At 33.5% G+C, this 71,203-nt stretch overlaps 6 protein-coding genes and 2 pseudogenes across 10 annotated transcripts; 4 read left to right on the plus strand and 4 right to left on the minus strand.

Moving 5' to 3' along the window:
- Positions 1–4,648: 4,648 nt before the first annotated feature.
- On the plus strand, positions 4,649–7,332 carry LOC124821616 (S-adenosyl-L-methionine-dependent methyltransferases superfamily protein). Its single transcript, XM_047293529.2, has 5 exons — positions 4,649–4,921; positions 5,527–5,669; positions 6,170–6,354; positions 6,916–7,029; positions 7,110–7,332. Exons 1-5 carry the CDS (start codon positions 4,682–4,684, stop codon positions 7,235–7,237), a joined length of 810 nt encoding a protein of 269 aa, XP_047149485.1. The 5' UTR covers positions 4,649–4,681; the 3' UTR covers positions 7,238–7,332.
- A 1,129-nt stretch (positions 7,333–8,461) lies between these two features.
- Positions 8,462–14,390, plus strand: LOC124821614 (GroES-like zinc-binding dehydrogenase family protein). Of its 2 annotated transcripts, XM_047293528.2 has the most exons (10): positions 8,462–8,882; positions 8,989–9,125; positions 10,154–10,191; positions 10,541–10,863; positions 11,956–12,038; positions 12,130–12,205; positions 12,297–12,358; positions 12,610–12,705; positions 12,799–12,960; positions 14,084–14,390. In XM_047293528.2, exons 1-10 carry the CDS (start codon positions 8,846–8,848, stop codon positions 14,198–14,200), a joined length of 1,131 nt encoding a protein of 376 aa, XP_047149484.1. In that variant the 5' UTR covers positions 8,462–8,845; the 3' UTR covers positions 14,201–14,390. The 2 variants fall into 2 exon arrangements, with proteins under 2 accessions (XP_047149484.1, XP_087968441.1); XM_088112315.1 differs by lacking the exon at positions 8,462–8,882 and having other exon boundaries at positions 9,037–9,125; positions 10,533–10,863.
- Positions 14,391–14,548: 158 nt separating this feature from the next.
- On the plus strand, positions 14,549–19,695 carry LOC124821625 (TMV resistance protein N-like; annotated as a pseudogene). The gene is made up of 4 exons (XR_015785823.1): positions 14,549–16,291; positions 16,447–17,557; positions 17,695–18,883; positions 18,972–19,695. The product of XR_015785823.1 is annotated as a TMV resistance protein N-like (transcript).
- A 287-nt stretch (positions 19,696–19,982) lies between these two features.
- On the minus strand, positions 19,983–22,760 carry LOC124821622 (uncharacterized). The gene is made up of 3 exons (XM_047293537.2): positions 21,116–22,760; positions 20,633–21,035; positions 19,983–20,554 (listed from the first exon to the last, which is right to left on the minus strand). The coding sequence occupies exons 1-3, from the start codon at positions 22,561–22,563 to the stop codon at positions 20,180–20,182; spliced, it is 2,226 nt and encodes a 741-aa protein (XP_047149493.1). The 5' UTR covers positions 22,564–22,760; the 3' UTR covers positions 19,983–20,179.
- A 6,080-nt stretch (positions 22,761–28,840) lies between these two features.
- LOC124821623 (uncharacterized) lies at positions 28,841–35,654 on the minus strand. Of its 2 annotated transcripts, XM_047293538.2 has the most exons (6): positions 34,731–35,654; positions 33,172–34,129; positions 32,891–33,057; positions 32,345–32,609; positions 29,285–29,547; positions 28,841–29,204 (listed from the first exon to the last, which is right to left on the minus strand). In XM_047293538.2, the coding sequence occupies exons 1-4, from the start codon at positions 34,922–34,924 to the stop codon at positions 32,402–32,404; spliced, it is 1,527 nt and encodes a 508-aa protein (XP_047149494.1). In that variant the 5' UTR covers positions 34,925–35,654; the 3' UTR covers positions 28,841–29,204; positions 29,285–29,547; positions 32,345–32,401. The 2 variants fall into 2 exon arrangements, with proteins under 2 accessions (XP_047149494.1, XP_047149497.1); XM_047293541.2 differs by lacking the exons at positions 28,841–29,204; positions 29,285–29,547 and having other exon boundaries at positions 32,531–32,664.
- LOC124821621 (disease resistance protein RML1A-like) lies at positions 35,648–46,656 on the plus strand (annotated as a pseudogene). The gene is made up of 7 exons (XR_015785907.1): positions 35,648–36,129; positions 36,382–37,501; positions 43,014–43,286; positions 43,387–44,046; positions 44,134–44,815; positions 44,919–44,960; positions 45,072–46,656. The product of XR_015785907.1 is annotated as a disease resistance protein RML1A-like (transcript).
- Positions 46,657–47,959: 1,303 nt separating this feature from the next.
- LOC124822602 (Endosomal targeting BRO1-like domain-containing protein) lies at positions 47,960–55,780 on the minus strand. Its single transcript, XM_088112313.1, has 13 exons — positions 55,506–55,780; positions 54,675–54,725; positions 53,911–54,186; positions 53,738–53,812; positions 53,589–53,647; positions 53,341–53,479; positions 52,670–52,766; positions 52,489–52,555; positions 51,479–51,577; positions 51,102–51,191; positions 49,948–50,102; positions 48,511–48,612; positions 47,960–48,399 (listed from the first exon to the last, which is right to left on the minus strand). The coding sequence occupies exons 3-13, from the start codon at positions 54,155–54,157 to the stop codon at positions 48,252–48,254; spliced, it is 1,278 nt and encodes a 425-aa protein (XP_087968439.1). The 5' UTR covers positions 54,158–54,186; positions 54,675–54,725; positions 55,506–55,780; the 3' UTR covers positions 47,960–48,251.
- Positions 55,781–61,404: 5,624 nt separating this feature from the next.
- On the minus strand, positions 61,405–62,985 carry LOC148199774 (uncharacterized). Its single transcript, XM_088112314.1, has 2 exons — positions 61,836–62,985; positions 61,405–61,554 (listed from the first exon to the last, which is right to left on the minus strand). Exons 1-2 carry the CDS (start codon positions 62,971–62,973, stop codon positions 61,520–61,522), a joined length of 1,173 nt encoding a protein of 390 aa, XP_087968440.1. The 5' UTR covers positions 62,974–62,985; the 3' UTR covers positions 61,405–61,519.
- Between the last annotated feature and the right edge of the window lie 8,218 nt (positions 62,986–71,203).

Raw genomic sequence — 71,203 nt, forward strand, 5'->3', positions numbered from 1 at the left:
TGGATTCTGGCTGGTTTATACTCTTTACGGCCAAACTGCTTTGACTCTGAATGCTGGTTTAGTTGCAAACTTGGAAACAACTCATAAAATCATATATATATATATATATATATATATATATATATATATATATATATATATATATATATTTATTGGGGTGGATCTTCATTTCAAACTAAAGTATACGTTGTATGAAAGTGTGTTTACTTTATTTTATTTGAAAGACATTGGAATGTTGTGAATGTAAATATTTTACACTACCACTTAATATAAAATTGTTATATATAAAAGACTTAATACCTCTTTTGCTCCCTCAAAAGAGGGAAAATATTCAGAATCGTCCTACCTTTTTTAAAATGGTCTCAAATTTTGAAAAAATTGGTCAACTTAATCTTTTTTTGTTACGGTGTCAAATTTTTAACGGTGCAGCTGCCACATGGATAAAAGTTAATGACATGTACAATTTATCTCACTGCGTGACAACCCTAATTCCCAAACCCTAACTTCCTTGTGTTGCCAGCACCATGGGAAACCGTAGGTTGCCGTCAGCCACCCGTCGTATTGCCGCAACCTCGCCTCACGTTTCAAGCTCCCTAAAGTCGTGCTTTAGACACCATGGTTGCGCGATCAGGATTACAATTTGGATATGGAATCTCTGTCTGAATTTCTTTTCTTGTAGGTGCTCGCGATTTGAGAAGGTGGAGAAACCATGGTGTGCAGGTTGCGATATGGAGGTGCGGCGTGATGGTTCTGCCGTGCGAAGAAGATGATGAACATTGGTCATGGTGGGTTTCTATTGCAGTGGGAGATGGCGCGATTTAGGTATGGTGGAGGCGCTGATGGCTAGCTCAAGGTTGGGCGAAACTCGCGAGGAGATGAGTGGAAGAACTATGGCGGCGATTTAGGTTTCAAAAGATTTTTGGAATTAGGGATTTCTTTGTTTGGATTTCTGCAGGTGTGTGCGAGAGAGTGCTCTTGCAATGGTCATGGTTGATGGCAGTCCTTGCAGCTCTACGATGACTTGAAAAGTGTCTCATGGTGGAGATGGAAGTCGAGGAAGATAATGATGGAGGACTCGCGACTTTGGCGTTCGCGTTCTGTATTGGTGAAGGTGGGGGCTTTAATTTGGTTAAAAGTTAACTTAATATAATAATATGTGTATATTGAGTAAGTATTAATTTTTGTAAGATTTAAGCTGAAATAATATGTTATTGATTATTTTTTTTATGTAACTGAATTCTTAAATATTATTTTTATATGCATAGTAGTCTATATGTTAGAGGACTCTAATTGCAGTTAAATTAAAGAAATGAACAAGATGATAAAAAAGTTTTTTCTTATTTACCCAGCAATACATGATGTTTAATTTAGTTAATGAAAAACGAGAGTTTTTTTTTTTAATATTTAATTTGATTTCTTAAAAAACTGAGGTGGTGACTCATAAGTTTTTGTACAAATTTATAATTAAATTAATCTTTGATTCATAGTTATTTAATCATTACAATCACTTAATGTTTAATGCACTTCTTTATTAAAATAAGTTTTCACATTTGTACAAGCAAATGGTTTTTATGATTCAACGCGATAACTAAAATAATTTCTCATAGTTTTAGTGGTGTCAAATCATTTTTACTTCAATTTAATTGGTATTCTCGATGAGATTGAAATGGTAACTTAGGTTAACATTTATGCATTTTTTGCATAGTAGTTATAATAAAGTGATGGTTTTTTATTTTTATAGTCATATCTTCTTTTTTATTTATTTTTCTTCAACTGTTAGTATCTTTTTAATGTGGTCTATTTTTTTAAGATTATTCAAATCGTTTCAAACATGTGTGGATAGGTGTTGTGATTTCCATAACAAATTTTTCTAACTTTCAAATTTTATGATGGTTTTGGAGTTCTTTAAATTAGATATTTTTCTGTGTGAACCTATATTCACTTCAGAATATATTATTACTGTGTTTTTGAGAATAAGGATTCAGAAACCAGAAAGTAAACACAACAACAATAACTGAAGATTAATCTTTCTGTTTTTGCATTTCATATCATTTGAATATATTCATACGTGTTTGTTTAACATATTTAAATTAATTAAACTGGTAGTTTATATGTTTCAAATCATGCTCTGTGAACAAATGAAGACAAATGTGTTGATTATCAAGTGAGATATTTATTAAAATTTTAATGAAAAAAAGATAGGAAAGTACTATAAAAGTAAATAATGAATGAGTGTTTGAGTGTTTTAGGAAATTTGGAAAGTTGTATGTTGTGGAATAATTTGCAATTTTTTTAGAAAAAATTTAGAAAAGGATTGGTAGTTTTGACAAGAAAAAAGGTATGAAAATTTATAATTTTGTCTTAAAATGTCATATATGAAAATTTATACTTTATGCTAAGAAAATTCTACATTGAATAATACTAGTTGAGTTGAACATTGTTGTGGTGGGATGAGAGTGTTATCAACATGTTGGATATTTGCTTTAAAATGGAATTGGTTTGTTGAGGTTTGAAAAAAAAATTTATAGAAAAATTGTGTAATAAAGTTTGTAATTTTATATAAAAAAATTTGTGTGAGAAGATTTTATTAGAAAAGGGTTAAATATGTTTTTAGTCCCTAAACTATTGGCCGTTTCTGATTTTCGTCCCTCTTTCAAAGTAAGGTACAATTTGGTCCTCATTCTCTTCGAAACGTTCGTTTTAGTCCTAGAAAACTAAACATTGTTTAAAAATTTGGTCCTCATTTAGCAACAAATGAGGACTAAAACCAAAATTCTGAGGACTAAAACGAACGTTTCGAAAAGAATGAGGACCAAATTGTACCTTACTTTGAAAGAGAGACGAAAACCAGAAACGGCCAATAGTTTAGGGACTAAAAACATATTTAACCCATTAGAAAATTTACATTTTTAGTAATATAATTGTCTTAGTATTGTTGGATGTAGTTCTAATAATGTTAAATTTATTATGTGTTTTTATTTAAATTATACATTTTTATTTTCTAATTAAAAATTATTTTCTTATTATGCGATTTACATCAAAAAGAATTTATGAAGGTGATTGATTATTTTATAATATACTAGTCCCAAAATTTTGCTGAGGGATGAATTTTGAAAAGAAAACTCTGGAAAATCAGGTTTCAACAATGCAATAAGGACTTTGAGTCTATTTATGATTCTACTGGTCATTACTTTCTTTAAAAAAAATATACTTTTGACAAACATAATTTTTTACATTCAATTGATATTATTTCTTTTTATATTTAATTTTTGTAAAAAAATTATAAACATTCATTCGTTTAAAACTATTTTATCTTGGTTAAGTGAATCAAATGAATGTCAATAATACTATTTTTATTTTTTTTATAATGATATTAAGTTTATACTTAATGGAGAGAAATGAACAAAGCCTCACCATCACAATTAATTGTTCTCGTAGACTTTTGGTAAAATTCTCACTTAAGAACTTAGACAATACATATATAATTCAAATAGTCATTTTCATAAAATAATCCATTAGAGTCAAGATTATAATGTGGGAGGAAAAAAGAAATAATGTTTCTTTATTTAATCATATGTTGACTCCAGGAAATGTAAAATCAAAGAGTGAGTTGTCCTACTACTTTTCAATCATTATTTTTCCAATCAGACAAAATGATCAATAAACTAGTAATCATTTTTGTGTCAACCTTTCATAAAATCTATAAGTTTGGTCATTTTTATTCTTGATTATATGTGGCTTACAAAACAGCTCTTTGTCCTCTTATAAATAATATAGAAAATAAATAAATTATTCATTTGTTTATTATAATTTGACTAGATTTTATAACTAAATACATTTTTTATAATAATTTGAAAATGAAAATTTAATTCTTATTTATATATATTTATATATATGTATATATATATATATATTAATATTATATTTTATATTATTGAGGTATTTTTAATATATTTTTCCTTTTGAAATTTTTCTCATTTTTTTTTTCTTTTGATCAAATTTAAAACTTTGTAAGTTTCAATTCCTAAATGAGTAAAGTAAATTAGGTAAGCAAACAAATGAATGGACTCAAAGTAGTCAACATTAGGTTTTTATTCTATACCCACGCGTGTTGACCGTTGAAACCATAAAAGCAATAAGTGAAAGTTAGAAATGAAAAGTAGTTACAAAAGCTCTAAGTGTTGCAAAGTATAAATTGAAATTTCTTTGTTTATTTATTTTCTTTAATATGCATATTTATTATTATTTTCATCTCAAAAATAAACTTTCTCAGTCAAATCGAGAATAGTTTTAATAAGTTTTTTATGAAACAAATTTTTTAAAGCAACCTCACCATTTAATTCTGGATTAAACATTTCCAACAACTCTCACCATCTTTGTTTTTTAGGATGAGTAATACTTAAAATGATAAATATATTTCAGATAATTTTAAAATGGTATTTTTCTATAAAATATATTTGTGCGGGTGGAGGAAGAAAAAATTAGAGTGCGGGAGGAAAATCTCGCTGTGTTGGGCAATGGGGGTAGTTTTGTCTTTTACACACCCTATAGAGGTGTAGGAAGAAACCACGGGGCGCAAAAAGTGATAGCCCAATTGCGTTGTTTGTTTCAGTGTCCAAAACAAAAAAGGCCATAATAAAACAAACCCAACTGAAACCGAAGCAGAGAGAGCGAGGACACCATGGAAAAGGAAGAGGAAGAGGAAGCAGTGGCACCAATGGTGAAGTTGGGATCGTACGGTGGTGAAGTTCGGTTGATGGTTGGTGGAGAGGAATCCGCTGCGGAGGAGACCATGCTTCTTTGGGGTATTCAGCAACCCACGCTTTCCAAACCCAACGCTTTTGTCTCTCAATCTTCTCTGCAACTCTCCCTCGACACTTGTGGCCACTCTCTCTCTATTCTTCAATCCCCTTCTTCCTTGGTATCCTTCTCTCTTACCCTCCTCTAAGTTTTAGTTAAAAAGATTATTGGTAAAAAAAGCTTTGATTTTGATCCTGGTTTGTGTTCTAACTTGATGACCCAGTTGCTTTGTTGAGCCCGAATGTGATTTCCCTTTTCATAAAATACTATGGTACTGATTGTTATTTCTTAAAGGTGGAAGCTTATGACAACCATGGTTGATGATTTGTACTATTGAAGCTCAGATTTTTAGAAAAAGAAAACCACTTAACTTCACATTTGGTAATCATCCATATTTTGATCATGGTTTGGGTTATAACTTGATGACCTGGTTGTTTTTTAGCCCGGACATGATTGCCCTTTTCATAAATGCTGCTGATTGTTGTTGGTTAAAGTTAGAGTCTTGCAGTGCCATCCATTGATTACGTGTGTTATTGAAGCTTTTAATTTGGAGAAAATGAGCAAGTTAACTTCACATTATTGCTCAAACAGCTTCTGCTTTAGCTTGTGCCGTTTCTAATTGTTGGTTTATTGTTTTAAGATTTAATGTTGAAATTTCCATCATGTGGTGAATTAACTATTGTTAATTCAGCTCACATTTATGGTATTTTCGAATTTTGATTTTAGGGAAAACCTGGAGTGACGGGAGCGGTGATGTGGGACAGTGGAGTTGTATTGGGGAAGTTTCTGGAGCATTCTGTTGACTCAGGGATGCTTGTCCTTCAGGGAAAGAAGATTGTTGAGTTGGGATCTGGTTGTGGATTGGTTGGGTAAGCTCAATTGAAATCTCTTTCTTCTTCTTTATCTGTTCATGACATATGGCTTTGGTTTGTCAGCAATTTCTTGATTAGTTTTTGGTTTCTTCCACATGGATTAAATGAACTAGGAAAATAGAGGTTTGAGCTTTGGCATTGTTTTTCTTTACAATGAAGCGACAATTTGGATAAACTTTTCAATTGGCCATTACAGTAGAAGAAATAAGATGAAAGATAAAATTGAATCAAATTTCTCCTACTAGTTTAAATATACTTTTCTACCTTAACTTTGTCATAAGCCTTACCTTATTTGTTGTGGTGTATAAGTTGATTTCATCTTATGGGAGGAGTTTGATTCATTTCACTCCTTACTTTGTCTTCTTTTCCTTTTCTGTAACTGTTTATTTAGAAGTTTAACCCTACTAGCCCTTGGTTGTCTAGCAAACGGAGAACAATTATTTTTTAGGTTGTTCTTCCTCAATCCATGATACACCTTTCTTATTTTTCTTCCTTAGTTGTGTTGCAGCCCTCTTGGGTGGTGAAGTCGTTGTTACTGATCTGCCAGATAGGCTGAGGCTACTGAGAAAGAACATTGAGACCAATATGAAACATGTTTCTCTACGCGGTTCTATAACAGCAACTGAACTCACATGGGGAGAAGATCCTGACTCAGAACTCATTGATCCCACACCTGATTTCGGTAAAAGTTCTTTCCCTCAACCCCTTCCCACTGCTTAGAGCTAACAAGGAGAAACAAACAAGATTCAACCACGGGCTCCACAAAACTTATGAAATGTGACAGTGATTTGCGTTCCTATAAATTGTGATTACAGTCATTGTTTTAATAATAGATTTATAGTTAGTTGCATTTTTTTTCTTCTGTTGATCCGAATGCCTATTGGAGTTACCTTTGTCTACTTTGCTAGCATTTTCTTTTATTACTTTCTTTTATGTTTTTAATCTAATATTCTTTGTGAGATCATTGCAAATACAACCTGTTTTGCAAAATTAGAATTTAGATGAAGTGTTACAACTTATGCCACCATGGTCTCGTGAAAATTTTCGCATCAATTCATATCAGAAGTGTACTTTTTTTACATTCTAGCATGCTGAGGCTCTTGTTAATACTATATTTACTAAAATTATCATTTTGGTGCTCTTGGCTAATGAGAATTGAATGAGAATTCCATAAAAAGCTGTTAAATTTTCAACTATTTATATGAATAGATTGTTGATTCAATACTTGATTTCCTGTTATCAGTGCTAGGATCTGATGTAGTGTACAGTGAGGGGGCAGTTGTGGATCTGCTAGAGACTCTTATGCAGCTCTCTGGACCAAATACAACAATATTTTTGGCTGGAGAACTCAGAAATGGTAAAGAATTCTATTCCTTTAATAGTGTTTTCCGGGACCACAATCCATGCCCTGTACTGAATAGTGTTTTCTGATTTCAGATGTCATTCTTGAGTACTTCTTAGAAGCTGCAATGAACAATTTCACTATTGGCCGTGTGGATCAAACACTCTGGCACCCTGATTATTGCAGCAATCGTGTTGTTCTTTATGTTCTAGTGAAGAAATAATTGTTGAGATTAATTTTTGATTGTCTTGTGGAATGCTGATAGCATAATGTCCATAAAGTGCATTAAGAATGAGAATTATGAGTTTTTTATCACTATATTTTCTTTGTTAACCAATGAGTATTTTGTTGTTTTTTTTATCTGGAAAATGGAATTCGTATTCTGTTTGGTTATTTAAATCAATGTAATATTAAATTTGTTAATATATTTTTAAATATTAAAATCAGTGTCCATATTTTTTTGAAGGTAATTAAAAAGGAACATAAAAAATTGAAAGAATGTTTATTTTCTGTTAAAGCATGCACAAATTTATGTTTCGTTTTTGATAATAGGAAATGCTAATCAGTTGTGAACACCATCTAAAGAAAATAAATGTTTTATGCAAAACTATTTATTTAATTGACGTTATAAAAAAATTGAGTAGGAAGCTGTAACGATACAATATAAGGTTACCAAGATAAGTTTAGTCCTAACTTTTCTTCCCAATGGTTGTAACAAATTTAAAAAGTTTATTTTGTTTTTAAAAAGAATTAAAATGTTTTATTATAAAAGATATTGTTTAAATATAAAATTTTAAAGAAATTGAGAGAGTAATTTAATTATGGGAGAAATTTCGATTACTTAAAATTGGAATTCTAATTTGAATAATCGGGTTTAAAGATTAGGAATATGTTTTAGATAAACGACGTTTATAGTATTGTAAATTTAAGATACTTATTTTAAATTTTTTATTAAAACAATTGTTTGACTCTTTTAATACCATATTTAAGCAATTATGTTAATAAGAAATTAAGTAACTCATTTTTATAATCTTGCTTTAAATTAAAATTTAATTTAATTTAATTTTCTTAATTAATTCAACTTAACTCCAAGTCATTTTCGTTCAATTTCTTCTTGGAGTCTCATTCTAGTTTCATAAAGCTTTTTTTCGATGATTTATTGGTTACCATTTTTTTTTCCCATGTTTTTGGTTCCCTGGTAGACTTCTGAACTTTGTTTTTGGTTTTTAATAAAAGTTTTTTTATTAAATTTTCATTTGTGCAAATTAAGTGATTTAGACGGTGTCTCAAAAAAACAATTTATTAAAAGTAAAGAAAGTCACAAATTTATTAAGAACAAAAGTAACATGATAATTCGTAGAACAGAGAATATATTTAAGATTATTTTCTGATTCTGTGAGTTGATTTGTTAGCTACAGTTTTCCTCATTTATTTTCTCAGTTCAATGGTTGTTTTGTTCGTCTGTTTTGCTTTTCTTCTTGTTCATTATTGCCATTCTAATTTTTTCTTCCTCTCGCTTTTTCACTCAAGATTTTCAATCTTTGTTGGTTTTGCTAGATACTATTATTGATTTGTTTTTTAAATATGATCTATAAAAACAGCTTATTTCTAAGAAATTTTTTATGTTATATAGATTAAGATCCTGTACCTTAAAACTAATGTCTCTAGTGGCAAACTGTAACTACATTCTTAATCCTACCAAACACCATCTAATTCTTTCTCAACAGTCTGTACCTACCACCATCACCACCACCACCAATAACAACAGCTATTTCAAGTTTTCTTATACCCTTTTCTTTTTCGCTTTTCTAATTCTTCTTCAGTCACCAACATGGCACCCTCAACCTCTCAAGTCCTCACCTGCAAAGGTAAACTTAGCCACCCTTTTTCTTTCATATGTGTGTCTGTCCATTGTTTATGATGAACATGGGATGTTGGGCTTTTGTTAATGATGGCATGTGGAACATGGAACAGCTGCTGTGGCATGGGGAGCTGGGGAGCCACTGGTGATGGAGGAAGTGGAGGTGAGCCCTCCCCAACCAATGGAGATTAGGATTAAGGTTGTCTCCACCTCTCTCTGCCGTAGTGATCTCTCTGCTTGGGAATCTCATGTAAGCCTTGTTATCATTGTCTGTCAGAAGAATTTCGTTTCATAGAACCTTTTAGGGATCTTTTGGAATGTCAAATCTAGAATTTAACAGAAATGCACTGACACTGCGAAGTGTTTTTACATCATCATCAAATCTTGGATTGGCATATCATTTAAAATTATTGACTTCTGTAATATTATAAATAGTAATTAAGGTGATTTCTAACTGGTTGAGAGGGTAAAAGTCCATTTTTCTGATAAATAATTATATATTAAAATTAAACTGATGAAAATTAATGGAATCATATCTTGAGCAACAAGGGTCCAGAAACCTCTCTTTGTAAGATGTAATTGAATAACATAAGAGGTAATGTGTACCCTTCAACGTTTGATGTTTAGCACCATTCGTTAAAGTTTTGCTGATAAATCTTGAATTGAATATTGTGTTCCTCAAGATTATGCCTCTTCTTTTATAAAATATATGACTTAAATAAGTTTTAAGTCTTTTGATATATGACCTATTTTCGTTCTGAATACTTAATATATTCTTCTTCAAATTGGGTATCTGCTAAATTATATAATTTTTGTTAAGTCTTTGACATTACCTTCATTTTTTTACTTACCACGTTTTTGTTAAGTTAAAACAAGTGTCACACGATTTGAATTGTTGAATAATGATATGCATTATGTTGTTATTATGATAAAAAATAAGTAGAGAGCTCAAAAGAGAAATCTAAAATATTTCAGGAATTGGTTGAAAGAGTAAACTTAGTAGTAAGAATGAAATGCAAATAAATATTTTTTCAGGATCTTAAACCAAAATTTTTAATCGATTAGGTACTTAATTTGTAGAAAAGAAATTTTGGATACTCAGAACAAAAAATTGTTATATATTGAGAACCTGAAACTTATTTAAGCCTAATGATGGTTGGTGGAGTGATTGATTAGTTTGCTGATGAATATTTCTTTGTAGTCAAGATTATTGAACTTTCTGTTGAAGATTTTTGACTCTGCAGTTAAACATTTAACGCAAGGTGTTTTTTTGTGCAGGCCATATTTCCTCGCATATTTGGCCATGAAGCATCAGGGTAATCCACTCTTAATTTCTATCTTTGAACTATAGACAACATCAGTCACTGATACTACTGATTCTTAGGATTTTTTCTTTGAATTTCTTAAGAAGAATTTCTTTTCGAGTTACCAATTAGCTAGTATAAGAATTGCACCGCATCAAATACTGATGTACCAAGTTCCTTGTGTGACAATGATCAACTACCAGCGTGCAGCAGCATTGGCACAGACACAGAGAATATAACTGATGTCAGAAAGTGTTACACTGTGCATGGCAATGTGATATAGTTGCATTGTGTACATGACTTAAATCATGGCATGAGTAAATTTCTGAATAGATGTTGAATATTTAGTGTAGTTTTGCAGGATTGTTGAGAGTGTGGGACTAGGAGTGACTGAATTCAAAGAGGGTGACCATGTGCTAACAGTATTCATTGGAGAATGCATGACATGCAGACAGTGTACATCTGGAAAAAGTAACGTTTGTCAAGTTTTAGGATTGGAAAGAAGGGGTTTAATGCACAGTGATCAGAAGACACGCTTCTCAATAAAAGGGAAGCCTGTTTATCATTATTGTGCTGTTTCAAGTTTCAGTGAATATACAGTAATCCATTCCGGATGTGCAGTGAAAGTCAGCCCTCATGCACCTCTTGAGAAAATTTGTCTTCTGAGCTGTGGGGTTGCTGCAGGTAAATTTTTCAAGTGTTTATTATTAGTTCTACAAAATTGGGAATAGATCAAAGGAGGTTTAGATCAACATTGAAATATTAAACTCATGTACTTAAATTACTTGAGGTAGTAACAGAGTGATAGCCATTAGGCTGTCTGATTTGTTTTTTCTTGTTATTTCCAATGGATGGCTAGAGGAGACACTCTGTCTCTGTATTCAGCAGCTTGAATGTTAAAGGAACTGTAGGACCTCGGCAAATAAATAAAGGCAATATATAATTGTAACCTTATGATTAGTGATCCTCTCAGCTGCAGATCACCAAGTGAATTGGCCTATTTTCTCTTAAATTAGTTAGAACTTAAAAGATAATGTTTTCCTTTTATGTTGTTATTAGAAAGTGGTGACTTCCAACAGTTATTTTGTATTTTTGACAATTCCAATTTCATATTTGTCTGACACTGATTGATTGTCAAAAGTCTACTCTTCTTTACAGCTTAAATTGATTTTAGGATATATAAGTGTTCCATCACCTGTTTCATAGATGCTTGTCGCATAGGTTTGCCCTGCAAAAATGTCCTCATCTATTTTTGTTTTGCATTGTTTGCTTTTAGTATCTTGTGGACGACAATATTGTATGAAGACAGATATCATGAACTAGTTTGTTCGATCCCAATAATTTGTTGAAAAAAAGACTTTTAATCCCATCATTTGCATGTTTAGAGATATTAACTGATGATTTGTTGCTGCTTTTGGACTTCTGGAAAACATGAAACTAATTTCATAATAAATGTGACCCAAAACTCCACTGGACTCCCGGATTATTAACCAAAGCAGATCCAGAAATGATTGGTAAGGAAACATCAGATGGTGTTAAAATGTTTTAATATTAGATTTGATGAGGCTAGAGCCATTGTGAGTGGCCTGGGTAAAGATTGGATCACTGGATACAATTGTTAGTTCTAAGTGACATGGGATGACTTTGAAGGGCATAATACAATGGTGGACTCATTCTTCTCCTCTTTCTTATACCTCACATAATTTAGTGTTGTTAATTCATTGATAAATTATTCATTTATGGTTGATTATGGGAGTTATTACATTGCAACATTAGGTCTGGGTGCAGCATGGAATGTTGCGGATGTGTCAAAAGGATCAACTGTGGTGATTTTTGGTCTTGGAACTGTAGGCCTATCCGTAAGTAAAGGCACTAAGAAATAGTATCTTAGCTTCTCAACTGACGAGTGATAATATTTTCTAAATTGTAGCTAACATTCCTTTCAATTAGGTTGCTCAAGCTGCAAAACTAAGAGGTGCATCTAGAATAATTGGTGTTGACAACAACCCACAGAAGTGTGAAAATGGTACCATATTTAGTCCCCCAAACTACTCCTTAATTTATTTTTAATTATTCCCTCGATTTATTTATTGTTGTCATCTGGGTTTTTACCACAGCTAAGGCTTTTGGGGTTACAGAAGTTGTTGACCCGAATTCCTGTGAAGAACCTATTGCTCAGGTGAGTTGATTTTCTCATCACAAAATCATCTGATTTAACTTTTCATACTTCATCTTATGGAGAATATTGTATATAACTTTTACTGATGAATAACCAAAGTATGGTACAAGATCAAATATTACACGTGATCTGATTCATACAAATTTATCGTTAATCTTATTTTGGTTAAATATGATTTCTCCTCAGCACAAAAAACTATAAGTATGTCGACAAAAAGGTTATGATGTCTAATATATGCTGAAAATTTCCAGGTTATTAAGCGGATTACTGACGGCGGAGCAGATTTCTCTTTTGAATGTGTTGGTGATACTGATATGATAACCACTGCATTGCAGTCATGCTGTGACGTAATGCTCTATATACCCAAAATTAGTGTTTTGGCATTTAAAAGCTTCTATTCATTATAACTGAATTCATTCTGTCTTTCCTCGGTTGTGTAGGGGTGGGGTTTGACTGTAACACTTGGGGTGCCAAAGGCGAAGCCTGAGATGTCAGCTCATTATGGACTACTACTAATGGGAAGAACATTGAAAGGATCTCTATTTGGAGGATGGAAACCAAAATCTGATCTTCCTTCGTTAGTAGAGAAGTATGTCAACAAGGTAACGATAACAGTACCCTGAATATTTCCTTTTCTTTTCCTCCAAGCATGATTATTTTATATATTTTTACTCTAAGTTGAAACATGACTATCTGTACTTTCATGATGGATATGTATTCTTATCAAACTGAATCCTAGTAAGCCGACCAATTTAGGCTGTTACCTTCTGCATAAATGGTTCTCAATGACTATTTAAAAATGCCATTTTATAGCACAAGTAGTTATGTTTTTTGGCTAGTGATTAGAGTAACTCTGCTGAGAAGATCGAAACCGGGTGATGTTACACGAACATCACTTTAGGAGATAAGACAATAAATGTGAAGAACCATTAAGTTTCATGATGACTTGTGCAGAAAATACGTTTTTAGCTGACATAACACAGATACGAAGATAAGTCTAATGGTTCAAAAAAATGTATTTTTTCATAGGTAAACAGTTGTTGCAGCATGACCCTGAGAAAATTCTCTCTCTCACTCTTGCTCTGCTTGTATGTGTTTTTGTCTGTAAATGATTCAACGGTCTATTTGGATAAATTTTTTCATAAGAACTTATAGGAGAAAAATTTAGAAAGTAAAATGAAGTAAACTTTTCTATAAGTTATAATTAGCTTGCCTACTATTTAAAAACAAGCTCTTTGAGGAGCTAATGTGAGAAAACTTTTACAATTCAAATTATCTGCCTAAGCTAATTTCATTGTTCTTTCTTATTTTATTCTTTTAAAAGTGTTAATCTAGCTTCTGTATGCCACTTTCTTACTTCCATCTGCTTCACTGGTATTGTTTATTCACGATAAAGTTGAGGACGATTTCCTCTTATCATTGTTATAAAAAGAAGTCTTAGTTTACAACGTTTAGCATGGGATGTGATGTATATCTGGTATTTGCAACCTAATCTTACTTTTTATTATAAAGTCTGTAACTGAGATTTTCTGGAGTGTCCATAGAGAAAGGAATTGAGAATGCAACCTCAAGTTCTATTAGATCTAGATTCTTGCTTTATATACTTTTATCCCCATGGATTATTTTGTTGTTCTTTAGTTTGATATTGGAGATGCATTCCTATAGACAGTGTTTTTTAGCAAAAAGTATATGTACTAAACTACTAATATTATGATTAATGTGCAGGAAATCAAGATTGATGACTACATAACACACAATTTGCCATTTGATGACATCAACAAAGCTTTCAATCTCATGAAGGAAGGAAAGTGTCTGCGTTGTGTTATCCACATGCAAAGATAATACCTACAGTTTCTTTCTTTATTTTTTTCTAAAAAAGAGAAAGTTATTGCGGAAATCAGTGCCCCATAGAATGTAGAAACTTCTTAACATAGTTATCATTGAACATTGATAAGAGTTGAATCTTGTAATGACAATATTGATTATGCTAATCATATGCTATGCTAAATTTTGTCTTCGCTCAAATATAAAATTTACATATGCTAAAGAATGTGACGTTGTAGCTGTACACAGTCGATTTATACCTTGTAATACACTCTAGCCCATCCTGAAAAGTTGTTACTTTACATCCTAAAGAAACAAGGTGATCTGTCAATTATGGCAGGCCATATTAATGTATTATATGGACAAATTGCTACCGGTTTAACGAAATAATTAATATTTTAAAGTCTTGTATAACACATAATAAACGTTTTGTTTTTATATCATTGATATTGTAAAGTATTTTTAAATATATGAAATATATTTTAAATGTAAAATGAAACAGTTTAAAATGTAATATCAATATACGTATAAGTAAAAAGAGAGTAATTTGTGTTGGTTCTAACGGGGAGGAGGTTCCCTATGGATTACACAAACACCAATAAGATCTGAGCCAACTATATAAGGGATCGACATCACTCTTTACCCAAAACCTTAAGGCAATGGGTTAATGGGTCTTTCACCTTTATATACTGCTCTACTTTCTCATTTCTATCCAATGTGAGACTTAGACTCACACTTGGATTCCCAACAATCTCCCCCTCAAGGGTGAGTCCCTTCCACATAGGTACACTCCCCCTCCAGGGGAAGCATTCCCAACCAACCACAACCACGAGTAAACCTTTCCAACCGCCGTATCTTAACCGAACTTGCTTACCTAGATACCCTTTGCCAGGAAGACTTTCGGTATAGGGATCATTATACTCGTCTGAACTGGTCACCAAGACAAATCATCGGCTCTGATACCACGGTTGGGTCTATCGAGTAAGATGTTGGGTACAAACAAAGTCCCACATCGGGTAAAATAAGAGATGGACATGGGTTTATATACACATAAGATACCTCCATTGGTAAGAGGCCTTTTGAAGTGGTACCAAAAGCAAATCCGTGAGGACTTGGCCCAAGGTGGACAATATCTTATCAGTGTGTGTGAAACCTCCCTACAATTTGAGATGTTGGAGATAGATATTTTTTAGTGTTGAGAATGTCTGCTTGAGAGAGTGAAGAGAGTGTTATCTAAGTTGAAGATTCTACTTTATAGTACAAACATAGATACATAATGTTATAATGCATGTTAGAAGGGCAAGGTTGATTATTTTATAAATCTTCGTGGAAGGTTTCAGTGGATACTAGTGAATAGGATCAACAAATCACTTGGTTTGATTTCAGAAAGTGAGAGTGCTTCGCTCTCTGTTGGTATTTTTTAGACAAAAATGGCCTGCGGGACGGCATTTGACAGGTTGACCAAAATATTTAGTTGTTTTTTATTGCACCATCAAACTTAATGCATTACTTTATTTCATGCATGGCCATAAGAACGAACACAAAGCTTCGTTGGAAAGTCTACAAGTTCTGGAGACCTAACACTCCATCCACCATAATCATACTATCATAGTGTACTTTCTTCACAGTTCTCATGGCCATGGGATCACGTTCCTCTTCCTTCACCTATGATGTTTTCCTCAGCTTCAGAGGGGAAGACACACGCCATGGTTTTACTGGCCACCTCTACAAAGCCCTTCATGACAGGGGAATCTACACCTTCATTGACGATGAAGAGCTTCAGAGAGGGGAGGAAATAACACCAGCACTTGTGAAGGCAATTGAAGAGTCCAGGATTGCCATCACTGTGCTCTCTATAAACTATGCTTCTTCCTCATTTTGCTTAAATGAACTTGACTACATCCTTGAGTGCTTTAACAAAAAATATATGTTGGTTTTGCCAGTTTTCTTTAAGGTGGATCCTTCTGATGTTAGACACCAGAAAGGTAGTTATGGAGAAGCATTAGCTAAGCATGAGCAAAGGTTCAACCATAGCATGGAGAAGCTGGAGAATTGGAAGAAGGCTTTGCATCAAGTAGCTAACTTGTCTGGCTTTCATTTGAAACATGGGTACCCCACATTACCGATCTTTTACCTCAATTTCTTTTTTATTAATTTTGACTCTATCTAAAGAAAAAATAAATGTTTGTTATCCATTACAACATTTGTGTCAAGGCATGGACACAAACTATTAGTTTTTCATCAAGAATTTTTGTTTCAAACAGAGATGGATATGAACATGAGTTTATTGGAAAGATAGTTGAGTTGGTATCCAGCAAGATTAATCACGCTCCTTTACCTGTTGCGGATTACCCAGTTGGACTAGAGTCACAAGCACTGGCAGTAAGGAAGCTTTTGGATGTTGGATCTGATGATGTCCACATGATAGGAATCTATGGAACCGGTGGGATAGGAAAATCAACACTTGCTTTAGCAGTTTATAATTTGATTGTTCACCATTTTGATTGTTCGTGTTTTCTTCAAAACGTGAGAGAAAAATCAAACAAGCATGGGTTACAACACCTCCAAAGCATCCTTCTTCGGGAAATGCTTGGAGAGAAGGAAGCAAACTTTGCAAGTGTAGAACAAGGAGCTTCAGTGATACACCATAGGTTTCAAAGAAAGAAGGTTATCTTGATTCTGGATGATGTTGACAAATACGAGCAATTGCAGGCTATTGTTGGAAGACCTTGTTTGTTTGGTCCTGGCAGCAGAGTCATCATCACTACTCGGGACAAACAATTATTGTCATCTTATGGGGTTATAAGAACGTATGAGGTGAAGTTATTGGACAAGAACAATGCTCTTGACTTGCTTTCATGGAAAGCTTTTAAAACAAAAAAAATTGATGCAAGTTATAAGGAGGTCTTGAATGATGTAGTGATTTATGCTTCTGGCCTTCCATTGGCTTTGGAAGTGATAGGTTCCAACTTGTTTGGAAAAAGTATAGAAGAATGGAAATCTGCTATCAAACAGTATAAAAGAATTCCTAATAATCAAATCCTAGAGATACTTAAAGTGAGCTTTGATTCTTTGGAGGAAGAAGAGAAGAGTGTTTTTCTTGATATTTGTTGGTTAAATAGATATCCCTTGTCAAAGGTTGAAGATTTACTTCTTGCTCATTATGGCGATTGCATGAAATATCATATTGGGGTGTTGGTTGACAAATCTCTTATAAAGTTGAGTCAGTATACTCTAGAAACTAGAATTGCATTGCATAGCTTGATCCAGGACATGGGTAAAGAAATTGTCAGGCAAGAATCACCAAAAGATCCAGGGAAGCGCAGTAGATTATGGTTACCGGAAGATATAATTCAAGTTTTGGAAGATGACAAGGTGAGTGATTAGCTTCAGATCTATTATACTAATCCTTTTTTACCATAATATGTTCAAATCACAGTTGTTTCTTTCTTCTTTATAATATGTAAATTTCTTTAGATGTGTTGAAGTCTTCTGTATACTTGTACTGGCAGGGAACTAGTGAAATTGAAATCATATGTCTGGATCTTCCAAAATTTGACAAAGAAGTAATAGTAGAATTCAATACAAAAGCATTCAAGACTATGAAAAACCTCAGAACACTTATTCTTAGGAATGGTAATTTTTCCGAAGGTCCCAAACACCTTCCAAATAGTTTGAGAGTGTTGGAATGGTGGGGATATCCTTCACATTGTTTACCATCTGATTTTCATCCGAAAAAACTTGCCCTATGCAAGTTATCCCGTAGCTCCATTTCATCCCTTGAGTTTTCAAAGGCAAGTTTAAATAGTATACTTTTCTTGTCATGTAATTTAATACATTCACTTTATGACTATTCATTTCCTTCTGCCTTTTCTTTCCTTTTATTTTTTGCAGGATTTCATGAATCTTAGAGTATTGAATTTTGATTGGTGCAAATGTTTAACACAGATACCTGACATGTCTGTTCTCCAAAATTTGGAAGAACTTTCATTTAAATGTTGTGTGAATCTAATTACAGTTCACAACTCAGTTGGTTTTCTGGATAAACTTAAAACATTGAGTGCTTTTAGCTGCGAAAAGCTTAGGAGTTTCCCGCCTATCAAGTTGACCTCTCTTGAAAAACTTGATCTTTCAGGTTGTCACAGTCTGAAGGGTTTTCCAGAAGTATTAGTTAAGATGGAAAACATAAGGGAACTTAATTTGGAGGGCTGTCCCATAGCAGAATTGCCACTTTCATTTCAAAATCTTACCGGGCTTCCGTCATTAGAAATGTTTTTTTCAAATAGTGCAATTGTTAAGGTGCCCAGTAGCATTACCATGATGCCAAAACTGGCTGATATCTACGCTAGAGGATTGAAAGGGTTGCAATGGCTAAAACAGGAAGATGGTGAAGAACAAATGGGGCCAGGAGTAGTACCTTCAAAGGTAGAATGGCTTACTGCCTCAGATTGCAACCTCTATGATGATTTCTTTTCGATAGATTTGACAAGGTTTGCTCGTCTGAAGAATTTATGGCTACCTAAGAATAATTTCACCATCCTTCCTGAATGTCTGAAACAATGCCAATTTTTATCGAATCTTGATGTGAGTGATTGCAAGCATCTTCGGGAAATTAGAGGCATTCCACCAAACTTAAAGCGTTTCTTTGCAATAAACTGTAAATCCTTGGCTTCCTCGAGTAAACGCATGCTCCTAAATCAGGTTTTGTGATGTTTGAAATGTATTTGATTTAGTAATACATAGTATACTTAACTTTGGTAAACTAATGAATACTTAATATGACCAACAGGAACTGCACGAGGCTGGAAACACTGTGTTTTGTTTGCCAGGATTTAGTATTCCAAAGTGGTTCAATCACCAGAATCGGGGAACTTCAATTTCTTTCTGGTTTCGTAATAAGTTCCCTGACAAAGTTCAGTGTGTTCTTGTTGCACCTATGCAGCACCGTTATTTTCGTCCCAGGGTTTTCATCAATGGAAAACAATATACCTTCTATGATCACTATTACTTGACAGGGAATCATCATAAATATCTGTTTGATCTGCGAAAGACAAGTTTCAGAAAAAGTCCGTATGAGGTGCCTTTTGATAGTGAATGGAACCATGCGAAGGTTACATTTCCAGAGGGAAAATATACCTCTATTAACCGTGCAAAAATCGGAATCCACATAGTCAAACAGGAAAATAACATGGAGGATGTTAGATTCACTGATCCATGCAGCAAGAGAAAATCAGATGTTGATATCAGCATTTCTGACTCAGAATCTATACCGGTTGCTAAAGAGCATAGGTTTCTGGATTTTGACCTTTGATAGACGGTAACAACGTACAATTTATGGTCACATCTATTAAGTTGGAGTTGTATAATATTGTGAAGTTGTATTCAAATTCAATTGAGTCAAACTAAATAAGGGCACAATTGGTTTAAGTTAAATTATGTTGTGGCTTGCAATATCACACTAACCGATTTTGGTTACCCTTATTGTTGAGATCTGTGTAAATGGAACAAAAGAAAAGAAGTATTGCAATTAGAGTTCATGAGATTTTTGCTTTTTAAGAATACATATAGGAATTCAATTTGGTGTTATAGTAGTGGCAAAACAATAACTTAACTCTCCTGGCTAATGTACATCGAAACATATCTCTACTTGTTTAAACACAACATAATTAATCTCAAATCCCAAATATTCGTGCATATCTTATACGTACTTCAAAATTTTCTTCCAGCCATATATATAATTTTGTATTTCATTCATCACAACCAAGGTTGTCAAACTCGAGAGTTTACGTAAACTCGTGAGAGTCCAGTAAACTCGACTCGTAAACTCGACTCGTAAACTCGTAAGAGTTTACTTTGTATGAAAAAAATATAAATAACATTCTAATTCAAATAAGATAACAAAATTATATAAATTGAAATACATAAGTTCATAGAAATATTGTTCATAACATAAAGATATAATGTAAAATATAAATTGAAATGTCAAAGTCTCTATGCCTAATCCTCTAATCCTCTAATAATGGCATCATCATCTCCATCATCATCATCATCATCTAACTCTTCCTCTGATGAATGTTGTGCATCTTCATTGTTCTCAAATGTTATGTTATCAAGATCAAGAGCATCTAAAATAGGATCTGTTGTTGCTCCATCTAAGTGAACATTTTCACTATCATTTTCACCTTCAACTTGATCAATCTCAACAACATCATCTGTCTCTTCAGCTATCCATTCATCATCTGATTCTATGTCATCAAATGGAAGAGCTATAGTTTTTCGAATCTGTCTACTTTTCAGCTTGGAGTTATACATCACATAAACTAAATCATTCATCTTTTTTTGATGTAAACGATTCCTTCTCTTTGTATGAACCTAAAATGAAAGATAATATTTTTAGTGAAGATATAAACATAATAAAGGAATTTATAAATTAAAAATAATTTAAATTACCATTTCAAATGAACTCCAATTACGCTCACATCCAGAAGAACTACAAGTCAAGCTTAAAATTCGAATAGCAAATCTCTTCAACTCTGGAGTTCCATCACCAAACATGTCCCACCATTCCCCAGGATTTAACTCTTTCCTACACTCTTTTGCATCTTCCATTCCAAACAGGCCTCTAGCATTATGAAATTCAACAATTTGTAAATTAATTTTTCTTCTTTCTGCCATATCTGGTATCATTCTTCTCATGCAAAAATACAATCCTTCTTTCACCTCTCCACCATCATCAGATCTAAAGTTAGGTTCATAGTGGAAATGAGGGTTTAGAAAATAGGCAGCTGCATGCAAAGGCCTATGAAGTTGATTATCCCATCGAGCATCAATTATTCTCCAAACCTCTTCATAACTACATCAATCATGCTATATCAGAAATAATCTAACACATAAGTAATTAAACATTGAATGAGTAAAAGTTTGAAAATTTACCTCTTTTTGATATTGTTAAAGTTAGACCTAATCTTCTCTTTTGCACAGTCCATCTCTTCATAAATGAAACCCATTGCAGGTTTTACATCTGAGTCCACTAATCTTAAGACAACCATGAGAGGGGCAGCAGCTTTCAAGCATATGGAGACATTCTTCCAAAATCGGCTATCTAATACTACATGTGCTACTTTTCTCCCCTCTTGTGAAGTTCCAAACTTGCTTGTCTTCCATTCCTCAGAGCTGAACATGGTCAACAACGATGCCTTCAATTCATGAAGACAAGCAAGAGTTAAATAAGCCGTGGCAAATCTAGTCACACCCGGTCTTATAAGGTCTCTACCTTTAGTAAACTTTTTCAATAAGGAAATCAACATTGATCTCCCATAAATGTAAGTTGTAATTTTTCTTCCCTTCTTAATGGTCAATTCATGGACCTTCAAATTTTTTTCAAAATCTTCGAATATCAAATCAATGCAATGTGCTGCACATGGAGTCCAATACAATTTTTCCCTCTTTTGCATCAACAACTCTCCGGCTGCCTTGAAATTTGCAGCATTATCAGTGACAACTTGAACAACATTTTCTTCTCCAACAAACTCGACAACATCATCCAACATTTTGAAAACTTTATCAGCTGTTTTTGAAATGTCTGAAGTGTCAAGTGAATAAAGAAAAACCGTCCCTCTAGGACTATTCACCAAGAAGTTGCAAATAGAACGTCTTTTTCTATCCGTCCAACCATCAGACATAATTGTACATCCAGTTTTCTTCCACTCCTCCTTATATTCCTCAAGATTTGCATCTGTTTTCTTCACAGCTTGTTTCAAGAGCTTCTCTCTAATATCATGATAAGATGGTGGTTTGTATCCAACTCCATACTTACCAATCATTTCACACATCTTTGCAAATGCTGGATTTCTAATTACATTGAAAGGAATGGCACTGGTGTAAAAGAATTCAGCAACTTGAGCATCAACTTCTTCTTTGTATCCTTTTTTCATCATTTGATTTATAGTTGCTTGAACTCCCCCCTTACTAGTAGTAGCAACTTTTTCTTTTCCTTTAAAACCGAATACCTTGTGTCCTCCTTCAAAATTTTCACTTTCTTCCTCGTCTTCACCGATATTTATCTTTCTTTTCTTTAATGAAGCATTCTTAGCTTCTGCAACTACTTTTATCATCAAATTTTTTATTTCATCCGGAACAGAAGCACAAGGCTCAGAATCTTCTCTAGTTCCAGCAAGATGATGCTTAAATCTAAATATGCCTCCACTTACAATCTTTGAGCAATAGTTGCATTTCACTTTTCTTCCATTACCATTAACATCAAATCCATATTTCCATCCAATATCAGATCGGTTTCCTGGAGCATTTTTACTTCTACTTTTACTAACTGATGAAGATACACTTGGATTAACTTCTCCTGAATTTGATGCGTTTCCCGACATAGTGAGGTAAGCTTTTTCACTACAAATATTAAAAATAAAATGTGCAAAAGTTTAAAAATGGAATAAAAACTTGCGTGCAGTGCAGTGCCGTCTCCCCTCTAATGATGTTGTAAAGTGGTGCAGTGAAATGTCCAGTATATTTCTCCCCTCTAATGTACTAAAAGAATAAAAAATTCATTTCCTAATCCTAATAAAATTGAAAAACGTAACTCACGGGTTATAATTTTTCAATGATAAAACGTCACCCACCCACCACCAGCGGCTGGAAGAAGAAGAGCGTACCTGCGACGCGAGGAAGGCGGTGAGGATGGCGGCGAGGATGGCGGGGAGGATGGCGACCACGCACGGCGACCACGATCTGCGACGACGCACGGCGACCACGATCTGCGACGACGCACGGCGACCACGATCTGCGACGACGCACGGCGACCACGATCTGCGACGACGACCACGATCTGCAACCGGACCAAGCGCGATCCCGAGCGGAGCACCACGAGCGACGAAGATCAGTGGTGGAGTGAAAACCAGGCGGACGACAGGGACGAAACGCTAAACAGTGGTGGAGTGAAAATCAGGTTTTAAACCCTAACCAAAACGACCATGCTTTTCTTCGTTTCTGGCTTTTTTCGAACTCGTGGAATCGCTGTGCAATCGCGATTCCGAACGATTCCACCGAGTCCATGTCCGATTCTACCGAGTTCAGTCCAAAAACGAGTTTGGTACCGAGTTAACTCGGCAACCATGGCTGAAAACGTAAACTCGGACGAGTTAACGAGTTAACTCGCGAGTTTGATAACCTTGATCACAACATCTTGGCCCATACAATTTCTCATATTAGTTTCTCAGTCAAAATCAATCAACACCGCGCTAGTTCATTAACATGTATCTAACCTAAGGTTCTATTCAACAAAAAGTTCCATTTTTTCCATCTTCCACGTATGTTTTAACTCAAAATAAGCTTAACAATTTCCCTTGGTTTAGATCTTGTGCTCTTCAAAAAATTTCTCCAAAACTCTAAAATGTTAGGTAAGTCCAAACTTACTTCTGAAAAAAAATGATTCACATACAGAGTAAATTACTACAAATTTAGACTAATTGGGATATGTTTATTCAGCTCAGATCTCACATGCATTCACAGAATGTGCATGTATTGAAGTCATACATTAGGTAAAAATGAGTGAGTTGGATAATATATAAATAGAAACACTAATAAAATTATTGTCTTATGTTATGCTTGTTTCCACTTACACACTATTTACTTTGATGGAGAAGTGAGTGAGTTTTTCATTTGTTTCCATTGGTGTGAGTGGATGGAGGGCCTTTGATGGGATGAGGAGAGATGAGACTAGGAAGACAACTTAGCTTATGATAGCAACTTCCTTAGCTAGGTTGGGCCAAAACTTGGAAATGTGCATGGAAGAGTGTTTCCTTGAAGATATGTGATGGGAAAACGTGATGGATCACCAAGGATAGGGGCTGGAAATGTGGAAGCTATGGTGTTTGTGAGACTAGAAGCTCATTGTCATATGGTGGTAGTGTGGTGTTTGAAGGATTTAAGAGAGGTTAGGTCAACCCAAAGAAGAAGGTGACTAGAGAGGCCTCATGGATTTCTCTAGTATTGATCTTAAGATGAGTAGTAGGGTCAAAAATGGGCAGCATAACTTTACTCAACATCAAAGATGATTACATGAGAGGAAACACCTCTATTTATAGGCTAAGGGTGTCTCCTAAAAACCCTAAAAGCATGATCTCCCACCCTTGCACTCATTGGAAAAAAATGAGGTCTTCTAAGGAGTGGACAAGTGTCCACAAATCCTCTCCAATGAGGGGAGGACATGTGACCACTCATAAAGTACAATCCTCTCCATTCCTAGAGTGTCCTGTGACAACTACTAAAGCTAAATTATCTCCAATGGAAGCATGACACGTGACACATACTTTCCACATGATTTAGATGTTTAGCTTAAGGAAAAATCCTATACTAATTAGGCCTTAATACAAGCCTTAAACAAACCTACCTACTTGGTCGAAATACATAGCCTAAAGAAACCTACACTACTTGGCCAAAATACATGACCTAAAGAAACCTATACTACTCCAAACTATGTTCCACGATGACTCTAAAGGTGGTACGAAAGGTAGAGTTTATACCATCTTCATTGATGACTTCAACTCTTCTTGTAGATGCATGACTAGGGTTAGGGGGTATGCCATCAGCTCATGTACATTTACAAAGAAGCCCTTAACTATGAAATAATCAATTCGCAATTCTTATATAAAAATGGACTATTTGAGTCTTATATATATAATAATCAATTCTATTATAATAATAATAATAATAATAATAATAATAATAATAATAATAATAAACTAACAACATTTTATTTTAAATTGTTTTTAAACATAATTTTACTAATTAAAATATTTTTTAATCTATCAAACCAATCACATCACTCACAAATTTTTCTCTCATTTTCTCTCATTTCTTATTATCTTTCCTATAATCCAAAGAACCTCGTTTTTACCTTTCTTTTTCCTCAAATTCATTCATTATGGAAGAGGAAGTGAATTTTTCATTTGTTTCCATGTGTGTGAATGGATTTAAGAGCACAAATTTGAGAAAAGGAGTGAACAAAGCTCATGTGTAACATCCCAAAATATATAGTATAAACTATTTAAATAGTAGTCAACATCATAATATGATAGAATAGTTAAAGACTTGCAGATAAGGAGTTAATCTTACAGTCATCCAAAATTGCTATAAAATTTAAAACTTTATCTACAATAGAGTATTTCAAAACTATACAAAAACAACTAGAAGATACTAACTAAACTAAATAGCAGCGTCATCACCCTCCAATGCCTGCTCCAGAGGAACCTCATCCACCTCTGCTCATATCCAAATGGATGGTCATTGCAAAAGAAAAACATCACACGTACAACATACAAACATAAGCATAAGTGTGAGCTAGGTAAACAAAGATCATATAATTATAATAACATAAGACATGTAGAGCTCAATCAAACACATCATACTAGATCACACATCCTAACATGTTAAATTCTAGACTTGACTCGTTCGAACTTAGAATAATTGTCGAGCTATGGTGGGTTATGCACTCGTGGTGGCCTCTACTGCTTTGCAAAGCCATTGCCAAAGGGTTTCACCTTGCCACCCTCACGAGGTTAGTCTGTTCCGGGCCTTGAGGCATACTGGAAGCTCTCAAGACTAAGACCTCCTACTACTCCTCACCACATGGTTCAATCCTCTCTACTTGAGAATGAAAGACCATTGGAGTTTCAGGAAAACCCCCAAGACTGAGCTCCCTCCAATTCGTAAGGTGAGATCAGGAGTCACTCGCATAGCGATTTGTCTCGCTATGCGAATTAACTCGCAGAGGTACCAGACCTCAACCTCTCGCATAGCGGACCCAGATCGCTATGCGAGAACCCCAAACAGAGACTAACCTTCCCAAACCACTCGCTATGCTATCCTTTTTGCCATTCGAATAAAATTAGAATTTAACCCCAGACCACAATCAAGCGCATAGCGCCTTGATTCGCCATGCAAATCACTAGACAGAGAGCAACCTACTCCAACCATTTGCACAACGCCCAAATTCGCTATTCGAATAAACAAACAGAGAACAACCTCTCACGCCATTCGCACATCGCACCAACTCGTTGTGTGAATGCCCTTGGCAGAGAGCACCTTGTCATAGCGACTCGCTATGCGAAACTACTCGCACAGCGAGTCTGCATAATCTGCAGAACGTAATTCTGCAGATTTATATAACTCAAACACCAAATACCTATTCTAACTATTTTCCTCAACTTCTAACACTCCTAGATTGTATTATATATCTAATTATACTTGTTTAAGTGATTCTAAACATGCCTACCACTAATCTAAAGTGATTATGACCCAATTCCCATTCTAAAACACTGAATTTCACCACTTAAAGACCCAAATCAAATTCTATCACTTTGCACATGTTTTTGACCATTTAGAAGACTCACACAAGTCACAAGTGACTTACCTATACTGCCTAAACAGACCAAAAGAGCCACTGACCTCTAATTCCCAATTTCACCATCTCACTTCCTCTAGAATGTCCTAAAACACTTCCAATTCTCTAACTTTCTATCCAGCAGCTACTATCACATAATACAATCTTATTATGTATCAAATTACAGATGCACAATTCATCCCAAATCAGCTCACAAACCACCTTTCTCATATTTACATTAATCATTCAAAATATACATGATTCAACTTACACAATTACCACATTCCAGCTCAAACAACAACTACATGTAGAAATCAATACACACACCTATCAAACTATCAATTCAAATAGAAATCTAACTCCCCTTACCTTAGAGATTCACAGTCCAGCTCGCCAGATTACCTCTACAGTACCTTGCACCGCAAGGGTACTCAACAGGACCCTACAAATCACCAATTGGTGATCAAGAACAACTCTTAGAGCTAAAATTTGACAGAGAATGGAAAGGAGAACACCCAAAACACATGCAATCAGTAGAGATTGCCTGGTCCAGGTTTGAAAACAGCGGAAAGATGGAAAGAACAACTTACTAACTAGAATCGAGAAATTGATCGATCAGTTACGAAGCCTTTAATGCCTTGGATGTCTGGGCACCTCCTGATCATCAATCTGACAGCTCAATGAAAAGAAAATCTAGAGAGAAGTCAAAGAAAGAGTAGAGAACGGAGGTTTTAGAGAGATGGAGTTTTAAGATAATGAACCGAGCTTTAGTAAGTTATATCTATATTATATGATTATTTTAAAATTAAGAAGCTCATCTCATTATTTCAGTCCATTTATCTACTCTATTACTCTATTTTCCGAGTTCTTACATCATGTGCATTTACATAGAAGCCCTTAACCATGAAATAATCTATTCTTGATTTTTATATAAGAATTAATATTTGATTCTTATATATATAATAATCGATTTTATAATTACTATATAATATATAAATAATAATTCACTAACTTCACTTTATTTTAAATTATATTTTAAACACAAGGATAAAAGTGTAGCCTTACTATTTCATAAACTAAAACCTTTTTTTAATCTATTAAACTAATTACATCACTCATAAACTTTCTTTTGCTTTAATTTTTCACCATCTTTATCTTAATTCAAATCATCTCACTTTCATTTCTTTTTTCCCTCAAATCCACTCATTTCCACTCCATTAAATCCTTTATCCAATCCAAATACAATATTAAGGTTTTTAGTTAAAGATGGTGAACATGCAAGTTACCAAGCAAGAAAGAATATGTATAGAAAGAATCTTTGTTTTAAATAAAGAGATTAAATTTATAATAAATGGAAAAACAAATAGTTTAAAACTATTTATAGTCTTTTTCGAATTATAAATTCATTCTCCATTTAATTTAACTTCTTGCTTTTAAGAATAATAAACTGGTCTTACATTGCTCCGGTTAGCAAATGAGGTTTTCTTGTAAATTTTTAAAGAGATTTCCATGTTTTAACCTCTTGGTTAAGAATGTTATATTTTGGATTGAGCATGTCTTCTTACTTTTTTTTTATCAACAATAATAAATAACTCAATAAAGAGGACATTTGGAATGTCCTATCTCATATACAAAGTGAAAAATACTTACATAGAAAAAAAAGTAACAAAGACTTTTGTGTGTTCATATTTCCTTATTTTACTTATATTGTACATGAATAATTGGTAGATAACACTATTTTATTTACAAATTCTGACTTTTTAATAATATTTATTCAATAAAAATGTAACATTTTTAAAACATTATTTAATCTTTTTAGGAATATTTTCTTTTATAAAAAAGTAACATTGTAAAAATGTTATCACAAATCTTTAGTAATGTTTTTTTAAATAGAAAGACTTTTTCAAATTATTACTAAAAAATTAAGTAATATTTTTTTTTATAAAGGCAACATTTTATAAATGTTATTAATATAAATATGTCGTAACATTTCAACAAATGTAACTAAAAAAACACACTGATAATTTAATGTTAAGTTTGTTCATCAAACAACAAGAAAATACAATTATTATGCAGTCCAAAGAAATGTCACAAAATCAACTATTTTATGTAGTTTTTTTTTTTATAAAGGCAACATTTTATAAATGTTATTAATATAAATATGTCGTAAAATTTCAACAAATGTAACTAAAAAAACACTGATAATTTAATGTTAAGTTTGTTCATCAAACAACAAGAAAATACAATTATTATGCAGTCCAAAGAAATGTCACAAAATCAACTATTTTATGTAGTTTTTTTTTATGTACACATGTATTTATCTATCTTCACACAGAAACTACTCTACTATAGTCAGAACATTGCAGATGTTGAACTCATAAGCAATAAAGAATGCTCAAAAAGGCCACAACATCAAAACAAGTTAATTTCAACTCAGCCTACAAAATTACGAATTAACCAGAACTACTATCACAAAGTTCAAAAACAAAAAATCCTGACATAATGAAATGCAAATCCTCAAAATCTGGTGCTTTTGGGTCCTTCCAGCTGAGCAGAGTACTACAATCTCTTTCTTTTGAGTGGCCAAATCACCAACCACTCTGGATCCTTCCAATCTAAGTGCCAATACACCTAGGAGAGGATAGGAGAATCAAAATTTAATGAAAGAAAGCAAACTATCTAACAATGCATAAAATAGAAGACATTCACACCTTGTTTGAACATCAGGTCTGGTAGGTACTTGAAACTAACATTTTTAAATTCAATCTCTCCCTTCACTTGTATGTGAATCCAGAGTCATCACTTGGGTCAATTTGTGATTTCCATCAAGAATACCAAATACAGAAGCTGCAACACTTTTTGATTGGGTTTTCTGTCCATCTTCTCCAAACCCTCCTCCCACAATGAGCCAAGGTCAAGATAATGAAATAGAGAAGAGGAATGCCAACAGCACAACCACCAGGCACCAAATTGTCTGGATAAGGAAACAGCAAGTCAAAGAAAACAATGTAGTTTTAAGCCTTAATTGAAGGCAAAAGTCATAAAAAAAACATTTATATTCCAAGATATCAATTGATAAAATATAATTCACAGTACATACAGGGGACCTTTTATTGTTACACTTCTCATGTTTTCTGAAATCCACTAAAATTCAAGCAGACAGACACCACTGGTGAAAGATGGCTGGTTACTAGTTACAGCTGTAAATTTTAGGGTAAAAATATAATGTAAAGAGTGATATTTTACCCCCATTCCTACAACAATGTGAACAATGGGAACAAAATATGTATCCACTTTGTTCCCCTATGTGTACTCAATAGATGCGATGACCATTGAGAATGTGTGGATTGTGACAAATGCAAGAGCATTAGTTGCTGCAATGTATATACTAAACGGTGAGCTAATTGGTGACGTTAAATATTAAAAATAACATATCTCAATTTGGAAGAATAAAAAAATCAGAGCTATTGCCGTTTATATATAAAATCTGAGGCTTAGTGGGAGGAAAACGCTATTAAAGATTCTCACGAGGCAACTCTAACCCAAACTTTATATAAACTCACATTAATGATATGAATATGTAATAAATCCTTAGATGGCAAAGTTTTCAGAAGTTTGAAGCTGTAAAATCCTACAGTGTTCATATACATGCATTCAACAACCAGTGGTAGGAATACTCACCAAAAAGAAAGAAAAATGGAACTTTTGAACACCTGTCAACAAAATATGTTGCTGGACCAAATGCAGGAGTTAATAGGCTGAGGCAGAAGAACGCAAAATGTGCAACATCATGACCCAACTCACAGGAACAATGCTTGTCACAGGGATTGGAAGATGTCTAAATATAATTAATATCACATAAATTGAATATCATGTATCTAGGTTCGACAAAATTGGCTATATATAACAGTTAGTTTAGCCATTTTTTAATATAAAAGAAATAAGAGCCAGTGAGTGATACAAGAAGATTCAAGAAAGAGAAGATTCAAGAAAAAGAAGAATTCAAGAACACAAGATTAAGCAAGAGAAAATTCAAGAACAAGAAGATTCAATAACAAGAAAGCCAAGAAGAAAAATTCAAGAACAAGAGTTGAAGGAGAAGAAATTAAAAAAGAAAAAGATTCACGTAAGAAAACCTCAAGAAAGAGATGATTCAAGAAAAAGAATTAAAATAATTTAAGAGAAAAAGCTCAAGAAGATGATTGATTAAAAATTCAAGAAGAAAAGATTCAACAAGAAAAGGAATCCAAAAAGAAAATTATTCAAGAGGAAAAGATTCAAGAAGATAAAGAACAAGAAAAATTCAAGAAGAATTAAAAGAATTTATCAGGAACAATTCAAGAAGATGATTAAAGATTCAAGAAAAAGAATTCAAAAAGATGCTTCAAAAAAGGAAAGATTTAAGAAGAATTCAAGAAGAAACAGATTCAATAAAAAAAATTCAAGAAAAAAGAAGATTCAAGAAGACCAGAATCAAGAAGAAAATTCAAGAACAAGAATATTAAAGAAGAAGAAGAAGTAAAATTCAAGAAGAAGAAGAAACAAAATTCAAGAACAAGACGATTCAAGAAGAAAAAGAACAAAAATGAAAATTAAAGAACAAGAATTCAAGAAGTTAAAAAAGAAAAAGATTCAAGAAAAAGAACAGCAGTAAGACCAAGAACAAGTGTTCAAGAAGAATTAAAAGAATTTTAGAGGAAGAATTCAAGAAGATGATTAAAGATTCAAGAAAAATAATTCAAAAACAAGATTCAAGAAAGAAAGATTCAACTAGAATATTCAAGAAAAAGAAAATTCAAGAAGAAAAGATTCAAGAACAAGAAAAAACAAGAAGAAAATTTAAAAAAGAAAAATCCAAGAAATTTCAAAAGAAGAAGACTCCAGAAGGAGAATCAAGAAGAAAAAGCTTCAAGATGAAGAAAAATATTCAAGATGTAGAATGTGAGTTATTATTGCTATTATAATTCTCGTGTCAAATGTTGATCCCAGTTATGATTAAATGCTGACTCTCAAGTAATGTTGATGGCTAATATTAGTGGCATTATTTCTTGGAAGTTACGATAGAGATGGTTAAATTGCTTGGAGAATGGAAGGAGCATGTTTATACACATTTCGCAGACCTTTAGGCCTTGTTCTTTTGAGTGGATTTGAGGGGATTTGAGAGGATTTGAAGATAAATTTTTTTGTCTTTTATTTGAGTGAATTTGGAGGTAAATGAGAGTGAATTTGGAAATAAAATTTGTGAGAATTAGTAAAGAATTGTATTTACGTGACAAACTAAAAAAATTTATTTCCAAATTCACTCTCATTTAACTCCAAATTCACTCAAATAAACGACAAAAAAAATTATTTTCAAATCCTCTCAAATCTCCTCAAATCCACTCCCTCAAATCCACTCAAAAGAACAGGGGCTTAGAGAGGGTAATCAGTGTTCAATAGGCTTGCTGATTACTAGATGTCAGTATTTTCATTGGTGGGATAACATACCTGATTTCTTAATGATGTATTTTTAAGGGAAAGATACAATCTTCCTTGGTATATAAGTCTTCTTCATAGTGGATTTTGGTTTGGTTCTCCCCGCCCTTGTTTGTACTGTTTTTTTTTCTTCTTTATATTTATATTATTTTAGGAGTGCTGCAGATGATTGTTGTTGATAGTGGTGTCAACTTGGTCGAGATGACTACCAAAATAGTGATGCAATAACACTTCTGTTTCTTTTAAAAAAAAAAAAAAGACATGTCGAGCATTTAACTGAAAATAGATTTTAGTACCAGGTTTAGTGGTGCCTGAATGAATGCCTCAAGACTTGTTTTCAGGAATTTATGCCACTAATCACCAGTTAAGGCCCTTGGTCTATGTTCAATAGTAGAAAGGGACATCCCTGTCTGTGAAACTGCTCTGACAAATGCCATATTTGCAGTTAAAGTAGGGGCATGCCAACGGTCACCAGTGCCAAAGACAACTTTGTTTTTCAATGCCAGCTTTCTTGTTGTTGGGAGGCCCATCATGCGCTCTGAGGGAGTATCAGGAACAACCCTGAGATGATACTTTAGCTTGTCAGTGCAAATTATCGCAGATGGTACTTTAGGCACTGGTAATGTGACAAAATAGTATCAACATTTGATTCAAGTGTGAACTGTATACATAGAAGATTACGTAAAAGAAATCATCAACGAAACTATATAAGTATAGCAGAACATCCTCCAATTGATTTCCTAAGACAGATTACTTGGCATAGTAACAAACTAGTTATGTCAAAATAAATTTATGCTGCAAATTTTCTTTCTGTTTTTTATGTAAACAAAGACTTAACTCACCTGAGATAATCTATCAACCTGGCAGCTCTCAGTTTCTCATTGGGTCCTCCACACATCGATACCAACTCCTTAAATTCCAAAAGAACACTCTCACAAATTAGGCCATGCTTTCCATGTAGGATTCTACCAAATTTCAAATGGATTGGGTTTTGAATTTCAGACATTATCTAGCAAAAAAAAATGAGAACTTTAATAAGTTCAATTGAAGCTGAAAAGTAATTTATAATGCAAAGACTACACAAAGTAATGGTTGTTGTTGTAATCTCAATAAGATTACTTACTTGACCAATCACAAAATCGAAGTTTCCCTTAAACCTCTGCCTCATTTCACTGTCAGGAGTAGCCAGAAGTTTATTTGTTCCACCATTACTAATTCCTGAAACAAGAGCTATCAGAGCTGTTGTATCAAAATTTACTAGGTCGGTCTCACCTAAGAGATTCCCAGGTTTTGCGGATTCAAATTTTTTAATCTCCATTGAAATTGGTTTCATTCCCATAAGAATGGAACAGAATGTATCACCCAAGTTTATTCCAACATTCTCTTCTATAGGCTGTGGTTGAGTTTTGGCTTCATCTACAAAAAGCTCAAGATGAGAGTAGTCCCCAGTTCTGGCATTTTCTTCCAATTGTTGTGGTTGAGTTTCAGCTTTTCCTACCGAAAGATCTATTTGGGAAGAGTCTACAGCCGAACCTTGAATAATACACCCAGAATTTGGAACAACATCCTTGCCAACAGCAGGGTTAATTTCAAGGACACATGAATTTCTGTATGATCTTGCAATAACATTTATCCAGTCACCTTCAGTTTCTTCCAACACGTCAGAACTGAAAACTGAGAAATCCAACTCGATTTCATATGCCCCAAGTTCATCTCGAAGTTTGTTGTAAATGTTGGTTGCAAGCCCATTGGCAAAGAAAAGAATGACTGAGGAAGGTCTTAATGTTAAGTTAGACTGCGCAGCAGCAAGTACTTCTTGAATCCGTAGCTTTAAACCCTTACTTTTACGGCTTCTATCCCAAGAAATATACTCTGGATTTCTATCAGATACTATAATCCAGACAGGCTTCCTGTTGAGGGTACAAACCACATCAACATGAATGTGTTTAAGAGAAGAATCAAGTCTTTCTTCACTGCTAACAGAAGGTGAGAGTGGGATTGACTTGCAAACTCGAGAAACTCCAGTTATGAAAGGCTGCTGGAGAATATGGACAACTGTTTCAAGGTGCCCAATGTTGACACTGGTATATTCATCACATACACAGAAATTGTCATAAATTGTGAAATAATACAGAAAGTATTAACCAAGAGTCCTCATTTAAAGATGAAACTATGACAAACAAAAAGGATTACACGTTTGCTATTCTATATTTAGAGTAAAAAATTAAGAACAACTATTAAATAAAATAAAAATCACTTGATCATAGTAAAGTCACAAAAATCCTGTCCAGTCCTAGACAATGTAAAAGGTTCAGCCGGTAAATGTGTTATGATAAATGCCAGCAACACACTTCTTGATGCACTCCTTTCAATACACTATCATCAGGTGCATTTTATGTAAGTTCCACAAAAAAACTTGAATCAATCTCTTTTCTGTAGGGTTCATTTAAATTCAACATCTTAAAATATTGCGCCAGTAAGCATTTGTCGATGCTTCATTAGAAATTATAGGATGACTCAACTTTGTTTGATGATTAAAAATTGCAAATCCACGAAGTTGGTCAAAGTTAGTCATATCTAACAACTCAAAACACACAACAGGAATACCCACCAATCAAAACTTGATTTACAAACATGAATAGAATCAAATACAAAAATGTTATGATATTGAAGAAGAGAAACCTGAGGGGCCCAGAAGAAGAAGAAGACGAGGGGCGAGAGAGGAAAGAGAGATCGGCACGTGCCAATTTCAGGAGGGTTCGTTTACACGAGTGAGTGATGTTGGTGGAACAAGGTAACTTGTCAATGGCATCAATGACGCACTTGCATCTCTGCTTCGCCACTTCGACTTGTGCAACCCTTTGTTCCTCCTCCATTCTGTTATTGCTCTGTTTTGCTTCCAAGGAATCGACTTTGTTCTTTAATTGCAAACCCTTTTCCTCTAATTTCCCATTTCTTGTTCCGTGTTGAAGATTCTTCGCTACTGGAGAGTGGACCCTTTTTAAAACCCTAGTACCAATTTCACGTTACGGCTACCATTTTCTTATGTTGTCAACTTCTTCCATAAGTGATGAATTTTTCCCCCTTACACATGCCACTTATCCTTAATTATACTTTTACATGATTATTTTTAATGTAACTTTTGCACATAAATTACAAGTATTTTTAATGTATTTAAACTCGACTAAATAAATATTTTTATAATTTTAATAATTCAAAGTAATATAAAACTATGAAAATAATATCTAACTTTAAATACTTCTGTCAGTAGTTTATAGCAACTTGACAGTGAAAGCCGATTGAAAATTTGTTTTATACCAAAAGCACAATGACTAATCTAAATTTTATCCCATAAAAATCCCTTTATAGGTAAAACTTTGTAGCACAAAACATTGTCAAGACAGTGTTACCATAATAATGACGGGTTTGCCAGTTTCCTTGTTGTTTCTGGTCGATGACTACAAAGAAAATGGATAGTGAAACTGGCATGAATTGGTTAAGCTATAACAAAATACCCTTCTCTTTATGACTAGTTTATCAACCTCTTCACATAACCACATTCCATAGTTGTTTTGTCAATTGTCATGGTACAAATGTAACTATCTTCTTCTCTTCGTAACTACACACACAGTTATGATGTCTTTCTTAGTTTTCGTGGTGTAGATACAAGAACTGGTTTTACTGGTCATCTCTATAGTGCTTTGTGTCAAAGGGGAATCCTGACCTTCATGGATGATGATGCTTTGAGCAAAGGGGAAGAGATTACGCCTTCCCTTCTCAATGCAATAAGAAAATGTAGGATAGCCATAGTTATTTTCTCTAAAAACTATCCATCCTCTACATTTTGCTTAAATGAACTGGTCCAAATCCTTGCCTTTCATACTTCCAAAGAAAATACATGGATTTGGCTAGTTTTTTATGATGTAGATCCATCAGAAGTGCGTCATCAAACGGGGAGTTATGCAGAAGCATTTGAAAAATATGAACAAGAAAGATTCAAGAATGACCAAGAGAAGGTTCAAAAGTGGAGGTTGGCTTTGCATCAAGCAGCTGATTTTTCTGGCTGGCATTTCAAACATGGGTGACACACCTCTCCTTGTTGCTTTCAGTTCATCTTACTGTCGCATACCTGTTAGAACTTTTTCTCATTAAATATCAAGTATGAAAAAGTAATCAATACAGAACGCTGATAACACAAATTTGTGTGTATGTGGCCCTAGTCACTTGTTTTACCCAACAAATAGACAGAAGTGAATTAGTTGGTATTTGTAATGCATAAATAGGAAAGTTGTCATGAATTTGATGCATTAAGTTTCACTTTAATCAACTGCAGGGGAGAATATGAGCATGTGATAATTAAAAGAATCCTGGAAAAGATCTCCTGTAAGATTAATCGACCTCTCTTGCAAATAGCTGATTATCCCGTTGGATTGGAAGAAAGGATGAGATATGTATTATCACTAATGAATGCTGAATTTGATACCAAAGTCAAGATGCTTGGGATTCATGGTATTGGAGGAATAGGAAAATAAACTCTTGCACGCGCAATATATAACTTGATAGCTCATCAATTTGAACATTCATGTTTTCTTGCTAATGTTAGAGAAAAGTCATTAACTAGGCATGGCCTTGTGCAGATCCAAGAAACAATGCTTTCAGAATTAGCAGGGGAGAGAAATATCAAGTTGGGGGATGTGAATCAAGGAATTCCAATATTAAAAGAAAGACTCCATCAAAAGAGTGTCCTTCTTATTCTTGATGACATTGACAAAAGGGAACAATTACAAGCAACTGCAGGTGGACTTGATTGGTTTGGTATAGGCAGCATGGTCATCATCACAACAAGAGATAAACATTTGTTAGATATTCATGGTGTTGAAAAACAGTATGAGGTTGATATTTTCAATGTTACGGAAGCTATGAAATTGTTTCGGTGGAATGCGTTAAGAAACAAAGTAGTTGATCCAAGTTGCACAGAAATCATAAAGCGTGCAATATACTATACTGGTGGTCTTCCATTGGCTTTGGAAACAATAGGCTCAAACTTGTTAGGTAAAACATTAGATGAATGGAAATCTGCATTGGATGCATATGAAAAATTTCCAAGTAGAGGTATTCAAGAAATTCTTCAAGTAAGCTATGATGGCTTGGAGGAAAATGAGAAGGATATTTTTCTAGACATAGCTTGCTTCTTCAGAGGATGCACTGTGAAAAAAGTTACAGATATGCTAAATGCTTGTGGCTTTCATGCAGAATATGGAATTAGTGTTCTGCGAAATAAATCACTCGTTAACATTTTGATGTCTGGTGAACATGATGGTGAAATTGTGACAATGCATGACTTGATTCAATGTATGGGAAAAGAAATAGTTAGACAGCAATCAACCTTACCTGAAAAACGCAGTAGGTTGTGGTTTTATCAAGACATCTCTTGTGTTTTGGAGAAAAACATGGTAAGTTTTTTGATAGGAACCCGGAAATAGTTAGGCCCAAACCCAAAATATCTAAGGTGTATGTTAGACAAAGAAGGAAGGGCAAAGTAGGGGATCAAAATGGTCAGAGAGAGAATGAGAAGAATCTTTCTATATAACAAACTGCTGAGCTGGCACAGTAGGAAATGAGTGATTATGTTGTTTGGGGTATAAGGAGTGGAAAGAGAGTGGGGAGAAGGGGGGGCTGGAATTGGCTGGGAATCGGGAGAGACTAGACACTCTCTAACTGTCTAGAAATACCTTTTTTTGCGCTGTTACAGATCTGTATTCTCTTTCTGGGATATGCACTCTGTTTTTCTTTGATAATAAAGTGACTATTCAGCTATTGTGTGCTTCCTTATTTCTAGTATCTATCAATTGGTATTCAGAGCCCGCGCTTCTTGGGGTCTGGATGGTTATTACAAGAACAACAATGGAGTCGAGGATTGAAAATCTAGAGAAAAGTATGCTTGAATGGAAGCATGAGAGTCAAATTCAAATGGACGAAATCAAACAGCTATTGAAGGAGAAAAATCGCGGAGACACAAGGGGTCGATCACGACAACGACGTTCTCCGAGACGTCACGCGGAGGGGGAGAGTCAAGGTAGTCGAGCTATTTCATCACGAGTTTCTGAACCCTATTCTAGAACTCGCGATTCGCGGAGAGGGAGTCGACCACCGAAAGGGGATTACAGAGGGCGAAAATTGGAGGTTCCTATATTTGCTGGTGATGATGCTTATGGATGGATTACCAGAGTTGAACGCTACTTCAAGGTGAACGATATGGATGACTCTGAAAAGATGGGTGCGGTGTTAGTAGCATTAGAGGACCGGGCATTGAATTGGTACCATTGGTGGGAGGAACAAACACCTTCACCAAGCTGGGTCCAGTTCAAGGAGGCAGTGATTCGGAGATTTCAACCGGACTTAGTGCAGAATCCTTTTGGGCCATTGTTGAGCATTAAGCAAACTGGGACAGTAATGGAGTATAGGGAAAAATTTGAGATGATTTCAGCTCCATTGAAGAAAGCGGACCGGGTGATGTTAAAAGGAATTTTTCTAAACGGACTCCATGTCGAATTGCAAGCCGAACTGAAGCTGTACAACATAGAATCGTTATCAGAACTCATGGATCGGACCTTATTGTTGGAAGAGAAGAATTGGGCTTTGAAGAAAAGGGTGTTAGGCTCGGGTGAGAAAGTAAGCATGGGTGAGAAGGAGATTTCTCCAATGGTGACTAAGATGAGTAGATCATATAATGCAACAGTAGATTTTATGAAGAATAAATTGAATGCTAAGAAGCCCAATTTTGGAAGTGCGGGTACAACGGAGCCCAAACCACAAAATGGGCCTAGTGGAGAAAAACAAATCACTATGGGCAGAAGGCTTTCGCAAGCGGAGTTGCAAGAACGGAGTAAAAAGGGGCTGTGTTTTAAATGTGGGGAGAAATGGGGACCTGAACATGAATGCAAGCTGAAGCATTATCAGTTGGTTTTGATGGAAGAACGTGGAGAGGAAGAATCGGAGGATGAGGAGGAGGAAGGGGAAGAAAAAGCAGAGTTGGAGCACAAGACACTTCAATTGTCTTTGAAAAGTAAAGTGGGGCTGACCTCTCACAAATCTTTTAAGATTTGGGGAACTATTGGCCAAAGACGAGTGCTGATATTGGTGGATTGTGGAGCAACCAGCAGCTTCCTTTCTAGAAAATTAGTAGAAGAGTTGGATATTCCAGTGGAGAATACCCCTACTTATACTGTGGAGGTAGGAACAGGTGAAAAGGTGAAGGGTAGAGGACTGTGTAGAGGAGTTGATCTTGAGGTGCAGGGAGTCAAAATTAAACAAGATTTTTTTCTGTTTAATTTGGGTGGAACTGAGGTGGTATTAGGTATGGACTGGTTGGCGGATCTTGGTGACATTGAAGCTAATTTTCGAAACATGATCATTAAATGGGGAGATGAAGGAGGCAAGAAGGTGTTAAAGGGAGACCCTTCCCTAAGCAAGGCGCAAGCATCCTGGAAGAGCATGATTAAAGCCTTACAAGATGAAGGAGTGGGCTACTATATTGCATATCAGCAGTTGGAGGATACAAAGGAAAATCAACAAATATTATCTGATGAGATGAAGGCTGTCCTAGAGGAGTATAAGGACATTTTTCAAGACCCACAAGGGCTACCGCCAAGGAGAGAGCATGATCATGCAATCAATCTCAAAGAAGGTGCTCAAATACCAAATATCAGACCTTATAGATATCCCTATTATCAGAAGAATGAGATTGAAAAGATAGTAGGTGAGATGATGCATGCAGGGATTATTAGGACTAGTACTAGCCCTTACTCTAGTCCTGTTATTCTTGTAAGAAAAAAAGATGGTGGTTGGAGATTTTGCGTGGATTATAGAGCACTTAATAAGTTGACAATACCTGATAAATTTCCTATCCCTGTAATTGATGAATTATTGGATGAAGTAGGATCGGCTGTACTATTTTCCAAACTGGACTTAAAATCTGGTTACCACCAGATTCGAATGAGGGAAGAAGACATTCCTAAGACAGCTTTTAGGACACATGAAGGGCACTATGAATTCTTGGTCATGCCATTTGGGTTAACAAATGCTCCTTCTACCTTTCAAGCTCTTATGAACAGGGTCTTAAAACCATATCTAAGGAAGTTTGTGTTGGTATTCTTCGATGACATTCTGATCTATAGTCCGGATGAGGGAAGCCATAAAAAACACCTCAAATTGGTGCTCCAATTGTTGCGGGAAAATAATTTATTTGCAAATTCTAAGAAATGTAATTTTGGGCAGCAACAGTTGAGATATTTGGGACATTTGATTTCGGGAAAAGGAGTTTCCGCAGACCCAGACAAGGTGAATGAAATGATAAATTGGCCAGTTCCGAAGGATTTAAAAGGGTTGAGAGGATTTTTAGGGCTCACGGGATATTATAGGCGTTTTGTTAAAAATTATGGCAAGATTGCTTGGCCACTCACACAGTCGCTCAAGAAGGACAATTTCAAGTGGGGAAATGATGCTCAACAAGCTTTCGAACAGCTCAAGGATTCAATGACCACTTTACCTGTCTTAGGTGTTCCAGATTTTGAGAAACCTTTTGTAATAGAGACAGATGCTTCTGGAAAGGGAGTAGGAGCAGTGCTTATGCAGGAAGGCAGACCCATAGCTTACATGAGTCAATCATTGTCTGATAGAGCTCAACGTAAGTCTGTTTATGAGAGAGAATTAATGGCTATAGTGTTGGCTGTTCAGAAATGGAGGCATTACTTGATGGGTAGCCATTTTGTGGTGCACACGGATCAGAAAAGTCTGAGATTTTTGGCTGACCAGAGGATTATGGGGGAGGAGCAGCAAAAGTGGATTTCAAAATTAATGGGTTTTGACTTTGAAATAAGGTACAAACCTGGTTGTGAAAATAGGGCAGCAGATGCCCTTTCTAGGAAGCTACAATATTCTGCACTTTCCACGGTACAATTCAATGAATGGGAGGGGTTGGAAGATGAAATTCAAGCTAATGCTCGATTAAGGGGGATCATCCAGGATTTATTGAAACAACAGGATGCACATCCGGGGTTTCAATTAATAAAAGGAAGATTATATTACAAAGGACGAATGGTACTACCAAAGAATTCTTCTAAAATTCCTCTAATACTCAAGGAATTTCATGATTCAGCGTTGGGTGGGCATTCTGGATTTTTCAGAACATATAAGAGAATTTCGGGATTAATATTTTGGGAAGGTATGAAGAAAGAAATACAACAGTATGTGTTGAGTTGTGCAGTTTGTCAACAAAATAAGTATCAAGCCTTGAACCCAGGTGGGCTGTTACAACCTTTGCCAATACCTACTCACACTTGGTCTGACATTTCGATGGATTTTATAGGAGGATTGCCTAAAACCCAAGGGGTTGACACCATTTTTGTGGTCGTGGACAGGTTAACAAAATATGCGCATTTCATAGCTATTGCCCATCCTTACACTGCTAAGGACATTGCTGAAATTTTCATCAAAGATATTGTTAGGTTGCATGGGTTTCCCTCCTCAATTGTGTCTGACCGAGATAGAGTTTTTATCAGTCATTTTTGGACAGAACTATTTAAAATGGCTGGCACTAAGCTGAAATTCAGTTCTGCCTATCACCCTCAAACGGACGGGCAAACTGAAGTGGTGAATCGCTGTTTGGAGACTTACCTTCGGTGTCTCACTGGGACTAAGCCTAAACAGTGGCCTAAATGGATTAGCTGGGCAGAGTTTTGGTACAACACTAACTATAACTCATCTACCAAAATGACTCCCTTTAAGGCTTTATATGGGAGAGAACCTCCAGTATTAATTAGAGGAGATATGACACAGTCTTCAGTGGAGGAGGTCAATAGGCTGATGGCAGATAGGAATCATATGTTGGATGAGTTAAAAGAGCATCTTGTCCAGGCCCAAAACAGAATGTGCAAGCAAGCCAACAAGCATCGACGGGAGGTGGAATTTGAAGTTGGAGATGTAGTATATTTGAAGATACAGCCTTATAAGTTAAAAAGCTTGGCTAAAAAGGTCAATCAAAAGTTAAGTCCGAGATATTATGGGCCTTATGAAATTGTGGAGAAGTTTAGTCCTGCTGCCTATAAACTGCAACTACCTTCAGGAAGCAAAGTGCATCCAGTTTTCCATGTTTCTGCACTTAAGAAATCCATTGCTGCAACAATTACTAGCCAACCATTACCCTTATTTTTAGCAGATGATTGGGAATTGAAGGTTCAACCAGCAGAAGCACTTGCTGTTAGAAGGAATCAACAAGGGGATCTCGAAATTCTTATTAGGTGGAAAGATTTACCAGATTTTGAAAATTCGTGGGAAGCTTTATCTATAATCAAGGAGCATTTTCCTGATTTCCACCTTGAGGACAAGGTGCATCTTGTGGAGGGGAGTGTTGATAGGAACCCGGAAATAGTTAGGCCCAAACCCAAAATATCTAAGGTGTATGTTAGACAAAGAAGGAAGGGCAAAGTAGGGGATCAAAATGGTCAGAGAGAGAATGAGAAGAATCTTTCTATATAACAAACTGCTGAGCTGGCACAGTAGGAAATGAGTGATTATGTTGTTTGGGGTATAAGGAGTGGAAAGAGAGTGGGGAGAAGGGGGGGCTGGAATTGGCTGGGAATCGGGAGAGACTAGACACTCTCTAACTGTCTAGAAATACCTTTTTTTGCGCTGTTACATATCTGTATTCTCTTTCTGGGATATGCACTCTGTTTTTCTTTGATAATAAAGTGACTATTCAGCTATTGTGTGCTTCCTTATTTCTAGTATCTATCATTTTTCCGCTTTTTTCTTCAAATAATTAGTTGTTCTTGACTATATTTCATGGTTCTTAGACCTTATTAATAAGATTAACGTCCAAGAAAACGATTTATAATTTGTTACTTTCCCTTTATTCATGTTTTAATTTCTTGACATGATGTTTCTCATTATGTTTTGGTTGAAAAGGAAAATGATGAAATTCTAGCAATGTTGTTGGATATGCCAAAGGATGAAGAAGTTCAATGGAATGGAGAGGTGTTCGGAAAATTGAAAAATCTAAGGATGCTTATAAAGAAGAACGGTCCCTTTCAAAGTAGCCCCAAACATTTTCCAAACAGTTTGAGAGTGTTGGAATGGATGGGATATCCTGTTACTTCTTTACCATCTAATGTTGCTTCAAAGAATCTTGTTATTCTCAATTTATCTTACAGTTTCTTTCGGTGGGACAAGCCACTTCAGGTATATATAAATATTAATGTTATAACTTAGACATTTTTTTGGGTAAACCTATATATTACACTTAATTCTTGTAACTATTAATTTAGACTTTATTTTGCAGAAATCAAAGGTTTTGAGTCAGCTGATCTTCACAGGTTGTAAGAACATAAGGGAAATACCTGATGTGTCTGGTTCCCCAAATTTGACAGAATTGTGTGTTGATGATTGCATAAACTTGATTCAGATTGATGATTCTGTGGGATTTCTTGATAAGTTGCTAAGGTTTAGTGCTAAAGGATGTACCAAGCTGAGGATTGTTCCACATGGCATAAAGTTGACGTCTTTGGAATATCTTTGCCTTCGAGACTGCAGAAGTCTTGCTGTTTTTCCAGAAATATTGGACCCAATGGAGAAACTAAAATTTGTTGACTTGGAGGGAACTGCAATAGAAAATCTGCCTCTTTCATTCAACAATCTTAAAGGCCTTCAAAGCATACATCTTAATAGATGCAAAGGGCTTGAAAATAATGCACTATCAAATATCATTAAAATGTTGCCAAACTTCTTTCCCTTTTTGAGGACATTGAGATTACGAAACTCAAATTTGTCAATCCTTCCGGAGTGCATTCAAGAATGTCACTTCTTAGAACTACTAGACTTATGTTATTGCAAGCAACTTCGAGAAATTAGAGGGCTTCCACCAAACATAGATGATTTCTTGGCGTATAACTGCAAGTCGCTGGAAGCTCACTCCTCAACTTTAAACAGTTTACTGAGCCGGGTAGATTTCTCTTGCATTATTTATTACTTATTAGCTAAAACGTTTTCCAAACTCACCATTCATTTACTAGATTGACATGTTTGGCAGGCAATTGATTCTAGTACAAGAAAATTCTATGTTTTGCCGGGAGAAAGGGTCCCAGAATGGTTTGACCACTCTACCAAGGGAAGCTCTCTATGTTTCTGGTTTCGGAGGGATTTCCCCTCTATCACCGTGTGTGCCATTTTAGGAGTTTTGGATAACATAGAAAGACCTTTCTTTGTGAAATTTAATTTTTTTGTTACGATCAATGATATTGAAATACCTTTCCTCTTTGATTTCAAGTACATTTTAGATACTGACCATATGTTTATGTTCAATAACTTTACGTATCCAATGAAATTGGATTGTGGAGGACTAGTTTCAGAGAATGAGTGGAGTTATGGGGAGGTTTTATTTGTGATACCACCCAATTCAGGTAGTTCAGGATCAATCAAATCGAGTGGAGTTTATGTAAACCGAACATGTACAACAACAATGGAGAATGTTAGATTCTCAAATCCTTATCCTCCCAATACTACATTTCCTACCGACCATGGTACAAGAAATCAGCTTGATAAACAAGATGCATTTGACCCTGTCGTGTCTATGCACACCAGAATGTTAGACAAATTGGCTTACCTTAGCACCCGACAATGGCGTCGCCCTTTCATGTATCCAGAGTGGAAAGAACCTTTGGATAATGTTTTGAGCCCCGACTTGAGCGAAAGTGACTTGTCTGATGTCATAGGTAAGATGATTTCTATCCTTCAGCTGAGCTAGTTTTTCCTGTTTCAGTCCTACTTCTACCACATTGTGTCGTTTCTTCACTTGCTTCTGCCAATGATACTCAGGTCAAGTAGAGGAAATCTCAAGTGACTTGTCTGATGTCATAGGTAAAATGATTTCTATCCTTCAGCTGAGCTAGTTTTTTTCTGTTTCAGTCCTACTTCTACCACATTGTGTTGTTTCTTCACTTGCTTCTGTCAATGATATATTATACTCAGGTCAAATAGAGGAAATCTCAAGTGAAATGGAGGAAGTTCCCCTCCATAATCCTTATCCTCCCGAAACTGTACATGACTCCCACTGCAGCACTTGCCATGAAAATGAAGTGTTCAGAAAACTAGTTGACTGTAGAATTAAAAGCTCAATGAGCAATCTACACTTGGGAACTAGTTCCACTGTATTTCCAACAAAAAATGAGCCCTCCTTAAGGAATCAAATTGAACAAACTCAAGAGGATTATGAAGAAATGGACACATTTTATGCTTCTCTAGGTGCTAAGAGTCATGTTTCACATTCCCGTCATAAAACAGCAACCAATGTTCTGAGCAAAATGGCCAGGGAAGCTTTGAAAATAGTAGAAGACTTCATCTCAGATGATGCTTTGGTTTTGTTGCATCCTGAACGATTCAGTATAGTGAAAAACAGCTTAGCATACCTCTCCACTTTGTCTGCAGATGATGGAATGTCAATAGCAATGGAAGCACTGATATCAGAAGCTTTAGGGAAGTTCACTCATTGGAGGAGGGACTACACTGAAGCAAGTATGAAAATAGAGACCACAGCATCCGAACTGCAGAGAGCTGATGAATTAGAAGCAGATTTGGAAAGTAACAAGAACCAGTACGTGGAAGTCATGGCCTTAGAAAATGAGCTGCACCAAAAGTTATCCTGGATGGAGAAAAGAAAAGAAAGTCTAGAAGAAGAAATCAAGGCCATTGAAGCTAACATTGCTGCTTCTGAAATAGAAAAGGGCATGATCCACCAGAGAAAGAGAAATATCTTTGAGGAGGGCAAGACACTTAAAACCCAGAGGGATGAGTTGATGGAAAAATCACCTTATTTGCAACAAGAGCATAGTTTGGCAATGGAAAAACAAACAAGAATCAAAGTTGAATGGTCAGAATTTAGAAAAAAATTTAGAAAGGTGACTGAAAAGTGTTATGCACCTTGCGTGAGAAGGCTTTTGTCTTTGTCATGGTTCTTGTTGTTGCTGTTGCTAATATGGCCTCAACTGCTGCCAGCCTTTCTGAGGGTAATTTGTGGTTATTTAATAAAAATTTGACAGATTAGAGGACTAGTCCATGATGCATGAGAAAAAGACAGTGTGCAATTGACATAAATATGGCATTAGTTTTGAATATATATTGACATACTGTGTTACTATTACATTGAGTGTGTAGAAACTAAAACTTCTTATCATATTTTATGATAATTACTTGTTGTGGTAACTTTGCAAATAGAAAAGAGCATGACCTATGAGAGAGAGAAATCATTGAGGAAGGAAAGACGTTTAAAACTTAAGAGAGATGAGTTGTTGGAAAAACAAACAAGAATGAAAGGCGGTCAGAAATCAGGGAAAAAAATGTAAGAACTGCTTCAGAGTGATATGTGCTGTAATTCAAATAAACTTTTTGAGACTCCGGCACCTAGGTATTACCTATGGAAAAGTTGGATTACAGGCATCAACTTATTTGTTCTGTTCTTTGGTCATTCAAAGAATTCTATATAAGACCCCAAGGCTTATACAACTCAATGTATACATCATTATTGAATAATTTGCATGTTTGGAAAATTTCTTTATTGTTACAATTCCAAGAGTGATTTTGGTTCTATTTTGAATAAAAATGAATCTAAAGAGCAATATATAAGAAAAAATCTGACACGTTCATTATCTTAAAGTTTTGAGTTACAAATAGTATTTTGGTATTCTTATAATGTTCATGGTTCATTAAGCTAACTTTAGTATAGAAGCTCAATTGATTTTAAATGTCTTTCTTAGAAAGTATTTATGAGAAACTTATTCAAATACATCCAAAACTGTCAAGTTTAACCTTTTTTTTCACTAGTAAAGGTCAGGATATATATGATGACAGATGTATTGTTGGCTCAAGGCTTTGTAACTGATATATATTCACACACCAGAGACAAAGACATTCATTGTTAACATTATGAACGTGGTTATTGGAGTTATTTTAAGAATGAATAATATGGTGATATTATAATGTAATAAAATAATGGAGTAATTACAATATTGTTTTGTAAGGAAAGTGTAATAAAACCAATCCCCACATAACTAATTGCAACATGATAAGAATAATTTGAAAATGTTCATGAAGTTCATTATTTTGTGTTAGATAGGAATACTAAGCTATTGTGCTGTATTTTATTATTCAGTCATTTATAACTTTTTTACATGAATTTTTTTTATCTTTTCTTGTACTTTTGTTTTTCTTGCAGGTGGTTGGTTATTTTAGTTTTTTTCTTTCTTTGGATCTATTACTTTTCAAACTTTGAAAGAAGATTAGATCCTAATCAAAGGGTGCTGTATGAATTGTTATTTGGTTATACTCTATCTAATGATGTGATTAACGTCTGTGTAGGTGTCTTACTTCTTAAAAGACCTCTTAAGATCGAATGGCTTCTTCATATGTTAATGATGATTCTGTTGTATTTTGGGTGTATCAGTGTAGACCTTCATTTTTTCAATATAAAAGTTTGTGTAATGGTGTATCTTTTAAAACCTTGCTTTAAGCTTGTGATTTTGATTTCAAAAATAAATGTGCAACTGTAGAAGTTACGTAAAATCGAGGTAAGTGGTCACTGTTCTGATTTTGGCGTTTGGTGGCATTAATGGCATTTTACCACATCGATGACATCTTACGTGACTCCATTGTTTAAGATAGAAGCAATGGAAACATGAACCTAACACATCCCTAAGGGCAGCAAATGATTCAACTTTCTTGCACTAAAAATACATTATACTATAGCAAAGAAAATTTGAAGATATTTTAATGAAATAATTCTCCCTCCAATGCAAAAGTCAATTTTACACACGAATCCTTACACAAACTTAATATAAAAATGGGTGATTTGACTGCCTTTACAATGAAATGAAATAGCAATTTTATTATTATTCATGTATAGGCAAAGAGACACTTGCTTTTCCTTCAGAGGACAATTTACATTGCACCTCCAGTTGTAGGGCATCTTTCAAATATTATGAACGAAAGGAGGAAACTAATATAAAAAATGAAAAAGGGAATGCAGAAGTTAGAAAAAAAAACTCAAATAAACTAATCTGTTTTTTCTATTAACAAGAATTGGAAAAACACCCTTTGGCTGATGACATTTTTCAAGTAGACCAACATTTCTGAGGTATGCAAATTCATTGTATCTTGTCACTTGTCACCCTTAAGATGGTTAGGATCAGTTTGTCCCACTTTAATGTTCTCTGTTCTCCATGAGGAGTCCACTTGAGGAAGTTGATATTCATCTGGTTTCAAGGCCAAGGAAAAATCAGGCAACGTTGGTGCTGTCTCCATGATCCTATAGCACAAAACATGGTTTATTAGCCATGATACTTACTTTCATTATCCAAAAATAATTAATCAATTACAGTTAAGTAACATGTTTACACATGCACTTTGGAAAGTTTACCTCTCATGAGAGTACAGATCTCGGTTTATTCGAACCTTGCTTGAAGTATCCTTTGGAATTTTTTCAGAGAGATACTTCATGGTCCCCCAAGGGGGTGGATTTCTGCAACCAAGACTCCCAGTTAGACGGGCCATATAAAATACACGGCAAAACAAATGGTGTTGTTATAAATCTCCAAGAGAAATAGAAAAGGACAATGATAAGCATGCCAAAGCCATGGTTATGATAACCTCAATGAACTGAGTGAACACATAAGACATTGCTGGTAAATGCTCTTAAAAAAATAATAAAGGTTGTGCTTAGAGTTGAAAGTATTTTAAAATAAAAACTCAACTAATCACTCACTCAATCAAAGGAAAAGGAGAAAAGGAAGAAAGTGGAAGTACAATAAGAAATGAAGGATCATAATGGCATATTATGTCACCACACCATGCAAGAATATGCTAAAAATACTCTCCTATCAAGCATGTCATTAAATTTCATGAAAATAAGAGCTACTACTTCGACAACCACAATAAATTTCTCTGAAGATTGTTCAAATAAAGACTGTCAACACATTTATTTTTTTATACCGTGTCATTACTATGAAGTATTCATCAATTTTGTCAATGACTAATCTTTGTCTAGATGACCACTTTTAATAGGGTCTCTCCCCTCTCCCATCTCAACCATTTTTCATTCACCAGATCGAATTTGAGACTTTTATTAAGGAAAATAAGTTCAATACAACTCAGACCAACAACTTTTGGTGACTTCAACATATTTTAAGTTCATGTAAATATGATCAAATTTGGTTGTTCTCTGAAAAAAAAAATGTTATTCTCCTCATAAATTTGAAAATTTCTTAAAATGGGAACATGACATGTGCGTAGACATGCAATATCAGTGACCATTTTGAGATAGCAAGTGACGCAGTATGTCAAGATATACACATAACATCACTGCTAAGTGGTGATAGGAACTACTTTTTTAATTTTAAAATTTCTATGGACCAAAAATATCAAAAAAAGGTTGGTGGACTAAACCAAATTTAGTCATTTTTAAAGGGGTTAAAAGTGCCTTTTTTTACCTAAAATAAATAAGCCTATCATAAGATATTGCTAAAATATTGTAAGCTTATCACCCACACATACATGACCACATTCTCATTACGTGCACTCTAGTATTTTTACTGTTGCCAGTGCACTTTTTTTGCAATAAGACAAAATGGCCACATCTGCTTGGTTAATGGAAATTGGCAGATGTATACCAAGTAAGCACTTCCAGTTCATCTACGGGATAGCCACAACAACTAACAATGATATTATATTTTATTTAGAAAATAAGTGCATTGCATCTTGTTGGTTCATCAAGGTCATAAAGAAAGAAGGGTAAAATCCAGTTTTCTGAAAGAAGAAAATAACATAAAATTGTGTAATAGGGAAGACATGGGATAACCTTGACAATGGAGACGCTGCGTTGAATGCCTCACACAACTTTTTACTTTCTTTGAAATACTCATCTGCTGCTTGTAAAGCAGCTACAGCCATTCCATGAGATTTTTCTGTATTTCCCTCATCAAGAATCAAACCATGATAATAATATGCTGCAGCCTAGTAATCATTACAACAAAATTATCACAACTTCATATCACATGCTTTTTCAGAACGCACCTCCTATACTCATTCCCAGATTATATATATGAATATACTAAAAGCAGAAGAAACAATATAAGGCATAGTACCTATGGTACTTGTTGTGCCATCAAACTACACCACAGCTACTATGCAGATAACTTATATATCCAAATCAAACTGTTTTTCACTACTAAGAAAGATTACACAAGAGTCTAGAACCAGAAACAAAGACCATTAAATCTTTTAGTAACTTTTCATTAATTCAGACTTAAAACATTAACCAAGCAATCACATTTTTTTTCCAAAAATATTATATTTTTCTTACTCCAAAATGAGTCCTCCGTAGACTAATGTTTAAATCTGAATATGCATTATGTTCCCCAAAAATGTACTTTGAAGGTGGGAATTCTAAAAAGTTCATAGTAGACAAAAAGAAAATCAATACTTGTATGTCTTCCATACTGCAGACTTGTGAACAATACATATGCATATACATAAACTTGCGCTGAAAAATATATTGAAATAATCTTAGGTACTGAGTTTATTTAACAGATTATCTGAAATGCAAGATGTACTGCAGGATACAATATAGCGGTTCAAGAAAATCAAAGCTATTTGGGTTGATAGCATTAATAAAAGATTTAATCATCACCGTCTATCACAAGATTAGCAATAGCTTGGCAAATATTTCACCATACTATACACCCATTGTTACCAAAACACGTATCTGATAAGAACAATCAAACAAAAGTCCCTCTAGCCAGTTCCAGCTAAAGTTGGTCTAAGACAAATGAAGATTCAATCCCCTCAACTTCTAAAATTTCAACATAAACTACACATTTCATCTTGAATTGTAGAGGAAAATCATTATTTCCTACTTTCACCTCCATTATTTTCATATGGTAATCAGTAAACCAGAAAATCGATCTCCATTTATAATATTATAATATGCAAATAGCATGGGGAAGGACATACCTTTGCTTCAACATATTTCCATTTCACAAAGAGACAATGTTTTTCACCCCAACCATTTGTTAATGGAAGATTCATGATGTTATCTTGAGCCTGTGAAATAGACAATGTGATCAAAGCAATGAATACTGATCAAATGCATCCGTGTTAACTTACTAATGTACACATTAGAGCACAAACACTCATAAACAGAGCATGTATGAAACAGATTTGTCATAGGGACAAAAAAAGTTAACATTATTACAGTACAGATCCAAGAGAAACAAGTTAAGATATCCAGTAAGAAATGTAGGATACAACCCAAAAAAGAGGAGTGATTTTCCAGTGAAAAAACAGTCAAACAATCAAGATTAGATCCCATAGAACACAAGTTATCATACCTGTTGCCAACATTTCACCATCTCACATGCAAGCCTGCGCTTTACTGCAAGCGTGGCTTTGGTGCTATCAATGGCCATTCCAAGTTGTATATCTACACCCTGAAAAAAAGAAAAAGAGGAAGAAATAAATAAACAAATATCTAACAAAATGGATTTGAAGAAGAGTAAAGGTATTATATGTTGAACTTTCTCCTTCTCCAAGCTTCCATTCAATATTAGTATCACTACCCAAGCAACTTTTCTCCCAGGAACATTCACCATACATATACTTACCCTCATACAAATTACTAAAAGTGACACAGGAGACCCAAAACATCATAACTATTACTACTACATTACTCGAAACAAAAATCCATGGGTATTCACATATGATGGGAGGAAAAAAAAACATCTCATTAACATTCCATGCATATCAGTTCTTTACTTTCTTTTATTATGAAGAGAGTCAAGTAATAAGAGACTCGAAAGTCAAATGCAAAGTTATCAGATTCAGTTATTCAGCATGCGATGAAAAGTTTGCTTACTATCCAACCCTATAAGAAAAAAGTGGGATATTTTTAAAACTACTTATTCAAACAATTCTTTTTTTTTTTTAAAGCAGAAACCCATCTAGAATCTGATTGACCAAGAAAGATAAAAGTAGCCCTGAATTTTCTTAAAATCAATACAAATATGAGATTGGAAGGTTAAGTTGATGTCTATCCAAAACATTTTTCAGGGTTGTGAAAACAAAAGTTGTTATCACCATAGAAGACATTTTTAGTGCCAAATCATGACCAATATTACCAGGTAATCCAATCCTCTGGACTTCAAAACCAAGCATACAATTAAAATGGATACATAAATACCCTGGCAAAGCTAAGTCAACTGATTGAATATCATAACTTTGTGAGAAATTAAGTTCACAATAAATTTACAATGCTAATAAAACAGAATACGTTTAGCCATTAACTAACAAGTAACGAATAGACTCTTCAAATAGTGTGTCCATAGGAAAGGAACATTAATACCTGTCCTAATGCTTGTAGAGAGAGTGCTCGCAGAACTCCTTCTGCTAGGTCTACGGGTAAATTTCTCCTAAAATCAGAACCAAAGTAATAACAATTAAACAAAGAAGATAATCATTTAGATTACAGTAATAAGTAAGACATTCCATTCATCGCACACATTATGCATTAAATATGTAAAAACCTGAGTTCTGCAGGTAACTGTGGAAGAACATGTCTGACTGCACAATCCAGATACCCAGCTGCCTTTAAGAAGATATCAACAGAGGCTCGTCTGTTTTCTGTTAGCAGATACCAAAAGGGAAATAATGAAAACACAAATATGCTAAGTATATATCAGATAAAAAGGTTACGTTTGCTTGGTAGTTGGTTATGATACTAGTAGATGAAGAAACAACTATGAATACTTTGTATTAAGATAAACTTTCTAACATAGCACGTGTGTTGTATACATGTCAAGTCCTAATTATGGAAGAGATCAAAGCTAGGAATTATTTTCTTAATTAAATACTTTTTTAGCCAATTTTTGCCCATTAATCAAATAGAAATATAATCCAATAATAAATATCAAGTGAAGGGTCAACATAATTGATGTCTTTTTATACAAAAGCACATCCACCACACACAAAGAAGAAACACGAATTTTTTGGAAACTTCGAGAATATGTCATTTGTGAGTAACTATTTACCAACAGAAGAGTGAACTGTTGATGTTTGGAGTGTCTCCAGTGAGAAGTCTAATCTGATCTATTCCAATGCACTTTTGCAGTTTGAAATATTAACCAAAAAGAGATTCAGGAAGAGGCAATAATTTAATGACAGGGACCAAATCTTTTACAGTATTTCTACTACCAACCTTCTGATACTTTGGGCTGATGACCATCATTGGATGATGATCTTGGAAGCAGTAACAAGTTAGCCTGTGATAGTGATAGCATTGCCATCAGATGTAAAACTGACAACACCTCATACCAAGCATTAGACATGGTCGTCTCCTGTAAAGATCGCCAATCATGCAATAAATCATGAGCAAGTCCAATATAAAAGTATGTTCCACATCAAATCCAGAAACAAGTATTGACTTCAAAAATAAAAAACGGATACCTCTTTGTCATCCTCTTGATTCACCCAAACAAATTGTACTTTGTACTGTAAATGGCTTCCTGAACCACAAGCATAGGCAGCAATAATCAATACTTGTCTCTCAGAGAGCATACATCGTATAAAAATGGACTAACAAGCACAAGTTTTACCATCTTTAACTAATCCTAGAAGAACAGGCAAGTAATCTTCAAGAGCCTGCACAAGATCAGCCAGTGTTGAACCTCCTGCGGAAGAAACAAAACCATGACGATGCATCAATGAATTCTTAGAGTAACTTATTCACCATAAAATGATTTTATTGTTGTTAAAAATAAGTACTGACCATGCTGAGTTTTTCTTTTTGTTCTTGTAATTGTAGGACCTTCTTGACCAGTCATTACAACTATACGCGTTCTAAGAGCAGACAGGCGTTCCACTATATTCTTGGACAAATAATCACCGAGTGATTGAGCAAAATCAACAGGTTTAGGAATCCTCAAACCAGGAACATATACTGAAACTTCACCAATACTCCCTGGCCTCCTTCTATTTCCACCAGAGTCCTTTGGAGTTGACACCACACAGCCCATTTCCAAAGGTTCACTATATCTACTGAATGCTGGTACAAATGAGATAAAGTGAATCACCCCAAAAATCTCTATTTAAGTGACTATAGTGAGTTTCTTTTGTCCATGACATCAATTAGCAGAAACTTAAAAAAGAAGTGCTGAGGAAGGGATACATGCCAATGACAAAAAATTCAGTTCATTATATTAAAGTTCTAGAAAACACTTACAAGGAAGCTGAGAGACTAACCCTAAAAAAGACATTAACCTGACTAATTAAATGGCAAGTTGTCAGCCATCAAAAAAGTGGTAGTAGGTTACTCACGAGCACCATTACATTTAACATGTAATGGGACAGTCCACATCATTTTAAAATTGACAATGTTTTAGTCAGTAGCCTTACTTTTATACCCTTTTTTGGTTTGTTTACAGAAGCATTAATGATTCCCTCTTCGTTATCCACTTCCTAAATAAGCCAAAAGCTTCACAATCTTCATCCTTAACTAAAAATAAGCACTAAAGATTAATCTAACCAACGAACCTGTCCTTTGCCCTGGCTGTTGACTAGTCAAGTCAAAAGTTCTGGTATTCTCTGCAGAAAAAATTCACAGGTAGAGACTTTAGTTAGAGAAAGAAATAGAGCTAAAAGTAACAACATCACAAGAACTGCGTGAGATATGACAAGTGGTGTCCGTATTCAACGTTTAACTGTGACAACAGGAGAAAAGGCTTCAAAAGGTTGCACCATGCTTACACGATGACAACTCTTAAAGGTAAAGTAGCATCAATTAAAAGCTTTTATTAGATTCCTCATTTCAACAAGAAAACAGCTGAAACTCTTGTGAGTAAAGGGTTTCCAGGGAAAACCGAACAACTAAACAAGCAACAATTGGTGATATACAGAGGAATATTGGCATTCATTCATCGTCATTTCATCTCTTCCGTGTTCCAAAACATAAAAAAAGTGCGTCTGTTAATAGTTTCAGAATTAAATTTAAAAAAAAAAAAACAAAAAGCCCCCGTAATTTAGTAATGTTCCAAAAATGGATAAGCTATCTCAAAATTCAAAGTTCAAAACTTTCGGAAACAATTTAGAGAAATGCTCCATTGATTTGATGCGTAAACACAAGATATAAAAAAAACCCTTTCCCAGATTCACCCAAATACCAAAGTCGAGCTTGGTTGACCCGATTTTCCAAATTGGGATAATCAAAAATACCCCCAAATAAAAAAACATTTTTTTAAGAACAATTTTCAAAGTTGCAATCATTTTTTCTTTTCCTCACGCTTCCCAACCTTAAACTTATCACTTCCAACGAAAAAGGACAAACAGAAAACCAAGCCCAGATTTCCATGCTAATTAGTTTTTTACCATTAACAGCACAGTGGTGGCAAATCAGGAAGCCGAAGCACTCAATTGAAAGCACAAGAGTGCCACTCAATTCAACTGAGAACCAAAGAAAGCAGAGATTTTGAAAGGTTCCCAGAAGCACTACCACCCTGAAGATGAAACTTAAGATCGCAGAACCAAAATTCAAAAGAATGGGACTCAAAGCTTTTGCTTCAAAGGGAGCAACAGAGACAGATAAAGAGACCCTTCCGCGGAAACAAAGGTAGAAAATTGTATTTTGATTTAATATTGGAAAACACTATTGCCATGTTTATATTTATATATACGCACACATACTATATTGTGTTGCATTCCGTGTACATACACGTTAAGCATTGCTTCTAACATATACTCTCAGACAGAGACACACAAACTAGTTAGAAAATGAAATGACATTATGTCGATCTATTCATTCCAGTACTGTAAAAAAATGGACACTGAAAATATTTCTATTTAAATTTTATAATTGCGTCACTTTATTATTATTTTTCATATAGTTTTATAAAATTCGACTTATTGATTATTGAATAAATAATATACACGTTAACGGGTAAATACTCTTACAATATTATCAGTCACAATTTTATAGAATAAAGTTCATTAATTTGATTATAACCATTAAAAATCACAAGTCATATAAATACATTTTTCTGCTATTGTTTACAATTTTTTTAACATTCCTATCAACCTTTGATTATTTTAAACAAATAGATTTGTATTTTAATTAAAAAAAAAATTTATTGTTTTAGTAATCATTACCGTCTATTGGAATTGTGAAAGTATAATCGTTACTTCAATTGTTACATTAATTCAATATTTCGTCAGCATAAATTTAAGTGGTACGTAAGTTTAAGCTAAAATAACGATAATGGAGCTGAAATGTTGATAAAATGTTTGATATATAGAAATAAATTAAGAGAAATAAATAAAATTATGTGAGGTTACTTTTTAAAATATAAGAGAGTATTTCACTGAAGTTTTTGTCGATTTTTTAAAGATATTACTAAGAATATATGTTTATTTCATAATAAATGTTTAAATATCAAAATACTTATTTTACAGCTTAAATATAATTTTCCAGTTCTTGTAAATATTATTTTATCTATTCTTTTGCAAAAAAACTTTGCTATATGTAGATTATTTTAGCTGTCTCCATTTTTAAGGTTCCTACATATCCTAGTTCTATATTTTTTAACCTTTGTTGATATAAGTTAATTACTCGTGTTGAAGCCTTAAGGTTAGGATAATAATAAATGATACAACAAAATTAATATTGAAGTAGGTCATGGGTTTAAATTTTTCATTAACAACAAATTAATATATAGGTAATTAAAATTTATTGGATGAATTAAAATTCAAGTTATTGCTCAAAAAATAATAATTAATATACGATTTTTGTCCATGAAAAATAGATATATTCCCACACGTGATGCTGCGTCTCAATTTGAACTAATTATAAGACGTAGAGAGAGAGAGAGAGAACAATGTGAGTTATAAGACTTGGAAAAACTTTGATGAAATTTGGTGTTTGACCTTTAAAAATGTAAAATCAATTAATCATTAACACCCAAATTCAGTTTTAAGCACTATAAGACAAATAAAATGTGAACAGAAAGAGAAACTTACGTGTGGGAGATAGTTAACAACAACTGATAACTAACCCAATTTAAAGTCTAATGGGTGAAGCTTACACTTTTAATTAACATAAATATAGCTTTAAATTTTAATGTTAAACATAAATTAAATTTAGATTCTTTTTAATCTCAAATCGATTTAAAGATTAATTCAAATTAGTTTCAATTAAATATTAGTTAACATCAATCTAGTTGAAAGTTGACCAAGGAAAAATATATATAAATTTAATGATAGAATTTCAGCCATTTAAAATTCTGTTTAAAAACAACTTAACCTCTTAAAATTTCTTATCAAAACACACTATAAGACCTGAGTTAAATTAAATTAAATTAAAGTTGTACTATTACGGCTCGTTTTTTCAAAATATTATTTTATTTGTTTTGTTTTACTTATTATTTTGTCAAGCTGTCATTATTTAGTCAAAGTAACCTATACTCGTCGTGTTTACCAAAAGGAGAAAGCTAAAGAGTATGGTGATTCAGCAAAGAAATCTAATATAACCTGCAAAGTGTCATCTCATTGGGGAACAACTTTTCGTTTTAAGTTTCACCATGTATGGCGATTACACTAAGAAAACAATTAATGATTTTAACATCCAAAGCTAGACCTAAATAGAAACAATAAAGTGATATATAATGTGTGATTAGAAAAAGAAAAGGATAAAGAAAAATAAAATTAAACCTATAATTTTTACGAAAATCATGTACCATGTTGTTTTGGTAATTAGTAAATTTGCACAACGTGTATGCACCGATTTGTATTTCTCTTTGACAAACATGAAGATGGACCAAACTATGTGTTTAATGAACATTAAGGGTATAGTTATAAGGACTGGTTTGGTGCATGACCAAATCAAGTAAAATAACAAATGCACACCATATAGGTTTAGGTCAAGGTGCTAGGTGGGGGGTGGAATATACACGAACTTCATTAAATGTTTAACTAATGTATATTTTAACAATGGAATGAAACATGACTTGAGGTTAAGAAAATGCTTCTTAAATTCATTGAGGGATTTTTTTAAGGTTGTTGTTGGATTTGAGTATGGATTAGAAAAAAATAATGATGAAATAAACATGGAATATTGAAAAAGGCCCGAGGTACAAAAAGAAAAAGGCCCAAAGGCCTTCTGACCCGAGACGTAGAAGAAAAAGACTTCCTCGGGAAGTCTCTCACTGTTCAGAAGAAAAGAGATATGACGCGTCCGAGAAGCTTCATCTGGTGTCCGAGAAGCTTCATCTGGTGGTCTTCCATGGCAGCACACCAACACACAGAGAAAGGAGTAAAGAAAGAAGAACCATGAAAGAGGTAAGAACGAAAACTGTAAAGCTATTTTATTATTGAGTGAATGTCTGAAAAAAACCAACCAACAAACCATCAACACCGGAAGGCCTTTATATAAGGGGTTCCAGTGAGTGGAAAACAAACAGAAAAACAGAAAGCAATAAATGTTGCTCTTAGGAGTAACAACCTTAAAGTTAAACACAGTAAGTACATTAATAGCCTCCCCTCAAGCTGGATGGTGGATATTCATTAATCCAAGCTTGGGGATGATGGATCTGAAGCGTGTACGATGAGGGAACTTAGTGAAGACATCAGCGAGTTGTTCCTCCGATCGAATGGGCAGCAAGCGTAAAAACTTGGCTTGAATCTTCTCGCGTACCACATGGCAATCCAGCTCTATGTGTTTAGTGCGCTCGTGGAAGCTTTGGTTGTGGGCGATATGTCTGGCGGAGTTATTATCACAGTAGAGAACAGCATCAGCTTCAGGTTGAATCTGAAGGTCTTGCAGAATGTAATGAAGCCATTGCATCTCACACACGGTAGCAGCTAAGGCGCGGTATTCAGCTTCTGTGGATGACCTAGAAACAGTGCTTTGTTTCTTGGACCTCCATGAAACAAGAGATGTTCCTAGGAAAACACAGTACCCAGTAGTGGATCTTCGTGTATTAGGACACGTTGCCCAGTCGGAGTCACTGAACCCCTTTATCTGAATGTTTGAATCAGTAGGGAAGAAAAGTCCTTCAGAGGGACTTGACTTGATATATCTGAGCACATGCTGCAAAGCCTGGTAATGAAAATTAGTGGGTTTTTGCATAAATTGACTTAGGAGATTAACAGTAAAACACAAATCTGGTCTAGTATTAGTGAGGTAGAAAAGCTTCCCTATTATTCTGCGATAGACACTGGGATCTTCCATGTAATTCTCTGTCTTGTATAAAAAATTGTTGTTGCTCAGAAAGGGCGTAGAACTAGGTTTGCTACCCAACATTCCTGTTTCTTCTAAAAGATCTAGGGCATACTTCCTTTGATAAAGGTGTATCCCGTTTTGAGATCTGGCAACTTCAAAGCCTAGAAAATATTTAAGTTCTCCAAGGTCCTTTATGTGGAATTGACGATGTAGGAGAGCCTTTATATGAGTGATTTCTGTCATGGAATTGCCTGCTAAAACAATATCATCAACATACACAAGCAAAGCTGTAAAATTGGTAGGAGTTTTCTTAACAAACAAGGAATGGTCAGATTTGGACTGAACGTAATCTGCAGACTCAAGGAAACTGGACAGTTTCTCAAACCACTGTCTGCTGGCCTGTTTTAGGCCGTATAAAGATTTCGTGAGCTTACAAACCTGCCCTTCAGTATCAATGTCCAAACCTGGTGGAAGATCCATGTAAACATCTTCTTTTAGGTCTCCATGCAGGAAAGCATTATCAACGTCAAGCTGTTGTAGAAACCACTTCTTTGATCCTGCTAGAGCTAGAAGTAGTCTGACAGTGGTAAGTTTAGCCACAGGTGAAAAGGTGTCCAGAAAATCTATACCCTCTTGTTGTGTATACCCTTTTGCAACTAACCGGGCCTTATACCTTTCCACAGTGCCATCTGCTTTGTGCTTTATCTTGTAAACCCACCTACAGCCTATAGACTTCTTTCCAGGAGGAAGCTTAGTCAGAAACCAGGTGCCATTGTCTTCCAAAGCTTTAATCTCTTTGTTCATAGCATCAACCCATTCAGGACTTCTTCTAGCCTCTGCATAAGAATTGGGTTCCTTTGCAGCATTTACAGCAAGAGTGTATCTCAATTGTTTGCTAGATAAAGACTCATAGGATAAGATATTATCTATAGGATAAGGAGTTCTCAGCTCATTTTTAAAGCATAGAGATGTAGTAGAGGACTGACCACCTTGTACATAATCTTTCAAATATTCAGGGGTTCTTCTTACTCTGTTTGATTTTCTTTGGTTGTTTCTCTGTTCCTCCTCAACTAAAACTGAACTTTCAGAATTGTCAGCCTCACTGTTAAGGAGACTTTGATCATCTCTTTCATCACTGTCTTGTGATTCTTTTCGGCTGCAAGGAAAGTTAGACAGAAAAGCACCATATTCTTCATTTTCATTACAGTTACCATTATTTCTTTGTTTGCTCTTATAGGGGAAAATATCTTCATAAAAAATTACATTTCTACTGATAAAAATTTCTCTAGTGTTAATGTCAAGAACAATGTATCCTTTAACTCCATTCTTATATCCTAGGAAGATTCCTTTTCTAGCTCTAGAGTCAAGTTTGCTTCTGTTATTTTCTAGAGTAGAGGCAAAGCACAAACACCCAAACACTTTTAGATTAAGATAAGTTGGGGAATCACAGTGTAAAATATCATAAGGGGTTCTATTCTTAATAACAGGCGAGGGCAATCTGTTTATTAAGTATATTGCGTGAGATAGAGCATAACACCAGTAGGCATGAGGGATATTAGATTGAAAAACCAGGCTGCGAGTGATATTTAGTATATGTTGATGTTTTCTCTCCACAACAGAATTTTGTTGTGGAGTTTCCACACAACTGGTTTGATGTTCTATGCCATAGGTATTATAAATGTTAGAACAGCTAAATTCAGGGCCATTATCTGTCCTAATTATTTTAACAGTCTTGTTGAATTGGGTCTTGATTTTCAAGATAAAAGAGTGTAAGAGTTCTCTAGTCTGACCTTTGTTTTGCATAAGAAAACCCCAAGTGTGTCTACTACAATCATCAACAATGCTAAGAAAATATCTGTGCCCATGAACAGAGGGAGTTGAAATAGGACCCCAAATATCACAGTGTATAATATCGAAACAATTTGAAGATAAGGAATTAGACTTAGAAAAAGGCAACTTGTGTTGTTTTGCATAATGACAAACATCACAAGCACTGTTTGTATCAATTTCAACATAAGGAAACTCTTTGCTTATTGTTTCAACAATTTTATGTCCTGGGTGGCCTAACCTATAATGCCACAGATTCAACTTTACATGTTCATAAGAGAAAACGAAACTGGGTTTCAGATTCCTTTCAACAGATTGTAAGTAGTAGAGTCCATTGTACACTTTAGCACATCCAATCATCTTCAATGTGGTTCTGTCCTGGATTTTACACAACTCAGAAGAGAAAGTCAGTATACAATTTGTGTCTTTAGTCAAGGTTTGGACAGATATTAGATTGAAGGTAAATTCTGGTATGTACAGAACATTGAAAATAGCAAAATTTTGGGAAAACTGTACTGTTCCAGCATAATGGGCTGTGACAGTAGATTTATTTGGCATTCTAACAGATATAGGTTTGATTTTATAAAAGGTTGTGAATAAATCCTTGTCATGAGTCACATGGTCTGTGGCTCCTGTGTCCATTATCCAAGAAAACATACCTGGTCTTTCCTCTGTGATCTCTTTGTGTATTTGACTGACACTGTGTGAGGACTTCTCTGTCTTGTCCAGCATTTCCAGTAATCTTTTCATTTGTTCAGGGGTGAGAGAACTTTGAATGCCGTTAAAATTGCTTTGTTGATTATTCTGTGATTCAGTAGCAGTAGTGCAAGCATTTGTAGTTCCCCATTCATTTTGACCAGTATTATTTTGCCCATTGCTGTCACCTCTTTTGTACCATGGAGGATATCCATGTTTTGAGTAACATTCGTCAACAGTATGATTCATTTTATGGCAATAGGAACATTGTTTTCCTTGATTTGGATTTCTTCCTCTCCCCCTTCCTTGTCCACGGCCAGAAAAACCACGCCCATGTCCTTTCCAGTTTTGATCACTCTTCCAATTGCTTTGTTTGTCTGTGTTGCTGGCAAGGACCTTAATTTCTGCTTGGCCAGTGTGCCCAGATTCTTGTTTCTCTTGCCTTTCTTGTTGTATGATGAGGGAAAAGACACGATTAATGTTGGGTAAGGGCTCCATTAGCAAAATTTGTGTTCTAACAGTATTATAACAATCATTTAAGCCCTTTAGGAAGCATATAACATGTTCCATCTCCCTGTATTTGTGGGCTGCCTTTGAAAGATCACAGCTGCAAGGAATCTTGCAACTACAACGAGGAATGGGTCTCAAAAATTCCAACTCTTCCCATAATATTTTTAAATCAGTGAAATACTGATTCACACTTCTCTCTCCTTGTTTGATGGAGTGTATTTCTTGCAGCAAATCTGAGAACTTAAAATGATCTCCCTTTGAAAACCTTTCTTTTAACTCCTCCCATAGGTCTTGAGCGTTCTCAACGTAGACAACACTTTCTGCTATTTGAACCGAGAGAGTCTTGATGATCCAGGACAATACCATCATATTATTTCTTTCCCAAGGATCAAAAAGAGGATCCTCTCTTTGTGGTTTCTTTATCTCTCCATCTATAAACTTCAGCTTGTTTTTGGATAATAGTGCCCTTCTCATACTTCTGCTCCAAGAAGTATAGTTTGATTCATCAAGAATCTGTGAAATAAGCGAAATACCTGGGTTTTCTCCCGGGTGAAGATAATAGGGACTGGACGGATTGTTAACTTGCTCCATACCCGCAGTGGCAGAGACAGCAAACGATGAAAGAACGTCCAGAAAAGATTAATCAAGATTGCAGCGGAAAACATAGGCAGAACAGGTTCGCAACCTGCTCTGATGCCATATTGAAAAAGGCCCGAGGTACAAAAAGAAAAAGGCCCAAAGGCCTTCTGACCCGAGACGTAGAAGAAAAAGACTTCCTCGGGAAGTCTCTCACTGTTCAGAAGAAAAGAGATATGACGCGTCCGAGAAGCTTCATCTGGTGTCCGAGAAGCTTCATCTGGTGGTCTTCCATGGCAGCACACCAACACACAGAGAAAGGAGTAAAGAAAGAAGAACCATGAAAGAGGTAAGAACGAAAACTGTAAAGCTATTTTATTATTGAGTGAATGTCTGAAAAAAACCAACCAACAAACCATCAACACCGGAAGGCCTTTATATAAGGGGTTCCAGTGAGTGGAAAACAAACAGAAAAACAGAAAGCAATAAATGTTGCTCTTAGGAGTAACAACCTTAAAGTTAAACACAGTAAGTACATTAATATGGAAAATCCAAGATCTAATCAAAGTATCGGTTGTTTGGGAGTCTTTACTTTGTCTCTTCTATTGTTTAGAGAATGTGACGTGTAATTATATTTTATAAGATATTTTGTCTCATATGTTTGGCAAAACTACTACATGTGGTGGGACACTCATGGTCCATTTACCATTGACAACATGTGTTAACCATTTTTTTCAAAGGTGGTGTTAGCTATAATCTAAAACCGTGACTATAGTATCTGTAGAAAATAGTTTTTCTACTACAAATTTGAAGTTACGGTGCCATAAGAGACACATGGAATCTACATTATGAGTTGAGTGTAGAATCATAGTATGGTTTTGGAGTGCAATATAATATTATTGTTTCTTTCCTTAATGTGATATAAGAGAAAATGTTGATAAGAAGGAAACGTGACAAAGACTTTTTGGGGAGTTTTATGTGACATTTTGAAATATAATATAGGGGTCATTCGTGTTTTTCTTGGGGTTTGGGAGGTTGGTAAATATTTATGTCCTTTATCGGTAATAACATAATTATATTTTATATATATATATATATATATATATATATATATATATATATATATATATATATATATATATATATATATATATATATATATATATATATATATATATATATATATATATATATATATATATATATATATATATATATATATATATATATATATATATATATATATATATATATATATATATATATATACAGACACGTATGCTTATTGTATTTATATGGTTTGAAGTATTTTTAGTATCTCATTTAATATTTTTTTTTTCTAACAAAAAGAATTTGATTTTAGAATTTAAAAGTGAGTTCAAGTTTCACATTAGATAGAAATTAGATAAAAATGAAAAAGTAGAGTATTTTATATAGAGATAAAAGATTCAATAATTTATATTGACGTTTGTCTTCCTACGTGATCCTCTTCTCAATAAACTTTATATATATATATATATATATATATATATATATATATATATTGAATATAAAATTATATATTTTTTAATAGGATGATAACGAGTGTTATGATATATTTATTTAATAAATAACAAATTTAAGTAAAATGTAATTTAAATAACTTTAATATTATATTAAAAATTGAATCATAACCTTAAAATTAACTTTAAAATGAAGTTTATATTCACTTTCATATTATAAATTATTCTCTTCAATAATCAATTTATGTATCATTGATTTTTTTTTTCAAGTGGATGAAGTAGTATGACACAAAAAGATGGTTTATAAATAAAATGTCAAAATGTCTTGTGTTTGAAGTTTACAAAACACGTGAAACATCATATCTATCACCATTATAGTCATATTCGAATATCACAATGTCTCTTTCAGATCTCATGTAAGTACGTGCTAGCAACAAATATCCTTTAAATGATTCTATATATAATTTGATTTAAATCTTTTGAATTATTTTACACTTGATACAGTGAAATTGAGAAAAAAAAAATATCACCACCACAGTAACTCTTTCATGCGAATGAAAAGAATAATTAGATAACGATTTAGTATAATTTTTTAAATTAAAAAAATAAGTAAAGTCACGTATAATGAATTAAGAAATCCAAATTATATAAAAGTAAAGTCAAAAATTAAAATTAATTAACACTACAGAACAAAAATCACAGTTTTTGTTTTAAGAAAAGGTTACAAAATTTGTAAAACATAACAAACAAAGTCATAATTAAGTCTCGATAAAATGTATCTAAAGGTTAAAATCGCATTCATAACATGATAAGAGAAATAATTAAATCTATTTTGGTTAAATCATAACACTTGATCCATGGAATCAAATTCTCTAGCCACTGAAAACCAAATTAAAAGCTAAGGAGATAGCTCATTTTTCTTAAAAAGTGTATCATCTCCTCTCTTAGGCCTTTTAAAAATAAGCATCTCATGTATCTTTTGAAGTTTGTTTTATTCCATATCTTATAGAAGTCACCCAATTTCACATTTCCTTTTTTTTTTATCTAATAGAAACCAAATCCAATTTGTATTTCCAGTAACAAAATAAATCTTATTAAATCATATTTAAATTTTGATTTATCATTGATAAGTTTTACTTAATCAATTTATATATATTCTTAAACTTTTATTGATTGTATTTTTGGTTCTAGAAAAAAATACAATAATATTTCACTTAGAGAAAAAATATATTAATTAATTAAAAAATGTAATTTAATTAATTATGTTTTTTCATCCAACAAAGATATATGTAATCCTCTATTAAACCAATAAAAATTAACTCATTAATTTATTGATCAAAATTAGTGTTTAACAACACTCCTTAATATCACGAATAATATGAAATATCTTTTACTCCAGAACTAATAGAAGATTAATATAATATTTCATTTCATCTTTACAATTCTATGTTAATTATAGAATGTTATAACTTTCAAATTCTAATAAGTTAAAACACGATGCATGACTTAAGATACTTTTTTCTTTTTTTATTTATATTCTGACCAAAATCTTTATTTATACAGAGCTGAAACTCATTATTAAGAGTTGATGAATTCTTTTTATTAATCGTTAATTTCACAATAATTTAATCATACCCAATAATCATTCAATTAACATCACAAAACATCACAAAATGTTAGATGTGTGATATCAAAGTATAATAAATAATTTCTATGATAATCTAAAGTCTAAAGAAATTACACAAAGAAATTTGAATACAATTTTCTCTAGAAAAAAAGAACTTTGATGATTTATTGATTTAGATATTTTGAAATAATAATAATGATAATACATATAATTTTAAATTTCAATAACTTCTAAAAGAAACAAAAATTGCAGCACATAATTAGATTTTTGTGTTTGGCCACGGTGTGTTGGTCCCAAACTCCCCAATCATAGCTCATCCAACACCGTCCAATGCTGCTGGCTCTTCCACGTGCACGCACGTGTATAATTTTTCAATGGCTCGCACGTGTTGCCATTGAAACGCCACAATTAAACGACAAGAGTTGTTGCGCGAAACGACGGGCGTTGCGGGACACGTGGGAGCAGCACATGGCGTTTCAGTTTTCAACGAAGCCACGCTTTTACGTATCTTTGGCTGGTCCAACCAAATAGAGACACGTGGAAGAAACAAAAGTGTGAGTTACGATTTTTGAACAGTTTTTGGTGGGTCAGGAAATCGTTTTGAGTGGTGAAGAAATAAGACATTAGGGTCCATTGGCACCGATAGTATAATATTTTTAAATAATTAAATAAATTATAGAAAAACAGAAAAATCTCATAGGCAATTGAATAAAAAAATATCATAGCTTTTAGCAATTTTTTATAGACTCTAACATAAATATTTTCAAGACATCAAAATTATATTACTATCTTATTATGCATTATCATTTATGGTTAAATTTCTGATATATGTTAACCAAAAAAAAATCCGGATTTTGTAACAACTTATTAAAATAAATACATGTCTAGATAAAAAAAGTTACAATAATAAATTATTAAAATTAAACTAAAAAATTTACTAAAAGTGACATAAATTATTTAAAGGTAAAAGCGAAGAAAATAGAGTTATAATTGATATTAAATTGATATTAAATTGTTATACTTTTAAATAGAAAGAGTTATGTTCTGACTATCAATCCAACAATTCTTTTATACCAATTGTTAGATTATGCACCAAAAACATATCAATTATTATTAAGCAATTAAATCTTCAATTAATGAGCAATTCCGAATACTCATATAAAATAGCATGCAGAAGCTTACCTGCTTACCTGATTTGGCCATTTGAATCAACATAGATCAAACAAATTTTATCTTCAAACTGAAGAACATCTTAGATTTTCTTTTGATTTTTCTCTTATAATTGGAATGAAGAGAAACAATCAAAAATAATTACATTTACTTACAAATGAGGACCATAATCATAACCCCTTTATATAACTTAGATGTTATAATGCTCTTGAATAAGTGTCGTCAATTTTATGTTTAATACTACACAATTTTGTATTTAAAGATTTACTATAGGAAGTCATTGTATTAAGCATATATAGATTATCATTATCTAAAAGTGAATTGGTTATAACAACATTAATATATAAAGACAATCTCAATTCATTGTTTCCACATGAACACAGATAACTTAATTTATCCAAATAAAAAACTAAAACCAAATTTCATTTAAATGACGATACACCAAAAGTTCTTTCAAATCCAAATAAAAACTAATACATAATAATAATCTATCATGCCTTATAACTTCTACCTCCACCGATTTGCTATCTTCAACATATATTCTTCTTTCATAATAAATTGTTGTCCTATAACTTATACAACCCTCCATTGAAACACTGATGTTAGTAGTTGCACTAGAATTTATTACCAAGTGTTTTTTAGTATAAAGCTAAAATGATATTAGAACAGACCAAATAAAGATGTGATTTGAGCAATCATATTTCTCATAGTCTTTCCTCTTTCTAAAGGTACTAGAGTTTGTAGGAGAAATGAATTTCTCAATTCTTAGTATAAGGTCAAGATTATAGCCAATAACAATTTCCATATTTTCATTCGAGTCCTTAAAAATTATTCCATTAAGAACTAAAACTAGATTTATATTAGTAAATATTGAAGCAACAATATGAGATTTTAAAACAATAGAAATAAAGTAACTAACTTCACATCATAAAAAAATTGTAAATAAATTCAAATAATTTCTAACCCATCTCAAGATACCTAATGCACCATTATTTGGACAATAATATTAATTGCTAGGATATCTTTTTGTAATGATCAAACATTGGTAATAAAACACCTTTAACAACAAATCTATCTTTTGATTGATTTATCGTTAACAAACAAAACACTACAATTATCACACATTTCTCATCACATATGGTCAAATATTAATCTGTTTTTGAACGGATCAATGCTAGCATAAATATACATAAAAGCAAACCTTTAAAATTTCTAATGAACTAATCATACAAAGAATATTCACTTTGGTGATTAAGTTCAAATGGCTAATTTAAAATTATAAACAATGACCAAAATTTTGAATATTTATTTATACCAAAACAAAAACATTACTAATATATGATTTATACCCAATCATAATTATTCAAACCGCACACACAAATTGCTTTATCAATTTTCAAACAATTTACAGGTGATATACATTGTTTTGTAGTTTAAGTCAAATAACTTTAGTCACAATCAAATCATGACGATTAGACTATTACTATCTTAAGTAGAAAGAGTTATATCATGACTAATAACTATTACTTTTAATATAGCTCAATCCAACAACTGAAACTAAAATATTTGAATTGTAATGTTGATATCACAAATCGCGAACCACCATTTTTAAACAACCTTTAGTTCATTTTAATAAAATTGTTTATATTATTAATAATAATAATTTACTTAAACAAATTTTATATCCATACCTATATATATATATATATATCATTTTCTTTTAAATAATTATTTTTTAAATTAAAATAATTATTTTATTAGTTTTATTTTTTGAGTATCATTTATTTATTTTTAAATTTTCTTATTTAACATATTTTTAAAATTTAATTATTTTTTAAAATTAAAATAATTATTTATAATAATTTAATTTTTAATTTTTGTAATAATAATAATTTATTACTTTTTGTTATATTATTTCCTACTATGGTTTCCTAATTACTGTTTTATTTTAAATTTTTTGTATTATTGATTTAATATTATAGTAGTTTATTATTGTATTTATTACTTAATTTTTTAATAAAATATTTTAAAGATATGGTATGATTTTAAGTTATAATAAAGAATAATTTTTTAGACATATACTATTTGAAATATAATTCATTAATTGTCAAAATTTTAAATAAAGTAAAAAAAATATATCTATTGTTGAAAATGCATAATATATTATATAATGTAACTCTCACCTAGTTGATGGAGTAACTTTATTAAACACTAGTCAAATTTTCAATTTTCGACTAGTTTTGAAAGTTTCAACTAACTTGTCAATTTTTAACAAATTCTATAGAAAACAATAAGAAAAGAAGCTATTTGGTCAAATTTAATGACGTATTACAGTATTTTAAAAAAGAAAATTAGTCAAATTTAAATAAATAAAGAAAGAAAATTATGAACATAAAATGAGAACATTTATATACTATTGCACTTTGAATAAAAGGAAAGAACATGTAATTAGTCTGAAAATAAAATAGATCAGATTTAATATAAATTGTGGCGTATAATACGAAAAATGAACCGAATATTAAGAATTAAGTAAGAACTTCACTTCATACATAACTTTTGTGTAAATGCAAAACAAACGCATAAATGCTTAGAAACACGTTACCAAAGCTTATAAATTCAATCAATTATCTAAAATACCTTTTTAAGCGATAATAGTGGAATATAAATATCTCTTTATTATTTATACAATGTATTAATTGTGTTTAACTAGTATTATAATTGATCGAGTAATATGTCTATATATATATATATATATATATATATATTTTTTTTTTTTTATTGATGTGATTACACCTAAATGTTAATCTGTAATTTAGAATAAAAGTTAGTTAAAGTTTTAAATGGTTATATTAAGTTGTGAGAAATGTCACACTATAACAAAAATTATTTATGTTTCGTCTTTTACGAATGGAGGGAAGTGAAAAAGGAATTACACCAAAAATGAAAGAAAAGGCTTAAGCCCATTAACAATCATGGACCTTGACTTAACCTTTCCTTTTTACACCTCCTTTGCATTTATTATTTTGCACCCCTTCTTTCCCCCTCAAAGCTCTTCTTATCACCATTTTTATACTTAAATTTAATGAAACTTTTCTTGGTTCATTATTTTTTTTATTTGTTACGTCTGATTAGCTTTACAAAAACCTCGAGAGAGAAAATACACCTACATTTTATTAATTTAAAAATAACTTAAAATATTTCTTATCTCACAATACGAGTGCAACTACGTAACTTACTGGATTTTTTTAATAATATTTAAATATAAATATAAGTAAATTGTTTTTAATCTCTATACTTATTGTCAAACATTTTGTTTTGGTTTATATTTTTAAGTTCGTAAATTTTGTTATGTGGACAAAATTTGTCATATTCGAGAAGCCTTTGCTGCGTGAATCTTTTGGCAAGAAAACTTGTTGAATTGTGGGAATTCAAATGTGTGGAGACTTTACGTGGATGATAGGCACACATACATAACAGAGTCCAAGGTCAATGTATTGAGATCATAACAGTCGGCAGAAAGTGACTTTCTGTCTGTTCCGCAGTGTTCTTCCAAGAGAAATGTCTACCAAAAGACGAATACGAGAAATCTTATTCAAGTAAAAAATAAAAAAGTGTGCTCTTTCGGATCAATAGCACTTTTTAAATAACAATTGGAGTGACATAAATTGTTGCTTCAAATATATCAGATGTAAGTATAACAACTCAGAATTGAAACAAAAAATACCTTCCATGCATAAAAAAGAAATCAAACACTACATACACCTTGAGGTATAGGCGATTAGAAACTTAAATACGGTCCTAAGTTTCACGTTGAATAAAAATAAGAAAGTAGACCACCGTATAATAACGAAGATCCATTAATTTATTATATTAATATTTTTTGTTAAGAAAAATATTGAATTCAAATTTTATTGGTGTTGTATCTTTCTATTAAAATGCACAATGT

Source organism: Vigna umbellata, chromosome 4 (genome assembly GCF_029865625.1).
Source record: "Vigna umbellata cultivar VRB3 chromosome 4, Vumbellata_1.0, whole genome shotgun sequence".
NCBI classification, from domain to species: Eukaryota; Viridiplantae; Streptophyta; class Magnoliopsida; order Fabales; family Fabaceae; genus Vigna; species Vigna umbellata.

Coding starts and splice junctions, on each gene's coding strand:
- LOC124821623 (XM_047293538.2), bottom strand. CDS start 34,924: ATGGAGGAGGAACAAAGGGTTGCACAAGTCGAAGTGGCGAAGCAGAGA. Junction 33,058..33,171: donor TCGATTTTGTGATTGGTCAA/GTAAGTAATCTT, acceptor TTTTTTTGCTAG/ATAATGTCTGAAATTCAAAA. Junction 32,610..32,890: donor AGGTTGATAGATTATCTCAG/GTGAGTTAAGTC, acceptor GTATCATCTCAG/GGTTGTTCCTGATACTCCCT.
- LOC124821622 (XM_047293537.2), bottom strand. CDS start 22,563: ATGTCGGGAAACGCATCAAATTCAGGAGAAGTTAATCCAAGTGTATCT. Junction 21,036..21,115: donor TTTAACAATATCAAAAAGAG/GTAAATTTTCAA, acceptor TGATTGATGTAG/TTATGAAGAGGTTTGGAGAA. Junction 20,555..20,632: donor ATTGGAGTTCATTTGAAATG/GTAATTTAAATT, acceptor CTTTCATTTTAG/GTTCATACAAAGAGAAGGAA.
- LOC148199774 (XM_088112314.1), bottom strand. CDS start 62,973: ATGGAGCAAGTTAACAATCCGTCCAGTCCCTATTATCTTCACCCGGGA. Junction 61,555..61,835: donor GATCACAGAGGAAAGACCAG/GTATGTTTTCTT, acceptor TGTAAAATCCAG/GACAGAACCACATTGAAGAT.
- LOC124822602 (XM_088112313.1), bottom strand. CDS start 54,157: ATGGGCTGTGTGGTGTCAACTCCAAAGGACTCTGGTGGAAATAGAAGG. Junction 52,556..52,669: donor CAGTTACCTGCAGAACTCAG/GTTTTTACATAT, acceptor TTCTGATTTTAG/GAGAAATTTACCCGTAGACC. Junction 51,192..51,478: donor TGGTGAAATGTTGGCAACAG/GTATGATAACTT, acceptor TCTATTTCACAG/GCTCAAGATAACATCATGAA.
- LOC124821614 (XM_047293528.2), top strand. CDS start 8,846: ATGGCACCCTCAACCTCTCAAGTCCTCACCTGCAAAG. Junction 12,706..12,798: donor CATTGCAGTCATGCTGTGAC/GTAATGCTCTAT, acceptor TCGGTTGTGTAG/GGGTGGGGTTTGACTGTAAC. Junction 12,961..14,083: donor TAGAGAAGTATGTCAACAAG/GTAACGATAACA, acceptor ATTAATGTGCAG/GAAATCAAGATTGATGACTA.
- LOC124821616 (XM_047293529.2), top strand. CDS start 4,682: ATGGAAAAGGAAGAGGAAGAGGAAGCAGTGGCACCAATGGTGAAGTTG. Junction 6,355..6,915: donor TGATCCCACACCTGATTTCG/GTAAAAGTTCTT, acceptor TCCTGTTATCAG/TGCTAGGATCTGATGTAGTG. Junction 7,030..7,109: donor GGCTGGAGAACTCAGAAATG/GTAAAGAATTCT, acceptor TTCTGATTTCAG/ATGTCATTCTTGAGTACTTC.